The sequence below is a fragment of the Carcharhinus amblyrhynchos genome, chromosome 19, assembly GCF_965287045.1.
Source record: "Carcharhinus amblyrhynchos chromosome 19, sCarAmb.v2.hapA, whole genome shotgun sequence".
NCBI classification, from domain to species: domain Eukaryota; kingdom Metazoa; phylum Chordata; class Chondrichthyes; order Carcharhiniformes; family Carcharhinidae; genus Carcharhinus; species Carcharhinus amblyrhynchos.
Window position 1 is genome coordinate 1,161,890 of NC_137342.1, and position 72,089 is coordinate 1,233,978.

A 72,089-nucleotide genomic window follows, 5' to 3' on the forward strand; every position below is an offset into this window, starting at 1 on the left:
TAAGGACGTTACCACATTCTCATTTCATTGAGATACACACATAGAAAGAATATCAGCCCAATGGCATTCACTACACGAAGGCATTCAGTGAATCTTTGGAACCTACTGGGGATTTCTTCCAACTTGCTGAATTCATTGAGATAAGAACTTTACCTCTATCTCATTTCATTGAGATACACACATTGGCAGAACATCAGACAAATGGCATTCACTGCTCGAAGGTATTCCGAGAAACTTTGGAACTTATTGTGGATTACTTCCAATTTGCTGAACTCATGGAGATAAGGACTTTACCACTTTCTCATTTCATTGTGATGCACGTATTGGCAGAATTTCAGCCAAATGCCATTCTCTACACGAAGGCATTCAGTGAATCTTTGGAACCTACTGGGGATTTCTTCCAACTTGCTGAATTCATCGAGATAAGAACTTTACCTCTATCTCATTTCATTGTGATACACACATTGGCAGAATATCAGCCAAATGGCATTCACTGCTCGACGGTATTCAGAGAAAATTTGGAATCTACTGTGGATTTCTTCCCACTTGCTGTTCTCATGGAGATGCGGACTTTACCATTTTCTCATTTCATTGAGATACACACATTGACAGCATATCAGCCAAATGGCACTCACCACTCGAAGGTATTCAGAGAAACTTTGGAACCGATTGTGGATTTCTTGCAACTTGCTGAACTCATGGAGATAAGGACTTTACCGTTTTCTCATTTCATTGAGATACACACATAGATAGAATATCAGCCCAATGGCATTCACTGCTCGACGGTATTGAGAGAAATTTGGAACCTATTGTGGATTTCCCCCAACTTGCTGATCTCACCGAGACAAACACTATACGACATTCTCATTGCATTGAGATACACACATTGGCAGAATATCAGCCAAGTGGCATTCACTGCTCCAAGGTATTCCGAGAAGCTTTGGAACCCATTGTGGATTTCTGGCAAATTGCTGAACTCATGGAGATAAGGACTTTACCACTTTCTCATTTCATTGAGTTACACACATAGACAGAATATCAGCCCAATGGCGTTCACTGCTCGATGGTATTCAAAGAGATTTTGTAACCTATTGTGGATTTCTTAGAACTCGCTGAACTCAATGAGATAAGGACTTTACCACTTTCTCATTTCATTGAGATAATCAAATTGGCAGAATAACAGCCAAATTGCATTCACTGCTCGAAGGTATTCCGAGAAACTTTGTAACCTATTGTGGATTTCTTCCAATTTGCTGAACTCATCGAGATAAACAATGAACCAATTTCTCATTTCATTGAGATACACACATTGGCAGATAATCAGCCAAATGGCATTCACTGCCCGAAGCAATTCAGAGAAACCTGGGAACCTATTGTGGATTTCCCCCAACTTGCTGAACTCACCGAGACAAACAATTTACCACTTTCTCATTTCATTGAGATACACACATTGGCAGAATATCGGACAAATGGCATTCAGTGATCGGCGGTATTCAGAGGAAATTTGGAAACTATTGTGGATTTCTTCCCACTTGCTGAACTCAGGGAGATAAGGACTTTACCACTTTCTCATTTCATTGAGATACACACATAAACAGAATATCAGCCCAATGGCATTCACTGCTCTGCAGTATTCAGAGAAAAATTGGAAACTATTGTGGATTTCCTCCACCTTGCTGATCTCACCGAGACAAACACTTTACGGCATTCTCATTTCATTGAGATACACACATTGGCAGAATATCAGCCAAATGGCATTCACTGCTCGAAGCTAATCCGAGAAACTTTGGAACCTATTGTGGATTTCTTCCAATTTGCTGAACTGAACGAAATGAGGACTTTACCACTTTCTCATTTCACTGTGATACACACATTGGCAGAATATCAGCCAAATGGCATTCACTACACGAAGGCATTCAGTGAATCTTTGGAACCCATTGGGGATTTCTTACAACTTGCTGACCTCAACGAGATAAGGACTTTACCACTTACTCATTTCACTGAGAAAAACACATTGGCAGAATATCAGCCAAGTTGCATTCACTGCACGAAGCAATTCAGAGAAACCTTGGAACCTACTGTGGATTTCCCCCAACTTGCTGAACTCATGGACATAAGGACTTTACCACTTTCTCATTTCATTGAGATACACACATAGACAGAATATCAGCACAATGGCATTCACTGCTCGAAGGTATTCGGAGAAACTTTCTAACCGATTGTGGATTTCTTAGAACTTGCTGAACTCAATGAGATAAGGACTTTACCACTTTCTCATTTCATTGAGATAAACACATTGGCAGAATATCAGCCAAATGGCATTCACTGTTCGACGGTATTCAGAGAAAATTTGGAATCTATTGTGGATTTCTTCCCACTTGCTGTTCTCATGGAGATGCGGACTTTACCATTTTCTCGTTTCATTGAGATACACACATTGACAGCATATCAGCCAAATGGCACTCACCACTCGAAGGCATTCAGAGAAACTTTGGAACCGATTGTGGATTTCTGCAAATTGCTGAACTCATGGACTTAAGGACATAACCACTTTCTCATTTCATTGAGATACACACATAGACAGAATATGAGCCCAATGGTATTTACTGCTCGAAGGTATTCGGAGAAACTTTGTAACCTATTGTGCATTTCTTCCAATTTGCTGAACTCATCGAGATAAACAATGAACCAATTTCTCATTTCATTGAGATACACACATTGGCAGAATATCAGCCGAATGGCTATCACTGCTCGAAGGTATTACGAAACTTTGGAACCTATTGTGGATTTCTTCCAATTTGCTGATCTGAAGCAGATAAGGACTTTACCACTTTCTCATTTCATTGAGATACACACATAGATAGAACATCAGCCCAATGGCATTCACTGCTCGAAGGTATTCCGAGAAACTTTGTAACCTATTGTGGATTTCTTCCAATTTGCTGAACTCATCGAGATAAACAATGAACCAATTTCTCATTTCATTGAGATACACACATTGGCAGATAATCAGCCAAATGGCATTCACTGCCCGAAGCAATTCAGAGAAACCAGGGAACCTATTGTGGATTTCCCCCAACTTGCTGAACTCACCGAGACAAACACTTTACCACTTTCTCATTTCATTGAGATACACACATTGGCAGAATATCGGACAAATGGCATTCAGTGATCGGCGGTATTCAGAGGAAATTTGGAAACTATTGTGGATTTCTTCCCACTTGCTGAACTCAGGGAGATAAGGACTTTACCACTTTCTCATTTCATTGAGATACACACATAAACAGAATATCAGCCCAATGGCATTCACTGCTCTGCAGTATTCAGAGAAAAATTGGAAACTATTGTGGATTTCCTCCACCTTGCTGATCTCACCGAGACAAACACTTTACGGCATTCTCATTTCATTGAGATACACACATTGGCAGAATATCAGCCAAATGGCATTCACTGCTCGAAGGTAATCCGAGAAACTTTGGAACCTATTGTGGATTTCTTCCAATTTGCTGAACTGAACGAAATGAGGACTTTACCACTTTCTCATTTCACTGTGATACACACATTGGCAGAATATCAGCCAAATGGCATTCACTACACGAAGGCATTCAGTGAATCTTTGGAACCCATTGGGGATTTCTTACAACTTGCTGACCTCAACGAGATAAGGACTTTACCACTTACTCATTTCACTGAGATAAACACATTGGCAGAATATCAGCCAAGTTGCATTCACTGCACGAAGCAATTCAGAGAAACCTTGGAACCTACTGTGGATTTCCCCCAACTTGCTGAACTCATGGACATAAGGGCTTTACCACTTTCTCATTTCATTGAGATACACACATAGACAGAATATCAGCCCAATGGCATTCACTACTCGAAGGTATTCGGAGAAACTTTCTAACCTATTGTGGATTTCTTAGAACTTGCTGAACTCAATGAGATAAGGACTTTACCACTTTCTCATTTCATTGAGATAAACACATTGGCAGAATATCAGCCAAATGGCATTCACTGCTCGACGGTATTCAGAGAAAATATGGAATCTATTGTGGATTTCTTCCCACTTGCTGTTCTCATGGAGATGCGGACTTTACCATTTTCTCATTTCATTGAGATACACACATTGACAGCATATCAGCCAAATGGCACTCACCACTCGAAGGCATTCAGAGAAACTTTGGAACCGATTGTGGATTTCTTGCAAATTGCTGAACTCATGGACATAAGGACATAACCACTTTCTCGTTTCATTGAGATACACACATAGACAGAATATGAGCCCAATGGTATTTACTGCTCGAAGGTATTCGGAGAAACTTTGTAACCTATTGTGCATTTCTTCCAATTTGCTGAACTCATCGAGATAAACAATGAACCAATTTCTCATTTCATTCAGATACACACATTGGCAGAATATCAGCCGAATGGCTTTCACTGCTCGAAGGTATTACGAAACTTTGGAACCTATTGTGGATTTCTTCCAATTTGCTGATCTGAAGCAGATAAGGACGTTACCACATTCTCATTTCATTGAGATACACACATAGAAAGAATAACAGCCCAATGGCATTCACTACACGAAGGCATTCAGTGAATCTTTGGAACCTACTGGGGATTTCTTCCAACTTGCTGAATTCATTGAGATAAGAACTTTTCCTCTATCTCATTTCATTGAGATACACACATTGGCAGAACATCAGCCAAATGGCATTCACTGCTCGAAGGTATTCCGAGAAACTTTGGAACTTATTGTGGATTACTTCCAATTTGCTGAACTCATGGAGATAAGGACTTTACCACTTTCTCATTTCATTGTGATGCACGTATTGGCAGAATTTCAGCCAAATGCCATTCTCTACACGAAGGCATTCAGTGAATCTTTGGAACCTACTGGGGATTTCTTCCAACTTGCTGAATTCATCGAGATAAGAACTTTACCTCTATCTCATTTCATTGTGATACACACATTGGCAGAATATCAGCCAAATGGCATTCACTGCTCGACGGTATTCAGAGAAAATTTGGAATCTACTGTGGATTTCTTCCCACTTGCTGTTCTCATGGAGATGCCGACTTTACCATTTTCTCATTTCATTGAGATACACACATTGACAGCATATCAGCCAAATGGCACTCACCACTCGAAGGTATTCAGAGAAACTTTGGAACCGATTGTGGATTTCTTGCAACTTGCTGAACTCATGGAGATAAGGACTTTACCGTTTTCTCATTTCATTGAGATACACACATAGATAGAATATCAGCCCAATGGCATTCACTGCTCGACGGTATTGAGAGAAATTTGGAACCTATTGTGGATTTCCCCCAACTTGCTGATCTCACCGAGACAAACACTATACGACATTCTCATTGCATTGAGATACACACATTGGCAGAATATCAGCCAAGTGGCATTCACTGCTCGAAGGTATTCCGAGAAACTTTGGAACCCATTGGGGATTTCTGGCAAATTGCTGAACTCATGGAGATAAGGACTTTACCACTTTCTCATTTCATTGAGTTACACACATAGACAGAATATCAGCCCAATGGCGTTCACTGCTCGATGGTATTCAAAGAGACTTTGTAACCTATTGTGGATTTCTTAGAACTTGCTGAACTCAATGAGATAAGGACTTTACCACTTTCTCATTTCATTGAGATAAACAAATTGGCAGAATAACAGCCAAATTGCATTCACTGCTCGAAGGTATTCCGAGAAACTTTGGAACTTATTGCGGATTTCTTCCAGCTTGCTGAATTCATCGAGATAAACAATGAACAAATTTCTCATTTCATTGAGATACACACATTGGCAGAACATCAGCCGAATGGCTTTCACTGCTCAAAGTTATTACGAAACTTTTGAACCTATTGTGGATTTCTTCCAATTTGCTGATCTGAAGCAGATAAGGACTTTACCACTTTCTCATTTCATTGAGATAAACACATTGGCAGAATATCAGCCAAATGGCATTCACTGCTCGACGGTATTGAGAGAAAATTTGGAATCTACTGTGGATTTCTTCCAACTTGCTGAACTCATGGAGATGCGGACTTTACCATTTTCTCATTTCATTGAGATACACACATTGACAGCATATCAGCCAAATGGCACTCACCACTCGAAGGCATTCAGAGAAACTTTGGAACCGATTGTGGATTTGTTGCAAATTGCTGAACTCATGGAGATAAGGACTTTACCACTTTCTCATTTCATTGAGATACACACATAGACAGAATATGAGCCCAATGGTATTTACTGCTCGAAGGTATTCGGAGAAACTTTGTAACCTATTGTGGATTTCTTCCAATTTGCGGAACTCATCGAGATAAACAATGAACCAATTTCTCATTTCATTGAGATACACACATTGGCAGAATATCAGCCGAATGGCTGTCACTGCTCGAAGGTATTACGAAACTTTGGAACCTATTGTGGATTTCTTCCAATTTGCTGATCTGAAGCAGATAAGGACTTTACCACTTTCTCATTTCATTGAGATACACACATAGATAGAACATCAGCCCAATGGCATTCACTGCTCGAAGGTATTCCGAGAAAATTTGTAACCTATTGTGGATTTCTTCCAATTTGTTGAACTCATCGAGATAAAGAATGAACCAATTTCTCATTTCATTGAGATACACACATTGGCAGATAATCAGCCAAATGGCATTCACTGCCCGAAGCAATTCAGAGAAACCTGGGAACCTATTGTGGATTTCCCCCAACTTGCTGAACTCACCGAGACAAACACTTTACCACTTTCTCATTTCATTGAGATACACACATTGGCAGAATATCAGACATATGGCATTCACTGATCGGCGGTATTCAGAGGAAATTTGGAAACTATTGTGAATTTCTTCCCACTTGCTGAACTCAGGGAGATAAGGACTTTACCACTTTCTCATTTCATTGAGATACACACATAAACAGAATATCAGCCCAATGGCATTCACTGCTCTGCAGTATTCAGAGAAAAATTGGAAACTATTGTGGATTTCCTCCACCTTGCTGATCTCACCGAGACAAACACTTTACGGCATTCTCATTTCATTGAGATACACACATTGGCAGAATATCAGCCAAATGGCATTCTCTGCTCGAAGGTAATCCGAGAAACTTTGGAACCGATTGTGGATTTCTTGCAAATTGCTGAACTCATGGAGATAAGGACTTTACCACTTTCTCATTTCATTGAGATACACACATAGACAGAATATGAGCCCAATGGTATTTACTGCTCGAAGGTATTCGGAGAAACTTTGTAACCTATTGTGCATTTCTTCCAATTTGCTGAACTCATCGAGATAAACAATGAACAAATTTCTCATTTCATTGAGATACGCACATTGGCAGAATGTCAGCCGAATGGCTTTCACTGCTCGAAGGTATTACGAAACTTTGGAACCTATTGTGGATTTCTTCCAATTTGCTGATCTGAAGCAGATAAGGACTTTACCACATTCTCATTTCATTGAGATACACACATAGAAAGAATATCAGCCCAATGGCATTCACTACACGAAGGCATTCAGTGAATCTTTGGAACCTACTGGGGATTTCTTCCAACTTGCTGAATTCATTGAGATAAGAACTTTACCTCTATCTCATTTCATTGAGATACACACATTGGCAGAACATCAGACAAATGGCATTGACTTCTCGAAGGTAATCCGAAAAACTTTGGAACCTATTGTGGATTTCTTCCAATTTGCTGAACTGAACGAAATGAGGACTTTACCACTTTCTCATTTCATTGTGATACACACATTGGCAGAATATCAGCCAAATGGCATTCACTACACGAAGGCATTCAGTGAATCTTTGGAACCCATTGGGGATTTCTTACAACTTGCTGACCTCAACGAGATAAGGACTTTACCACTTACTCATTTCACTGAGATAAACACATTGGCAGAATATCAGCCAAGTTGCATTCACTGCACGAAGCAATTCAGAGAAACCTTGGAACCTACTGTGGATTTCCCCCAACTTGCTGAACTCATGGACAGAAGGACTTTACCACTTTCTCATTTCATTGAGATACACACATAGACAGAATATCAGCACAATGGCATTCACTGCTCGATGGTATTCGGAGAAACTTTCTAACCTATTGTGGATTTCTTAGAACTTGCTGAACTCAATGAGATAAGGACTTTACCACTTTCTCATTTCATTGAGATAAACACATTGGCAGAATATCAGCCAAATGGCATTCACTGCTCGACGGTATTCAGAGAAAATTTGGAATCTATTGTGGATTTCTTCCCACTTGCTGTTCTCATGGAGATGCGGACTTTACCATTTTCTCATTTCATTGAGATACACACACTGACAGCATATCAGCCAAATGGCACTCACCACTCGAAGGCATTCAGAGAAACTTTGGAACCGATTGTGGATTTCTTGCAAATTGCTGAAATCATAGAGATGAGGACATAACCACTTTCTCATTTCATTGAGATACACACATAGACAGAATATGAGCCCAATGGTATTTACTGCTCGAAGGTATTCGGAGAAACTTTGTAACCTATTGTGCATTTCTTCCAATTTGCTGAACTCATCGAGATAAACAATGAACCAATTTCTCATTTCATTCAGATACACACATTGGCAGAATATCAGCCGAATGGCTTTCACTGCTCGAAGGTATTACGAAACTTTGGAACCTATTGTGGATTTCTTCCAATTTGCTGATCTGAAGCAGATAAGGACTTTACCACTTTCTCATTTCATTGAGATACACACATAGATAGAACATCAGCCCAATGGCATTCACTGCTCGAAGGTATTCCGAGAAACTTTGTAACCTATTGTGGATTTCTTCCAATTTGCTGAACTCATCGAGATAAGCAATGAACCAATTTCTCATTTCATTGAGATACACACATTGGCAGATAATCAGCCAAATGGCATTCACTGCCCGAAGCAATTCAGAGAAACCTGGGAACCTATTGTGGATTTCCCCCAACTTGCTGAACTCACCGAGACAAACACTTTACCACTTTCTCATTTCATTGAGATACACACTTTGGCAGAATATCGGACAAATGGCATTCAGTGATTGGCGGTATTCAGAGGAAATTTGGAAACTATTGTGGATTTCTTCCCACTTGCTGAACTCAGGGAGATAAGGACTTTACCACTTTCTCATTTCATTGAGATACACACATAAACAGAATATCAGCCCAATGGCATTCACTGCTCTGCAGTATTCAGAGAAAAATTGGAAACTATTGTGGATTTCCTCCACCTTGCTGATCTCACCGAGACAAACACTTTACGGCATTCTCATTTCATTGAGATACACACATTGGCAGAATATCAGCCAAATGGCATTCACTGCTCGAAGGTAATCCGAGAAACTTTGGAACCTATTGTGGATTTCTTCCAATTTGCTGAACTGAACGAAATGAGGACTTTACCACTTTCTCATTTCACTGTGATACACACATTGGCAGAATATCAGCCAAATGGCATTCACTACACGAAGGCATTCAGTGAATCTTTGGAACCCATTGGGGATTTCTTACAACTTGCTGACCTCAACGAGATAAGGACTTTACCACTTACTCATTTCACTGAGATAAACACATTGGCAGAATATCAGCCAAGTTGCATTCACTGCACGAAGCAATTCAGAGAAACCTTGGAACCTACTGTGGATTTCCCCCAACTTGCTGAACTCATGGAGATAAGGACTTTACCACTTTCTCATTTCATTGAGATACACACATAGACAGAATATCAGCCCAATGGCATTCACTGCTCGAAGGTATTCGGAGAAACTTTCTAACCTATTGTGGATTTCTTAGAACTTGCTGAACTCAATGAGATAAGGACTTTACCACTTTCTCATTTCATTGAGATAAACACATTGGCAGAATATCAGCCAAATGGCATTCACTGCTCGACGGTATTCAGAGAAAATTTGGAATCTATTGTGGATTTCTTCCCACTTGCTGTTCTCATGGAGATGCGGACTTTACCATTTTCTCATTTCATTGAGATACACACATTGACAGCATATCAGCCAAATGGCACTCACCACTCGAAGGCATTCAGAGAAACTTTGGAACCGATTGTGGATTTCTTGCAAATTGCTGAACTCATGGAGATAAGGACATAACCACTTTCTCGTTTCATTGAGATACACACATAGACAGAATATGAGCCCAATGGTATTTACTGCTCGAAGGTATTTGGAGAAACTTTGTAACCTATTGTGCATTTCTTCCAATTTGCTGAACTCATCGAGATAAACAATGAACCAATTTCTCATTTCATTCAGATACACACATTGGCAGAATATCAGCCGAATGGCTTTCACTGCTCGAAGGTATTACGAAACTTTGGAACCTATTGTGGATTTCTTCCAATTTGCTGATCTGAAGCAGATAAGGACGTTACCACATTCTCATTTCATTGAGATACACACATAGAAAGAATATCAGCCCAATGGCATTCACTACACGAAGGCATTCAGTGAATCTTTGGAACCTACTGGGGATTTCTTCCAACTTGCTGAATTCATTGAGATAAGAACTTTACCTCTATCTCATTTCATTGAGATACACACATTGGCAGAACATCAGACAAATGGCATTCACTGCTCGAAGGTATTCCGAGAAACTTTGGAACTTATTGTGGATTACTTCCAATTTGCTGAACTCATGGAGATAAGGACTTTACCACTTTCTCATTTCATTGTGATGCACGTATTGGCAGAATTTCAGCCAAATGCCATTCTCTACACGAAGGCATTCAGTGAATCTTTGGAACCTACTGGGGATTTCTTCCAACTTGCTGAATTCATCGAGATAAGAACTTTACCTCTATCTCATTTCATTGTGATACACACATTGGCAGAATATCAGCCAAATGGCATTCACTGCTCGACGGTATTCAGAGAAAATTTGGAATCTACTGTGGATTTCTTCCCACTTGCTGTTCTCATGGAGATGCCGACTTTACCATTTTCTCATTTCATTGAGATACACACATTGACAGCATATCAGCCAAATGGCACTCACCACTCGAAGGTATTCAGAGAAACTTTGGAACCGATTGTGGATTTCTTGCAACTTGCTGAACTCATGGAGATAAGGACTTTACCGTTTTCTCATTTCATTGAGATACACACATAGATAGAATATCAGCCCAATGGCATTCACTGCTCGACGGTATTGAGAGAAATTTGGAACCTATTGTGGATTTCCCCCAACTTGCTGATCTCACCGAGACAAACACTATACGACATTCTCATTGCATTGAGATACACACATTGGCAGAATATCAGCCAAGTGGCATTCACTGCTCCAAGGTATTCCGAGAAGCTTTGGAACCCATTGTGGATTTCTGGCAAATTGCTGAACTCATGGAGATAAGGACTTTACCACTTTCTCATTTCATTGAGTTACACACATAGACAGAATATCAGCCCAATGGCGTTCACTGCTCGATGGTATTCAAAGAGATTTTGTAACCTATTGTGGATTTCTTAGAACTCGCTGAACTCAATGAGATAAGGACTTTACCACTTTCTCATTTCATTGAGATAATCAAATTGGCAGAATAACAGCCAAATTGCATTCACTGCTCGAAGGTATTCCGAGAAACTTTGTAACCTATTGTGGATTTCTTCCAATTTGCTGAACTCATCGAGATAAACAATGAACCAATTTCTCATTTCATTGAGATACACACATTGGCAGATAATCAGCCAAATGGCATTCACTGTCCGAAGCAATTCAGAGAAACCTGGGAACCTATTGTGGATTTCCCCCAACTTGCTGAACTCACCGAGACAAACAATTTACCACTTTCTCATTTCATTGAGATACACACATTGGCAGAATATCGGACAAATGGCATTCAGTGATCGGCGGTATTCAGAGGAAATTTGGAAACTATTGTGGATTTCTTCCCACTTGCTGAACTCAGGGAGATAAGGACTTTACCACTTTCTCATTTCATTGAGATACACACATAAACAGAATATCAGCCCAATGGCATTCACTGCTCTGCAGTATTCAGAGAAAAATTGGAAACTATTGTGGATTTCCTCCACCTTGCTGATCTCACCGAGACAAACACTTTACGGCATTCTCATTTCATTGAGATACACACATTGGCAGAATATCAGCCAAATGGCATTCACTGCTCGAAGCTAATCCGAGAAACTTTGGAACCTATTGTGGATTTCTTCCAATTTGCTGAACTGAACGAAATGAGGACTTTACCACTTTCTCATTTCACTGTGATACACACATTGGCAGAATATCAGCCAAATGGCATTCACTACACGAAGGCATTCAGTGAATCTTTGGAACCCATTGGGGATTTCTTACAACTTGCTGACCTCAACGAGATAAGGACTTTACCACTTACTCATTTCACTGAGAAAAACACATTGGCAGAATATCAGCCAAGTTGCATTCACTGCACGAAGCAATTCAGAGAAACCTTGGAACCTACTGTGGATTTCCCCCAACTTGCTGAACTCATGGACATAAGGACTTTACCACTTTCTCATTTCATTGAGATACACACATAGACAGAATATCAGCACAATGGCATTCACTGCTCGAAGGTATTCGGAGAAACTTTCTAACCGATTGTGGATTTCTTAGAACTTGCTGAACTCAATGAGATAAGGACTTTACCACTTTCTCATTTCATTGAGATAAACACATTGGCAGAATATCAGCCAAATGGCATTCACTGCTCGACGGTATTCAGAGAAAATTTGGAATCTATTGTGGATTTCTTCCCACTTGCTGTTCTCATGGAGATGCGGACTTTACCATTTTCTCATTTCATTGAGATACACACATTGACAGCATATCAGCCAAATGGCACTCACCACTCGAAGGCATTCAGAGAAACTTTGGAACCGATTGTGGATTTCTGCAAATTGCTGAACTCATGGACTTAAGGACATAACCACTTTCTCATTTCATTGAGATACACACATAGACAGAATATGAGCCCAATGGTATTTACTGCTCGAAGGTATTCGGAGAAACTTTGTAACCTATTGTGCATTTCTTCCAATTTGCTGAACTCATCGAGATAAACAATGAACCAATTTCTCATTTCATTGAGATACACACATTGGCAGAATATCAGCCGAATGGCTATCACTGCTCGAAGGTATTACGAAACTTTGGAACCTATTGTGGATTTCTTCCAATTTGCTGATCTGAAGCAGATAAGGACTTTACCACTTTCTCATTTCATTGAGATACACACATAGATAGAACATCAGCCCAATGGCATTCACTGCTCGAAGGTATTCCGAGAAACTTTGTAACCTATTGTGGATTTCTTCCAATTTGCTGAACTCATCGAGATAAACAATGAACCAATTTCTCATTTCATTGAGATACACACATTGGCAGATAATCAGCCAAATGGCATTCACTGCCCGAAGCAATTCAGAGAAACCAGGGAACCTATTGTGGATTTCCCCCAACTTGCTGAACTCACCGAGACAAACACTTTACCACTTTCTCATTTCATTGAGATACACACATTGGCAGAATATCGGACAAATGGCATTCAGTGATCGGCGGTATTCAGAGGAAATTTGGAAACTATTGTGGATTTCTTCCCACTTGCTGAACTCAGGGAGATAAGGACTTTACCACTTTCTCATTTCATTGAGATACACACATAAACAGAATATCAGCCCAATGGCATTCACTGCTCTGCAGTATTCAGAGAAAAATTGGAAACTATTGTGGATTTCCTCCACCTTGCTGATCTCACCGAGACAAACACTTTACGGCATTCTCATTTCATTGAGATACACACATTGGCAGAATATCAGCCAAATGGCATTCACTGCTCGAAGGTAATCCGAGAAACTTTGGAACCTATTGTGGATTTCTTCCAATTTGCTGAACTGAACGAAATGAGGACTTTACCACTTTCTCATTTCACTGTGATACACACATTGGCAGAATATCAGCCAAATGGCATTCACTACACGAAGGCATTCAGTGAATCTTTGGAACCCATTGGGGATTTCTTACAACTTGCTGACCTCAACGAGATAAGGACTTTACCACTTACTCATTTCACTGAGATAAACACATTGGCAGAATATCAGCCAAGTTGCATTCACTGCACGAAGCAATTCAGAGAAACCTTGGAACCTACTGTGGATTTCCCCCAACTTGCTGAACTCATGGACATAAGGGCTTTACCACTTTCTCATTTCATTGAGATACACACATAGACAGAATATCAGCCCAATGGCATTCACTACTCGAAGGTATTCGGAGAAACTTTCTAACCTATTGTGGATTTCTTAGAACTTGCTGAACTCAATGAGATAAGGACTTTACCACTTTCTCATTTCATTGAGATAAACACATTGGCAGAATATCAGCCAAATGGCATTCACTGCTCGACGGTATTCAGAGAAAATATGGAATCTATTGTGGATTTCTTCCCACTTGCTGTTCTCATGGAGATGCGGACTTTACCATTTTCTCATTTCATTGAGATACACACATTGACAGCATATCAGCCAAATGGCACTCACCACTCGAAGGCATTCAGAGAAACTTTGGAACCGATTGTGGATTTCTTGCAAATTGCTGAACTCATGGACATAAGGACATAACCACTTTCTCGTTTCATTGAGATACACACATAGACAGAATATGAGCCCAATGGTATTTACTGCTCGAAGGTATTCGGAGAAACTTTGTAACCTATTGTGCATTTCTTCCAATTTGCTGAACTCATCGAGATAAACAATGAACCAATTTCTCATTTCATTCAGATACACACATTGGCAGAATATCAGCCGAATGGCTTTCACTGCTCGAAGGTATTACGAAACTTTGGAACCTATTGTGGATTTCTTCCAATTTGCTGATCTGAAGCAGATAAGGACGTTACCACATTCTCATTTCATTGAGATACACACATAGAAAGAATATCAGCCCAATGGCATTCACTACACGAAGGCATTCAGTGAATCTTTGGAACCTACTGGGGATTTCTTCCAACTTGCTGAATTCATTGAGATAAGAACTTTTCCTCTATCTCATTTCATTGAGATACACACATTGGCAGAACATCAGCCAAATGGCATTCACTGCTCGAAGGTATTCCGAGAAACTTTGGAACTTATTGTGGATTACTTCCAATTTGCTGAACTCATGGAGATAAGGACTTTACCACTTTCTCATTTCATTGTGATGCACGTATTGGCAGAATATCAGCCAAATGCCATTCTCTACACGAAGGCATTCAGTGAATCTTTGGAACCTACTGGGGATTTCTTCCAACTTGCTGAATTCATCGAGATAAGAACTTTACCTCTATCTCATTTCATTGTGATACACACATTGGCAGAATATCAGCCAAATGGCATTCACTGCTCGACGGTATTCAGAGAAAATTTGGAATCTACTGTGGATTTCTTCCCACTTGCTGTTCTCATGGAGATGCCGACTTTACCATTTTCTCATTTCATTGAGATACACACATTGACAGCATATCAGCCAAATGGCACTCACCACTCGAAGGTATTCAGAGAAACTTTGGAACCGATTGTGGATTTCTTGCAACTTGCTGAACTCATGGAGATAAGGACTTTACCGTTTTCTCATTTCATTGAGATACACACATAGATAGAATATCAGCCCAATGGCATTCACTGCTCGACGGTATTGAGAGAAATTTGGAACCTATTGTGGATTTCCCCCAACTTGCTGATCTCACCGAGACAAACACTATACGACATTCTCATTGCATTGAGATACACACATTGGCAGAATATCAGCCAAGTGGCATTCACTGCTCGAAGGTATTCCGAGAAACTTTGGAACCCATTGGGGATTTCTGGCAAATTGCTGAACTCATGGAGATAAGGACTTTACCACTTTCTCATTTCATTGAGTTACACACATAGACAGAATATCAGCCCAATGGCGTTCACTGCTCGATGGTATTCAAAGAGACTTTGTAACCTATTGTGGATTTCTTAGAACTTGCTGAACTCAATGAGATAAGGACTTTACCACTTTCTCATTTCATTGAGATAAACAAATTGGCAGAATAACAGCCAAATTGCATTCACTGCTCGAAGGTATTCCGAGAAACGTTGGAACTTATTGCGGATTTCTTCCAGCTTGCTGAATTCATCGAGATAAACAATGAACAAATTTCTCATTTCATTGAGATACACACATTGGCAGAACATCAGCCGAATGGCTTTCACTGCTCGAAGTTATTACGAAACTTTTGAACCTATTGTGGATTTCTTCCAATTTGCTGATCTGAAGCAGATAAGGACTTTACCACTTTCTCATTTCATTGAGATAAACACATTGGCAGAATATCAGCCAAATGGCATTCACTGCTCGACGGTATTGAGAGAAAATTTGGAATCTACTGTGGATTTCTTCCAACTTGCTGAACTCATGGAGATGCGGACTTTACCATTTTCTCATTTCATTGAGATACACACATTGACAGCATATCAGCCAAATGGCACTCACCACTCGAAGGCATTCAGAGAAACTTTGGAACCGATTGTGGATTTGTTGCAAATTGCTGAACTCATGGAGATAAGGACTTTACCACTTTCTCATTTCATTGAGATACACACATAGACAGAATATGAGCCCAATGGTATTTACTGCTCGAAGGTATTCGGAGAAACTTTGTAACCTATTGTGGATTTCTTCCAATTTGCGGAACTCATCGAGATAAACAATGAACCAATTTCTCATTTCATTGAGATACACACATTGGCAGAATATCAGCCGAATGGCTGTCACTGCTCGAAGGTATTACGAAACTTTGGAACCTATTGTGGATTTCTTCCAATTTGCTGATCTGAAGCAGATAAGGACTTTACCACTTTCTCATTTCATTGAGATACACACATAGATAGAACATCAGCCCAATGGCATTCACTGCTCGAAGGTATTCCGAGAAAATTTGTAACCTATTGTGGATTTCTTCCAATTTGTTGAACTCATCGAGATAAAGAATGAACCAATTTCTCATTTCATTGAGATACACACATTGGCAGATAATCAGCCAAATGGCATTCACTGCCCGAAGCAATTCAGAGAAACCTGGGAACCTATTGTGGATTTCCCCCAACTTGCTGAACTCACCGAGACAAACACTTTACCACTTTCTCATTTCATTGAGATACACACATTGGCAGAATATCAGACATATGGCATTCACTGATCGGCGGTATTCAGAGGAAATTTGGAAACTATTGTGAATTTCTTCCCACTTGCTGAACTCAGGGAGATAAGGACTTTACCACTTTCTCATTTCATTGAGATACACACATAAACAGAATATCAGCCCAATGGCATTCACTGCTCTGCAGTATTCAGAGAAAAATTGGAAACTATTGTGGATTTCCTCCACCTTGCTGATCTCACCGAGACAAACACTTTACGGCATTCTCATTTCATTGAGATACACACATTGGCAGAATATCAGCCAAATGGCATTCTCTGCTCGAAGGTAATCCGAGAAACTTTGGAACCGATTGTGGATTTCTTGCAAATTGCTGAACTCATGGAGATAAGGACTTTACCACTTTCTCATTTCATTGAGTTACACACATAGACAGAATATCAGCCCAATGGCGTTCACTGCTCGATGGTATTCAAAGAGATTTTGTAACCTATTGTGGATTTCTTAGAACTCGCTGAACTCAATGAGATAAGGACTTTACCACTTTCTCATTTCATTGAGATAATCAAATTGGCAGAATAACAGCCAAATTGCATTCACTGCTCGAAGGTATTCCGAGAAACTTTGTAACCTATTGTGGATTTCTTCCAATTTGCTGAACTCATCGAGATAAACAATGAACCAATTTCTCATTTCATTGAGATACACACATTGGCAGATAATCAGCCAAATGGCATTCACTGCCCGAAGCAATTCAGAGAAACCAGGGAACCTATTGTGGATTTCCCCCAACTTGCTGAACTCACCGAGACAAACACTTTACCACTTTCTCATTTCATTGAGATACACACATTGGCAGAATATCGGACAAATGGCATTCAGTGATCGGCGGTATTCAGAGGAAATTTGGAAACTATTGTGGATTTCTTCCCACTTGCTGAACTCAGGGAGATAAGGACTTTACCACTTTCTCATTTCATTGAGATACACACATAAACAGAATATCAGCCCAATGGCATTCACTGCTCTGCAGTATTCAGAGAAAAATTGGAAACTATTGTGGATTTCCTCCACCTTGCTGATCTCACCGAGACAAACACTTTACGGCATTCTCATTTCATTGAGATACACACATTGGCAGAATATCAGCCAAATGGCATTCACTGCTCGAAGGTAATCCGAGAAACTTTGGAACCTATTGTGGATTTCTTCCAATTTGCTGAACTGAACGAAATGAGGACTTTACCACTTTCTCATTTCACTGTGATACACACATTGGCAGAATATCAGCCAAATGGCATTCACTACACGAAGGCATTCAGTGAATCTTTGGAACCCATTGGGGATTTCTTACAACTTGCTGACCTCAACGAGATAAGGACTTTACCACTTACTCATTTCACTGAGATAAACACATTGGCAGAATATCAGCCAAGTTGCATTCACTGCACGAAGCAATTCAGAGAAACCTTGGAACCTACTGTGGATTTCCCCCAACTTGCTGAACTCATGGACATAAGGACTTTACCACTTTCTCATTTCATTGAGATACACACATAGACAGAATATCAGCCCAATGGCATTCACTGCTCGAAGGTATTCGGAGAAACTTTCTAACCTATTGTGGATTTCTTAGAACTTGCTGAACTCAATGAGATAAGGACTTTACCACTTTCTCATTTCATTGAGATAAACACATTGGCAGAATATCAGCCAAATGGCATTCACTGCTCGACGGTATTCAGAGAAAATTTGGAATCTATTGTGGATTTCTTCCCACTTGCTGTACTCATGGAGATGCGGACTTTACCATTTTCTCATTTGATTGAGATACACACATTGACAGCATATCAGCCAAATGGCACTCACCACTCGAAGGCATTCAGAGAAACTTTGGAACCGATTGTGGATTTCTTGCAAATTGCTGAACTCATGGAGATAAGGACATAACCACTTTCTCATTTCATTGAGATACACACATAGACAGAATATGAGCCCAATGGTATTTACTGCTCGAAGGTATTCGGAGAAACTTTGTAACCTATTGTGCATTTCTTCCAATTTGCTGAACTCATCGAGATAAACAATGAACCAATTTCTCATTTCATTGAGATACACACATTGGCAGAATATCAGCCGAATGGCTTTCACTGCTCGAAGGTATTACGAAACTTTGGAACCTATTGTGGATTTCTTCCAATTTGCTGATCTGAAGCAGATAAGGACTTTACCACATTCTCATTTCATTGAGATACACACATAGAAAGAATATCAGCCCAATGGCATTCACTACGCGAAGGCATTCAGTGAATCTTTGTAACCTATTGTGGATTTCTTACAACTTGCTGAATTCATTGAGATAAGAACATTACCTCTATCTCATTTCATTGAGATACACACATTGGCAGAATATCAGCCAAATGGCATTCACTGCTCGAAGGTAATCCGAGAAACTTTGGAACCGATTGTGGATTTCTTGCAAATTGCTGAACTCATGGAGATAAGGACTTTACCACTTTCTCATTTCATTGAGATACACACATAGACAGAATATGAGCCCAATGGTATTTACTGCTCGAAGGTATTCGGAGAAACTTTGTAACCTATTGTGCATTTCTTCCAATTTGCTGAACTCATCGAGATAAACAATGAACCAATTTCTCATTTCATTCAGATACACACATTGGCAGAATGTCAGCCGAATGGCTTTCACTGCTCGAAGGTATTACGAAACTTTGGAACCTATTGTGGATTTCTTCCAATTTGCTGATCTGAAGCAGATAAGGACTTTACCACATTCTCATTTCATTGAGATACACACATAGAAAGAATATCAGCCCAATGGCATTCACTACACGAAGGCATTCAGTGAATCTTTGGAACCTACTGGGGATTTCTTCCAACTTGCTGAATTCATTGAGATAAGAACTTTACCTCTATCTCATTTCATTGAGATACACACATTGGCAGAACATCAGACAAATGGCATTGACTTCTCGAAGGTATTCCGAGAATCTTTGGAACCTATTGTGGATTTCTTCCAATTTGCTGAAGTCAACGAGATAAACACTTTACCACTTTCTCATTTCATTGTGACACACGCATTGGCAGAATGTCAGCCAAATGGCATTCACTACTCCAAGGCATTCAGCGAATCTTTGGAACCTATTGGGGATTTCTTACAACTTGCTGAACTGATTGAGATAAGGACTTTACCACTTTCTCATTTCATTGAGATAAACAAATTGGCAGAATAACAGCCAAATTGCATTCACTGCTCGAAGGTATTCAGAGAAACTTTGGAACCGACTGTGGATTTCTTCCAACTTGCTGAACCCATGGAGATAAGGACTTTACCACTTTCTCATTTCATTGAGATTCACACATAGACAGAATATCAGCCCAATGGCATACACTGCTCGACGGTATTCAGAGAAAATTTGTAACCTATTGTGGATTTCTTCCAATTTGCTGAACTCATCGAGATAATCAATTCACCAATTTCTCATTTCATTGAGATACACACATTGGCAGAATATCAGCCGAATGGCATTCACTGCTCGAAGGTATTCAGAGAAACTTTGGAACCTATTGTGGATTTCTTCCAACTTGCTGAACTGAACGAGATAAGGACTTTACCGCTTTCTCATTTCATTAAGCTACTCTCATTGGCAGAATATCAGCCAAATGGCATTCACTGCTCTAACGTATTCCGAGAAACTTTGGAACTTATTGTGGATTACTTCCAATTTGCTGAACTCATGGAGATTAGGACTTTGCCACTTTCTCATTTCATTGTGATGCACGTATTGGCAGAATTTCAGCCAAATGCCATTCTCTACACGAAGGCATTCAGTGAATCTTCGGAACCTTCTGGGGATTTCTTCCAACTTGCTGAGATCATCGAGATAAGAACTTTACCTCTATCTCATTTCATTGAGATACACACATTGACAGCATATCAGCCAAATGGCACGCACCACTCGAAGGTATTCAGAGAAACTTTGGAACCGATTGTGGATTTCTTGCAACTTGCTGAACTCATGGAGATAAGGACTTTACCGTTTTCTCATTTCATTGAGATACACACATAGATAGAATATCAGCCCAATGGCATTCACTGCTCGACGGTATTGAGAGAAATTTGGAACCTATTGTGGATTTCCCCCAACTTGCTGATCTCACCGAGACAAACACTTTACGACATTCTCATTTCATTCAGATACACACACATTGGCAGAATATCAGCCCAATGGCATTCACTGCTCGAAGGTATTCGAAGAGACTTTGTAACCTATTGTGGATTTCTTAGAACTTGCTGAACTCAATGAGATAAGGACTTTACCACTTTCTCAATTCATTGAGATAAACACATTGGCAGAATATCAGCCAAATGGCATTCACTGCTCGACGGTATTCAGAGAAAATTTGGAATCTACTGTGGATTTCTTCCCACTTGCTGTTCTCATGGAGATGCAGACTTTACCACTTTCTCATTTCATTGAGATACACACATAGATAGAACATCAGCCCAATGGCATTCACTGCTCGAAGGTATTCCGAGAAACTTTGTAACCTATTGTGGATTTCTTCCAATTTGCTGAACTCATCGAGATAAACAATGAACCACTTTCTCATTTCATTGAGATCCACACATTGGCAAATAATCAGCCAAATGGCATTCACTGCCCGAAGCAATTCAGAGAAACTTGGGAACCTATTGTGGATTTCCCCCAACTTGCTGAACTCACCGAGACAAACACTTTACCACTTTCTCATTTCATTGTGATACATACATTGGCAGAATATCAGACAAATGGCATTCACTGATCGGCGGTATTCAGAGGAAATTTGGAAACTATTGTGAATTTCTTCCCACTTGCTGAACTCAGGGAGATAAGGACTTTACCACTTTCTTATTTCATTGAGATACACACATAAACAGAATATCAGCCCAATGGCATTCACTGCTCTGCAGTATTCAGAGAAAAATTGGAAACTATTGTGGATTTCCTCCACCTTGCTGATCTCACCGAGACAAACACTTTACGGCATTCTCATTTCATTGAGATACACACATTGGCAGAATATCAGCCAAATGGCATTCACTGCTCGAAGCTAATCCGAGAAACTTTGGAACCTATTGTGGATTTCTTCCAATTTGCTGAACTGAACGAAATGAGGACTTTACCACTTTCTCATTTCATTGTGATACACACATTGGCAAAATATCAGCCAAATGGCATTCACTACACGAAGGCATTCAGTGAATCTTTGGAACCCATTGGGGATTTCTTACAACTTGCTGACCTCAACGAGATAAGGACTTTACCACTTACTCATTTCACTGAGATAAACACATTGGCAGAATATCAGCCAAGTTGCATTCACTGCACGAAGCAATTCAGAGAAACCTTGGAACCTACTGTGGATTTCCCCCAACTTGCTGAACTCATGGACATAAGGACTTTACCACTTTCTCATTTCATTGAGATACACACATAGACAGAATATCAGCCCAATGGCATTCACTGCTCGAAGGTATTCGGAGAAACTTTCTAACCTATTGTGGATTTCTTAGAACTTGCTGAACTCAATGAGATAAGGACTTTACCACTTTCTCATTTCATTGAGATAAACACATCGGCAGATTATCAGCCAAATGGCATTCACTGCTCGACGGTATTCAGAGAAAATTTGGAATCTATTGTGGATTTCTTCCCACTTGCTGTACTCATGGAGATGCGGACTTTACCATTTTCTCATTTCATTGAGATACACACATTGACAGCATATCAGCCAAATGGCACTCACCACTCGAAGGCATTCAGAGAAACTTTGGAACCGATTGTGGATTTCTTGCAAATTGCTGAACTCATGGAGATAAGGACATAACCACTTTCTCGTTTCATTGAGATACACACATAGACAGAATATGAGCCCAATGGTATTTACTGCTCGAAGGTATTCGGAGAAACTTTGTAACCTATTGTGCATTTCTTCCAATTTGCTGAACTCATCGAGATAAACAATGAACCAATTTCTCATTTCATTCAGATACACACATTGGCAGAATATCAGCCGAATGGCTTTCACTGCTCGAAGGTATTACGAAACTTTGGAACCTATTGTGGATTTCTTCCAATTTGCTGATCTGAAGCAGATAAGGACGTTACCACATTCTCATTTCATTGAGATACACACATAGAAAGAATATCAGCCCAATGGCATTCACTACACGAAGGCATTCAGTGAATCTTTGGAACCTACTGGGGATTTCTTCCAACTTGCTGAATTCATTGAGATAAGAACTTTTCCTCTCTCTCATTTCATTGAGATACACACATTGGCAGAACATCAGACAAATGGCATTCACTGCTCGAACGTATACCGAGAACCTTTGGAACTTATTGTGGATTACTTCCAATTTGCTGAACTCATGGAGATAAGGACTTTACCACTTTCTCATTTCATTGTGATGCACGTATTGGCAGAATTTCAGCCAAATGCCATTCTCTACACGAAGGCATTCAGTGAATCTTTGGAACCTACTGGGGATTTCTTCCAACTTGCTGAATTCATCGAGATAAGAACTTTACCTCTATCTCATTTCATTGTGATACACACATTGGCAGAATATCAGCCAAATGGCATTCACTGCTCGACGGTATTCAGAGAAAATTTGGAATCTACTGTGGATTTCTTCCCACTTGCTGTTCTCATGGAGATGCGGACTTTACCATTTTCTCATTTCATTGAGATACACACATTGACAGCATATCAGCCAAATGGCACTCACCACTCGAAGGTATTCAGAGAAACTTTGGAAACGATTGTGGATTTCTTGCAACTTGCTGAACTCATGGAGATAAGGACTTTACCGTTTTCTCATTTCATTGAGATACACACATAGATAGAATATCAGCCCAATGGCATTCACTGCTCGACGGTATTGAGAGAAATTTGGAACCTATTCTGGATTTCCCCCAACTTGCTGATCTCACCGAGACAAACACTATACGACATTCTCATTGCATTGAGATACACACATTGGCAGAATATCAGCCAAGTGGCATTCACTGCTCCAAGGTATTCCGAGAAACTTTGGAACCCATTGTGGATTTCTGGCAAATTGCTGAACTCATGGAGATAAGCACTTTACCACTTTCTCATTTCATTGAGTTACACACATAGACAGAATATCAGCCCAATGGCGTTCACTGCTCGATGGTATTCAAAGAGATTTTGTAACCTATTGTGGATTTCTTAGAACTTGCTGAACTCAATGAGATAAGGACTTTACCACTTTCTCATTTCATTGAGATAAACAAATTGGCAGAATAACAGCCGAATTGCATTCACTGCTCGAAGGTATTCCGAGAAACTTTGTAACCTATTGTGGATTTCTTCCAATTTGCTGAACTCATCGAGATAAACAATGAACCAATTTCTCATTTCATTGAGATACACACATTGGCAGATAATCAGCCAAATGGCATTCACTGCCCGAAGCAATTCAGAGAAACCTGGGAACCTATTGTCGATTTCCCCCAACTTGCTGAACTCACCGAGACAAACAATTTACCACTTTCTCATTTCATTGAGATACACACATTGGCAGAATATCGGACAAATGGCATTCAGTGATCGGCGGTATTCAGAGGAAATTTGGAAACTATTGTGGATTTCTTCCCACTTGCTGAACTCAGGGAGATAAGGACTTTACCACTTTCTCATTTCATTGAGATACACACATAAACAGAATATCAGCCCAATGGCATTCACTGCTCTGCAGTATTCAGAGAAAAATTGGAAACTATTGTGGATTTCCTCCACCTTGCTGATCTCACCGAGACAAACACTTTACGGCATTCTCATTTCATTGAGATACACACATTGGCAGAATATCAGCCAAATGGCATTCACTGCTCGATGGTAATCCGAGAAACTTTGGAACCTATTGTGGATTTCTTCCAATTTGCTGAACTGAACGAAATGAGGACTTTACCACTTTCTCATTTCACTGTGATACACACATTGGCAGAATATCAGCCAAATGGCATTCACTACACGAAGGCATTCAGTGAATCTTTGGAACCCATTGGGGATTTCTTACAACTTGCTGACCTCAACGAGATAAGGACTTTACCACTTACTCATTTCACTGAGATAAACACATTGGCAGAATATCAGCCAAGTTGCATTCACTGCACGAAGCAATTCAGAGAAACCTTGGAACCTACTGTGGATTTCCCCCAACTTGCTGAACTCATGGACATAAGGACTTTACCACTTTCTCATTTCATTGAGATACACACATAGACAGAATATCAGCCCAATGGCATTCACTGCTCGAAGGTATTCGGAGAAACTTTCTAACCTATTGTGGATTTCTTAGAACTTGCTGAACTCAATGAGATAAGGACTTTACCACTTTCTCATTTCATTGAGATAAACACATTGGCAGAATATCAGCCAAATGGCATTCACTGCTCGAAGGTATTCGGAGAAACTTTCTAACCTATTGTGGATTTCTTAGAACTTGCTGAACTCAATGAGATATGGACTTTACCACTTTCTCATTTCATTGAGATAAACACATTGGCAGAATATCAGCCAAATGGCATTCACTGCTCGACGGTATTCAGAGAAAATTTGGAATCTATTGTGGATTTCTTCCCACTTGCTGTACTCATGGAGATGCGGACTTTACCATTTTCTCATTTCATTGAGATACACACATTGACAGCATATCAGCCAAATGGCACTCACCACTCGAAGGTATTCAGAGAAACTTTGGAACCGATTGTGGATTTCTTGCAACTTGCTGAACTCATGGAGATAAGGACATAACCACTTTCTCGTTTCATTGAGATACACACATAGACAGAATATGAGCCCAATGGTATTTACTGCTCGAAGGTATTCGGAGAAACTTTGTAACCTATTGTGGATTTCTTCCAATTTGCTGAACTCATCGAGATAAACAATGAACCAATTTCTCATTTCATTCAGATACACACATTGGCAGAATATCAGCCGAATGGCTTTCACTGCTCGAAGGTATTACGAAACTTTGGAACCTATTGTGGATTTCTTCCAATTTGCTGATCTGAAGCAGATAAGGACTTTACCTCTTTCTCATTTCATTGAGATACACACATAGAAAGAATATCAGCCCAATGGCATTCACTACACGAAGGCATTCAGTGAATCTTTGGAACCTACTGGGGATTTCTTCCAACTTGCTGAAATCATTGAGATAAGAACTTTTCCTCTATCTCATTTCATTGAGATACACACATTGGCAGAACATCAGACAAATGGCATTCACTGCTCGAAGGTATTCCGAGAACCTTTGGAACTTATTGTGGATTACTTCCAATTTGCTGAACTCATGGAGATAAGGACTTTACCACTTTCTCATTTCATTGTGGTGCACGTAATGGCAGAATTTCAGCCAAATGCCATTCTCTACACGAAGGCATTCAGTGAATCTTTGGAACCTACTGGGGATTTCTTCCAACTTGCTGAATTCATCGAGATAAGAACTTTACCTCTATCTCATTTCATTGTGATACACACATTGGCAGAATATCAGCCAAATGGCATTCACTGCTCGACGGTATTCAGAGAAAATTTGGAATCTACTGTGGATTTCTTCCCACTTGCTGTTCTCATGGAGATGCCGACTTTACCATTTTCTCATTTCATTGAGATACACACATTGACAGCATATCAGCCAAATGGCACTCACCACTCGAAGGTATTCAGAGAAACTTTGGAACCGATTGTGGATTTCTTGCAACTTGCTGAACTCATGGAGATAAGGACTTTACCGTTTTCTCATTTCATTGAGATACACACATAGATAGAATATCAGCCCAATGGCATTCACTGCTCGACGGTATTGAGAGAAATTTGGAACCTATTGTGGATTTCCCCCAACTTGCTGATCTCACCGAGACAAACACTATACGACATTCTCATTGCATTGAGATACACACATTGGCAGAATATCAGCCAAGTGGCATTCACTGCTCGAAGGTATTCCGAGAAACTTTGGAACCCATTGGGGATTTCTGGCAAATTGCTGAACTCATGGAGATAAGGACTTTACCACTTTCTCATTTCATTGAGTTACACACATAGACAGAATATCAGCCCAATGGCGTTCACTGCTCGATGGTATTCAAAGAGACTTTGTAACCTATTGTGGATTTCTTAGAACTTGCTGAACTCAATGAGATAAGGACTTTACCACTTTCTCATTTCATTGAGATAAACAAATTGGCAGAATAACAGCCAAATTGCATTCACTGCTCGAAGGTATTCCGAGAAACTTTGGAACTTATTGCGGATTTCTTCCAGCTTGCTGAATTCATCGAGATAAACAATGAACAAATTTCTCATTTCATTGAGATACACACATTGGCAGAACATCAGCCGAATGGCTTTCACTGCTCGAAGTTATTACGAAACTTTTGAACCTATTGTGGATTTCTTCCAATTTGCTGATCTGAAGCAGATAAGGACTTTACCACTTTCTCATTTCATTGAGATAAACACATTGGCAGAATATCAGCCAAATGGCATTCACTGCTCGACGGTATTGAGAGAAAATTTGGAATCTACTGTGGATTTCTTCCAACTTGCTGAACTCATGGAGATGCGGACTTTACCATTTTCTCATTTCATTGAGATACACACATTGACAGCATATCAGCCAAATGGCACTCACCACTCGAAGGCATTCAGAGAAACTTTGGAACCGATTGTGGATTTGTTGCAAATTGCTGAACTCATGGAGATAAGGACTTTACCACTTTCTCATTTCATTGAGTTACACACATAGACAGAATATGAGCCCAATGGTATTTACTGCTCGAAGGTATTCGGAGAAACTTTGTAACCTATTGTGGATTTCTTCCAATTTGCGGAACTCATCGAGATAAACAATGAACCAATTTCTCATTTCATTGAGATACACACATTGGCAGAATATCAGCCGAATGGCTGTCACTGCTCGAAGGTATTACGAAACTTTGGAACCTATTGTGGATTTCTTCCAATTTGCTGATCTGAAGCAGATAAGGACTTTACCTCTTTCTCATTTCATTGAGATACACACATAGATAGAACATCAGCCCAATGGCATTCACTGCTCGAAGGTATTCCGAGAAAATTTGTAACCTATTGTGGATTTCTTCCAATTTGTTGAACTCATCGAGATAAAGAATGAACCAATTTCTCATTTCATTGAGATACACACATTGGCAGATAATGAGCCAAATGGCATTCACTGCCCGAAGCAATTCAGAGAAACCTGGGAACCTATTGTGGATTTCCCCCAACTTGCTGAACTCACCGAGACAAACACTTTACCACTTTCTCATTTCATTGAGATACACACATTGGCAGAATATCAGACATATGGCATTCACTGATCGGCGGTATTCAGAGAAATTTTGGAAACTATTGTGAATTTCTTCCCACTTGCTGAACTCAGGGAGATAAGGACTTTACCACTTTCTCATTTCATTGAGATACACACATAAACAGAATATCAGCCCAATGGCATTCACTGCTCTGCAGTATTCAGAGAAAAATTGGAAACTATTGTGGATTTCCTCCACCTTGCTGATCTCACCGAGACAAACACTTTACGGCATTCTCATTTCATTGAGATACACACATTGGCAGAATATCAGCCAAATGGCATTCTCTGCTCGAAGGTAATCCGAGAAACTTTGGAACCGATTGTGGATTTCTTGCAAATTGCTGAACTCATGGAGATAAGGACTTTACCACTTTCTCATTTCATTGAGATACACACATAGACAGAATATGAGCCCAATGGTATTTACTGCTCGAAGGTATTCGGAGAAACTTTGTAACCTATTGTGCATTTCTTCCAATTTGCTGAACTCATCGAGATAAACAATGAACCAATTTCTCATTTCATTGAGATACACACATTGGCAGAATGTCAGCCGAATGGCTTTCACTGCTCGAAGGTATTACGAAACTTTGGAACCTATTGTGGATTTCTTCCAATTTGCTGATCTGAAGCAGATAAGGACGTTACCACATTCTCATTTCATTGAGATACACACATAGAAAGAATATCAGCCCAATGGCATTCACTACACGAAGGCATTCAGTGAATCTTTGGAACCTACTGGGGATTTCTTCCAACTTGCTGAATTCATTGAGATAAGAACTTTACCTCTATCTCATTTCATTGAGATACACACATTGGCAGAACATCAGACAAATGGCATTGACTTCTCGAAGGTATTCCGAGAATCTTTGGAACCTATTGTGGATTTCTTCCAATTTGCTGAAGTCAACGAGATAAACACTTTACCACTTTCTCATTTCATTGTGACACACGCATTGGCAGAATGTCAGCCAAATGGCATTCACTACTCCAAGGCATTCAGCGAATCTTTGGAACCTATTGGGGATTTCTTACAACTTGCTGAACTGATTGAGATAAGGACTTTACCACTTTCTCATTTCATTGAGATAAACAAATTGGCACAATAACAGCCAAATTGCATTCACTGCTCGAAGGTATTCAGAGAAACTTTGGAACCGACTGTGGATTTCTTCCAACTTGCTGAACCCATGGAGATAAGGACTTTACCACTTTCTCATTTCATGAGATTCACACATAGACAGAATATCAGCCCAATGGCATACACTGCTCGACGGTATTCAGAGAAAATTTTTAACCTATTGTGGATTTCTTCCAATTTGCTGAACTCATCGAGATAATCAATTCACCAATTTCTCATTCCATTGAGATACACACATTGGCAGAATATCAGCCGAATGGCATTCACTGCTCGAAGGTATTCAGAGAAACTTTGGAACCTATTGTGGATTTCTTCCAACTTGCTGAACTGAACGAGATAAGGACTTTACCGCTTTCTCATTTCATTAAGCTACTCTCATTGGCAGAATATCAGCCAAATGGCATTCACTGCTCTAACGTATTCCGAGAAACTTTGGAACTTATTGTGGATTACTTCCAATTTGCTGAACTCATGGAGATTAGGACTTTGCCACTTTCTCATTTCATTGTGATGCACGTATTGGCAGAATTTCAGCCAAATGCCATTCTCTACACGAAGGCATTCAGTGAATCTTCGGAACCTTCTGGGGATTTCTTCCAACTTGCTGAGATCATCGAGATAAGAACTTTACCTCTATCTCATTTCATTGAGATACACACATTGACAGCATATCAGCCAAATGGCACGCACCACTCGAAGGTATTCAGAGAAACTTTGGAACCGATTGTGGATTTCTTGCAACTTGCTGAACTCATGGAGATAAGGACTTTACCGTTTTCTCATTTCATTGAGATACACACATAGATAGAATATCAGCCCAATGGCATTCACTGCTCGACGGTATTGAGAGAAATTTGGAACCTATTGTGGATTTCCCCCAACTTGCTGATCTCACCGAGACAAACACTTTACGACATTCTCATTTCGTTCAGATACACACACATTGGCAGAATATCAGCCCAATGGCATTCACTGCTCGAAGGTATTCGAAGAGAGATTGTAACCTATTGTGGATTTCTTAGAACTTGCTGAACTCAATGAGATAAGGACTTTACCACTTTCTCATTTCATTGAGATAAACACATTGGCAGAATATCAGCCAAATGGCATTCACTGCTCGACGGTATTCAGAGAAAATTTGGAATCTACTGTGGATTTCTTCCCACTTGCTGTTCTCATGGAGATGCGGACTTTACCACTTTCTCATTTCATTGAGATACACACATAGATAGAACATCAGCCCAATGGCATTCACTGCTCGAAGGTATTCCGAGAAACTTTGTAACCTATTGTGGATTTCTTCCATTTTGCTGAACTCATCGAGATAAACAATGAACCACTTTCTCATTTCATTGTGATGCACGTATTGGCAGAATTTCAGCCAAATGCCATTCTCTACACGAAGGCATTCAGTGAATCTTTGGAACCTACTGGGGATTTCTTCCAACTTGCTGAATTCATCGAGATAAGAACTTTACCTCTATCTCATTTCATTGTGATTCACACATGGGCAGAATATCAGCCAAATGGCATTCACTGCTCGACGGTATTCAGAGAAAATTTGGAATCTACTGTGGATTTCTTCCCACTTGCTGTTCTCATGGAGATGCGGACTTTACCATTTTCTCATTTCATTGAGATACACACATTGACAGCATATCAGCCAAATGGCACTCACCACTCGAAGGTATTCAGAGAAACTTTGGAACCGATTGTGGATTTCTTGCAACTTGCTGAACTCATGGAGATAAGGACTTTACCGTTTTCTCATTTCATTGAGATACACACATAGATAGAATATCAGCCCAATGGCATTCACTGCTCGACGGTATTGAGAGAAATTTGGAACCTATTGTGGATTTCCCCCAACTTGCTGATCTCACCGAGACAAACACTATACGACATTCTCATTGCATTGAGATACACACATTGGCAGAATATCAGCCAAGTGGCATTCACTGCTCCAAGGTATTCCGAGAAACTTTGGAACCCATTGTGGATATCTGGCAAATTGCTGAACTCATGGAGATAAGCACTTTACCACTTTCTCATTTCATTGAGTTACACACATAGACAGAATATCAGCCCAATGGCGTTCTCTGCTCGATGGTATTCAAAGAGATTTTGTAACCTATTGTGGATTTCTTAGAACTTGCTGAACTCAATGAGATAAGGACTTTACCACTTTCTCATTTCATTGAGATAAACAAATTGGCAGAATAACAGGCGAATTGCATTCACTGCTCGAAGGTATTCCGAGAAACTTTGTAACCTATTGTGGATTTCTTCCAATTTGCTGAACTCATCGAGATAAACAATGAACCAATTTCTCATTTCATTGAGATACACACATTGGCAGATAATCAGCCAAATGGCATTCACTGCCCGAAGCAATTCAGAGAAACCTGGGAACCTATTGTGGATTTCCCCCAACTTGCTGAACTCACCGAGACAAACAATTTACCACTTTCTCATTTCATTGAGATACACACATTGGCAGAATATCGGACAAATGGCATTCAGTGATCGGCGGTATTCAGAGGAAATTTGGAAACTATTGTGGATTTCTTCCCACTTGCTGAACTCAGGGAGATAAGGACTTTACCACTTTCTCATTTCATTGAGATACACACATAAACAGAATATCAGCCCAATGGCATTCACTGCTCTGCAGTATTCAGAGAAAAATTGGAAACTATTGTGGATTTCCTCCACCTTGCTGATCTCACCGAGACAAACACTTTACGGCATTCTCATTTCATTGAGATACACACATTGGCAGAATATCAGCCAAATGGCATTCACTGCTCGATGGTAATCCGAGAAACTTTGGAACCTATTGTGGATTTCTTCCAATTTGCTGAACTGAACGAAATGAGGACTTTACCACTTTCTCATTTCACTGTGATACACACATTGGCAGAATATCAGCCAAATGGCATTCACTACACGAAGGCATTCAGTGAATCTTTGGAACCCATTGGGGATTTCTTACAACTTGCTGACCTCAACGAGATAAGGACTTTACCACTTACTCATTTCACTGAGATAAACACATTGGCAGAATATCAGCCAAGTTGCATTCACTGCACGAAGCAATTCAGAGAAACCTTGGAACCTACTGTGGATTTCCCCCAACTTGCTGAACTCATGGACATAAGGACTGTACCACTTTCTCATTTCATTGAGATACACACATAGACAGAATATCAGCCCAATGGCATTCACTGCTCGAAGGTATTCGGAGAAACTTTCTAACCTATTGTGGATTTCTTAGAACTTGCTGAACTCAATGAGATAAGGACTTTACCACTTTCTCATTTCATTGAGATAAACACATTGGCAGAATATCAGCCAAATGGCATTCACTGCTCGAAGGTATTCGGAGAAACTTTCTAACCTATTGTGGATTTCTTAGAACTTGCTGAACTCAATGAGATATGGACTTTACCACTTTCTCATTTCATTGAGATAAACACATTGGCAGAATATCAGCCAAATGGAATTCACTTCTCGACGGTATTCAGAGAAAATTTGGAATCTATTGTGGATTTCTTCCCACTTGCTGTACTCATGGAGATGCGGACTTTACCATTTTCTCATTTCATTGAGATACACACATTGACAGCATATCAGCCAAATGGCACTCACCACTCGAAGGTATTCAGAGAAACTTTGGAACCGATTGTGGATTTCTTGCAACTTGCTGAACTCATGGACATAAGGACATAACCACTTTCTCGTTTCATTGAGATACACACATAGACAGAATATGAGCCCAATGGTATTTACTGCTCGAAGGTATTCGGAGGAACTTTGTAACCTATTGTGCATTTCTTCCAATTTGCTGAACTCATCGAGATAAACAATGAACCAATTTCTCATTTCATTCAGATACACACATTGGCAGAATATCAGCCGAATGGCTTTCACTGCTCGAAGGTATTACGAAACTTTGGAACCTATTGTGGATTTCTTCCAATTTGCTGATCTGAAGCAGATAAGGCCTTTACCTCTTTCTCATTTCATTGAGATACACACATAGAAAGAATATCAGCCCAATGGCATTCACTACACGAAGGCATTCAGTGAATCTTTGGAAACTACTGGGGATTTCTTCCAACTTGCTGAATTCATTGAGATAAGAACTTTTCCTCTATCTCATTTCATTGAGATACACACATTGGCAGAACATCAGACAAATGGCATTCACTGCTCGAAGGTATTCCGAGAACCTTTGGAACTTATTGTGGATTACTTCCAATTTGCTGAACTCATGGAGATAAGGACTTTACCACTTTCTCATTTCATTGTGGTGCACGTAATGGCAGAATTTCAGCCAAATGCCATTCTCTACACGAAGGCATTCAGTGAATCTTTGGAACCTACTGGGGATTTCTTCCAACTTGCTGAATTCATCGAGATAAGAACTTTACCTCTATCTCGTTTCATTGTGATACACACATTGGCAGAATATCAGCCAAATGGCATTCACTGCTCGACGGTATTCAGAGAAAATTTGGAATCTACTGTGGATTTCTTCCCACTTGCTGTTCTCATGGAGATGCGGACTTTACCATTTTCTCATTTCATTGAGATACACACATTGACAGCATATCAGCCAAATGGCACTCACCACTCGAAGGTATTCAGAGAAACTTTGGAACCGATTGTGGATTTCTTGCAACTTGCTGAACTCATGGAGATAAGGACTTTACCGTTTTCTCATTTCATTGAGATACACACATAGATAGAATATCAGCCCAATGGCATTCACTGCTCGACGGTATTGAGAGAAATTTGGAACCTATTGTGGATTTCCCCCAACTTGCTGATCTCACCGAGACAAACACTATACGACATTCTCATTGCATTGAGATACACACATTGGCAGAATATCAGCCAAGTGGCATTCACTGCTCGAAGGTATTCCGAGAAACTTTGGAACCCATTGGGGATTTCTGGCAAATTGCTGAACTCATGGAGATAAGGACTTTACCACTTTCTCATTTCATTGAGTTACACACATAGACAGAATATCAGCCCAATGGCGTTCACTGCTCGATGGTATTCAAAGAGACTTTGTAACCTATTGTGGATTTCTTAGAACTTGCTGAACTCAATGAGATAAGGACTTTACCACTTTCTCATTTCATTGAGATAAACAAATTGGCAGAATAACAGCCAAATTGCATTCACTGCTCGAAGGTATTCCGAGAAACTTTGGAACTTATTGCGGATTTCTTCCAGCTTGCTGAATTCATCGAGATAAACAATGAACAAATTTCTCATTTCATTGAGATACACACATTGGCAGAACATCAGCCGAATGGCTTTCACTGCTCGAAGTTATTACGAAACTTTTGAACCTATTGTGGATTTCTTCCAATTTGCTGATCTGAAGCAGATAAGGACTTTACCACTTTCTCATTTCATTGAGAGAAACACATTGGCAGAATATCAGCGAAATGGCATTCACTGCTCGACGGTATTGAGAAAAAATTTGGAATCTACTGTGGATTCCTTCCAACTTGCTGAACTCATGGAGATGCGGACTTTACCATTTTCTCATTTCATTGAGATACACACATTGACAGCATATCAGCCAAATGGCACTCACCACTCGAAGGCATTCAGAGAAACTTTGGAACCGATTGTGGATTTGTTGCAAATTGCTGAACTCATGGAGATAAGGACTTTACCACTTTCTCATTTCATTGAGATACACACATAGACAGAATATGAGCCCAATGGTATTTACTGCTCGAAGGTATTCGGAGAAACTTTGTAACCTATTGTGGATTTCTTCCAATTTGCGGAACTCATCGAATTAAACAATGAACCAATTTCTCATTTCATTGAGATACACACATTGGCAGAATATCAGCCGAATGGCTGTCACTGCTCGAAGGTATTACGAAACTTTGGAACCTATTGTGGATTTCTTCCAATTTGCTGATCTGAAGCAGTTAAGGACTTTACCACTTTCTCATTTCATTGAGATACACACATAGATAGAACATCAGCCCAATGGCATTCACTGCTCGAAGGTATTCCGAGAAACTTTGTAACCTATTGTGGATTTCTTCCAATTTGTTGAACTCATCGAGATAAAGAATGAACAAATTTCTCATTTCATTGAGATACACACATTGGCAGATAATCAGCCAAATGGCATTCACTGCCCGAAGCAATTCAGAGAAACCTGGGAACCTATTGTGGATTTCCCCCAACTTGCTGAACTCACCGAGACAAACACTTTACCACTTTCTCATTTCATTGAGATACACACATTGGCAGAATATCAGACATATGGCATTCACTGATCGGCGGTATTCAGAGGAAATTTGGAAACTATTGTGAATTTCTTCCCACTTGCTGAACTCAGGGAGATAAGGACTTTACCACTTTCTCATTTCATTGAGATACACACATAAACAGAATATCAGCCCAATGGCATTCACTGCTCTGCAGTATTCAGAGAAAAATTGGAAACTATTGTGGATTTCCTCCACCTTGCTGATCTCACCGAGACAAGCACTTTACGGCATTCTCATTTCATTGAGATACACACATTGGCAGAATATCAGCCAAATGGCATTCACTGCTCGAAGGTAATCCGAGAAACTTTGGAACCGATTGTGGATTTCTTGCAAATTGCTGAACTCATGGAGATAAGGACTTTACCACTTTCTCATTTCATTGAGATACACACATACACAGAATATGAGCCCAATGGTATTTACTGCTCGAAGGTATTCGGAGAAACTTTGTAACCTATTGTGCATTTCTTCCAATTTGCTGAACTCATCGAGATAAACAATGAACCAATTTCTCATTTCATTCAGATACACACATTGGCAGAATATCAGCCGAATGGCTTTCACTGCTCGAAGGTATTACGAAACTTTGGAACCTTTGTGGATTTCTTCCAATTTGCTGATCTGAAGCAGATAAGGACTTTACCTCTTTCTCATTTCATTGAGATACACACATAGAAAGAATATCAGCCCAATGGCATTCACTACACGAAGGCATTCAGTGAATCTTTGGAACCTACTGGGGATTTCTTCCAACTTGCTGAATTCATTGAGATAAGAACTTTTCCTCTATCTCATTTCATTGAGATACACACATTGGCAGAACATCAGACAAATGGCATTCACTGCTCGAAGGTATTCCGACAACCTTTGGAACTTATTGTGGATTACTTCCAATTTGCTGAACTCATGGAGATAAGGACTTTACCACTTTCTCATTTCATTGTGGTGCACGTAATGGCAGAATTTCAGCCAAATGCCATTCTCTACACGAAGGCATTCAGTGAATCTTTGGAACCTACTGGGGATTTCTTCCAACTTGCTGAATTCATCGAGATAAGAACTTTACCTCTATCTCATTTCATTGTGATACACACATTGGCAGAATATCAGCCAAATGGCATTCACTGCTCGACGGTATTCAGAGAAAATTTGGAATCTACTGTGGATTTCTTCCCACTTGCTGTTCTCATGGAGATGCGGACTTTACCACTTTCTCATTTCATTGAGATACACACATAGATAGAACATCAGCCCAATGGCATTCACTGCTCGAAGGTATTCCGAGAAACTTTGTAACCTATTGTGGATTTCTTCCAATTTGCTGAACTCATCGAGATAAACAATGAACCAATTTCTCATTTCATTGAGATCCACACATTGGCAAATAATCAGCCAAATGGCATTCACTGCCCGAAGCAATTCAGAGAAACTTGGGAACCTACTGTGGATTTCCCCCAACTTGCTGAACTCACCGAGACAAACACTTTACCACTTTCTCATTTCATTGTGATACACACATTGGCAGAATATCAGACAAATGGCATTCACTGATCGGCGGTATTCAGAGGAAATTTGGAAACTATTGTGAATTTCTTCCCACTTGCTGAACTCAGGGAGATAAGGACTTTACCACTTTCTTATTTCATTGAGATACACACATAAACAGAATATCAGCCCAATGGCATTCACTGCTCTGCAGTATTCAGAGAAAAATTGGAAACTATTGTGGATTTCCTCCACCTTGCTGATCTCACCGAGACAAACACTTTACGGCATTCTCATTTCATTGAGATACACACATTGGCAGAATATCAGCCAAATGGCATTCACTGCTCGAAGGTAATCCGAGAAACTTTGGAACCTATTGTGGATTTCTTCCAATTTGCTGAACTGAACGAAATGAGGACTTTACCACTTTCTCATTTCATTGTGATACACACATTGGCAGAATATCAGCCAAATGGCATTCACTACACGAAGGCATTCAGTGAATCTTTGGAACCCATTGGGGATTTCTTACAACTTGCTGACCTCAACGAGATAAGGACTTTACCACTTACTCATTTCACTGAGATAAACACATTGGCAGAATATCAGCCAAGTTGCATTCACTGCACGAAGCAATTCAGAGAAACCTTGGAACCTACTGTGGATTTCCCCCAACTTGCTGAACTCATGGACATAAGGACTTTACCACTTTCTCATTTCATTGAGATACACACATAGACAGAATATCAGCCCAATGGCATTCACTGCTCGAAGGTATTCCGAGAAACTTTCTAACCTATTGTGGATTTCTTAGAACTTGCTGAACTCAATGAGATAAGGACTTTACCACTTTCTCATTTCATTGAGATAAACACATCGGCAGATTATCAGCCAAATGGCATTCACTGCTCGACGGTATTCAGAGAAAATTTGGAATCTATTGTGGATTTCTTCCCACTTGCTGTACTCATGGAGATGCGGACTTTACCATTTTCTCATTTCATTGAGATACACACATTGACAGCATATCAGCCAAATGGCACTCACCACTCGAAGGCATTCAGAGAAACTTTGGAACCGATTGTGGATTTCTTGCAAATTGCTGAACTCATGGAGATAAGGACATAACCACTTTCTCGTTTCATTGAGATACACACATAGACAGAATATGAGCCCAATGGTATTTACTGCTCGAAGGTATTCGGAGAAACTTTGTAACCTATTGTGCATTTCTTCCAATTTGCTGAACTCATCGAGATAAACAATGAACCAATTTCTCATTTCATTGAGATACACACATTGGCAGAATATCAGCCGAATGGCTTTCACTGCTCGAAGGTATTACGAAACTTTGGAACCTATTGTGGATTTCTTCCAATTTGCTGATCTGAAGCAGATAAGGACGTTACCACATTCTCATTTCATTGAGATACACACATAGAAAGAATATCAGCCCAATGGCATTCACTACACGAAGGCATTCAGTGAATCTTTGGAACCTACTGGGGATTTCTTCCAACTTGCTGAATTCATTGAGATAAGAACTTTACCTCTATCTCATTTCATTGAGATACACACATTGGCAGAACATCAGACAAATGGCATTCAGTGCTCGAAGGTATTCCGAGAACCTTTGGAACTTATTGTGGATTACTTCCAATTTGCTGAACTCATGGAGATAAGGACTTTACCACTTTCTCATTTCATTGTGATGCACGTATTGGCAGAATTTCAGCCAAATGCCATTCTCTACACGAAGGCATTCAGTGAATCTTTGGAACCTACTGGGGATTTCTTCCAACTTGCTGAATTCATCGAGATAAGAACTTTACCTCTATCTCATTTCATTGTGATTCACACATGGGCAGAATATCAGCCAAATGGCATTCACTGCTCGACGGTATTCAGAGAAAATTTGGAATCTACTGTGGATTTCTTCCCACTTGCTGTTCTCATGGAGATGCGGACTTTACCATTTTCTCATTTCATTGAGATACACACATTGACAGCATATCAGCCAAATGGCACTCACCACTCGAAGGTATTCAGAGAAACTTTGGAACCGATTGTGGATTTCTTGCAACTTGCTGAACTCATGGAGATAAGGACTTTACCGTTTTCTCATTTCATTGAGATACACACATAGATAGAATATCAGCCCAATGGCATTCACTGCTCGACGGTATTGAGAGAAATTTGGAACCTATTGTGGATTTCCCCCAACTTGCTGATCTCACCGAGACAAACACTATACGACATTCTCATTGCATTGAGATACACACATTGGCAGAATATCAGCCAAGTGGCATTCACTGCTCCAAGGTATTCCGAGAAACTTTGGAACCCATTGTGGATTTCTGGCAAATTGCTGAACTCATGGAGATAAGGACTTTACCACTTTCTCATTTCATTGAGTTACACACATAGACAGAATATCAGCCCAATGGCGTTCACTGCTCGATGGTATTCAAAGAGACTTTGTAACCTATTGTGGATTTCTTAGAACTTGCTGAACTCAATGAGATAAGGACTTTACCACTTTCTCATTTCATTGAGATAAACAAATTGGCAGAATAACAGCCAAATTGCACTCACTGCTCGAAGGTATTCCGAGAAACTTTGGAACTTATTGCGGATTTCTTCCAGCTTGCTGAATTCATCGAGATAAACAATGAACAAATTTCTCATTTCATTGAGATACACACATTGGCAGAACATCAGCCGAATGGCTTTCACTGCTCGAAGTTATTACGAAACTTTTGAACCTATTGTGGATTTCTTCCAATTTGCTGATCTGAAGCAGATAAGGACTTTACCACTTTCTCATTTCATTGAGATAAACACATTGGCAGAATATCAGCCAAATGGCATTCACTGCTCGACGGTATTGAGAGAAAATTTGGAATCTACTGTGGATTTCTTCCAACTTGCTGAACTCATGGAGATGCGGACTTTACCATTTTCTCATTTCATTGAGATACACACATTGACAGCATATCAGCCAAATGGCACTCACCACTCGAAGGCATTCAGAGAAACTTTGGAACCGATTGTGGATTTGTTGCAAATTGCTGAACTCATGGAGATAAGGACTTTACCACTTTCTCATTTCATTGAGATACACACATAGACAGAATATGAGCCCAATGGTATTTACTGCTCGAAGGTATTCGGAGAAACTTTGTAACCTATTGTGGATTTCTTCCAATTTGCGGAACTCATCGAATTAAACAATGAACCAATTTCTCATTTCATTGAGATACACACATTGGCAGAATATCAGCCGAATGGCTGTCACTGCTCGAAGGTATTACGAAACTTTGGAACCTATTGTGGATTTCTTCCAATTTGCTGATCTGAAGCAGTTAAGGACTTTACCACTTTCTCATTTCATTGAGATACACACATAGATAGAACATCAGCCCAATGGCATTCACTGCTCAAAGGTATTCCGAGAAACTTTGTAACCTATTGTGGATTTCTTCCAATTTGTTGAACTCATCGAGATAAAGAATGAACAAATTTCTCATTTCATTGAGATACACACATTGGCAGATAATCAGCCAAATGGCATTCACTGCCCGAAGCAATTCAGAGAAACCTGGGAACCTATTGTGGATTTCCCCCAACTTGCTGAACTCACCGAGACAAACACTTTACCACTTTCTCATTTCATTGAGATACACACATTGGCAGAATATCAGACATATGGCATTCACTGATCGGCGGTATTCAGAGGAAATTTGGAAACTATTGTGAATTTCTTCCCACTTGCTGAACTCAGGGAGATAAGGACTTTACCACTTTCTCATTTCATTGAGATACACACATAAACAGAATATCAGCCCAATGGCATTCACTGCTCTGCAGTATTCAGAGAAAAATTGGAAACTATTGTGGATTTCCTCCACCTTGCTGATCTCACCGAGACAAACACTTTACGGCATTCTCATTTCATTGAGATACACACATTGGCAGAATATCAGCCAAATGGCATTCACTGCTCGAAGGTAATCCGAGAAACTTTGGAACCGATTGTGGATTTCTTGCAAATTGCTGAACTCATGGAGATAAGGACTTTACCACTTTCTCATTTCATTGAGATACACACATAGACAGAATATGAGCCCAATGGTATTTACTGCTCGAAGGTATTCGGAGAAACTTTGTAACCTATTGTGCATTTCTTCCAATTTGCTGAACTCATCGAGATAAACAATGAACCAATTTCTCATTTCATTCAGATACACACATTGGCAGAATATCAGCCGAATGGCTTTCACTGCTCGAAGGTATTACGAAACTTTGGAACCTTTGTGGATTTCTTCCAATTTGCTGATCTGAAGCAGATAAGGACTTTACCTCTTTCTCATTTCATTGAGATACACACATAGAAAGAATATCAGCCCAATGGCATTCACTACACGAAGGCATTCAGTGAATCTTCGGAACCTACTGGGGATTTCTTCCAACTTGCTGAATTCATTGAGATAAGAACTTTTCCTCTATCTCATTTCATTGAGATACACACATTGGCAGAACATCAGACAAATGGCATTCACTGCTCGAAGGTATTCCGACAACCTTTGGAACTTATTGTGGATTACTTCCAATTTGCTGAACTCATGGAGATAAGGACTTTACCACTTTCTCATTTCATTGTGGTGCACGTAATGGCAGAATTTCAGCCAAATGCCATTCTCTACACGAAGGCATTCAGTGAATCTTTGGAACCTACTGGGGATTTCTTCCAACTTGCTGAATTCATCGAGATAAGAACTTTACCTCTATCTCATTTCATTGTGATACACACATTGGCAGAATATCAGCCAAATGGCATTCACTGCTCGACGGTATTCAGAGAAAATTTGGAATCTACTGTGGATTTCTTCCCACTTGCTGTTCTCATGGAGATGCGGACTTTACCACTTTCTCATTTCATTGAGATACACACATAGATAGAACATCAGCCCAATGGCATTCACTGCTCGAAGGTATTCCGAGAAACTTTGTAACCTATTGTGGATTTCTTCCAATTTGCTGAACTCATCGAGATAAACAATGAACCAATTTCTCATTTCATTGAGATCCACACATTGGCAAATAATCAGCCAAATGGCATTCACTGCCCGAAGCAATTCAGAGAAACTTGGGAACCTACTGTGGATTTCCCCCAACTTGCTGAACTCACCGAGACAAACACTTTACGACTTTCTCATTTCATTGTGATACACACATTGGCAGAATATCAGACAAATGGCATTCACTGATCGGCGGTATTCAGAGGAAATTTGGAAACTATTGTGAATTTCTTCCCACTTGCTGAACTCAGGGAGATAAGGACTTTACCACTTTCTCATTTCATTGAGATACACACATAAACAGAATATCAGCCCAATGGCATTCACTGCTCTGCAGTATTCAGAGAAAAATTGGAAACTATTGTGGATTTCCTCCACCTTGCTGATCTCACCGAGACAAACACTTTACGGCATTCTCATTTCATTGAGATACACACATTGGCAGAATATCAGCCAAATGGCATTCACTGCTCGAAGGTAATCCGAGAAACTTTGGAACCTATTGTGGATTTCTTCCAATTTGCTGAACTGAACGAAATGAGGACTTTACCACTTTCTCATTTCATTGTGATACACACAGTGGCAGAATATCAGCCAAATGGCATTCACTACACGAAGGCATTCAGTGAATCTTTGGAACCCATTGGGGATTTCTTACAACTTGCTGACCTCAACGAGATAAGGACTTTACCACTTACTCATTTCACTGAGATAAACACATTGGCAGAATATCAGCCAAGTTGCATTCACTGCACGAAGCAATTCAGAGAAACCTTGGAACCTACTGTGGATTTCCCCCAACTTGCTGAACTCATGGACATAAGGACTTTACCACTTTCTCATTTCATTGAGATACACACATAGACAGAATATCAGCCCAATGGCATTCACTGCTCGAAGGTATTCCGAGAAACTTTCTAACCTATTGTGGATTTCTTAGAACTTGCTGAACTCAATGAGATAAGGACTTTACCACTTTCTCATTTCATTGAGATAAACACATCGGCAGATTATCAGCCAAATGGCATTCACTGCTCGACGGTATTCAGAGAAAATTTGGAATCTATTGTGGATTTCTTCCCACTTGCTGTACTCATGGAGATGCGGACTTTACCATTTTCTCATTTCATTGAGATACACACATTGACAGCATATCAGCCAAATGGCACTCACCACTCGAAGGCATTCAGAGAAACTTTGGAACCGATTGTGGATTTCTTGCAAATTGCTGAACTCATGGAGATAAGGACATAACCACTTTCTCGTTTCATTGAGATACACACATAGACAGAATATGAGCCCAATGGTATTTACTGCTCGAAGGTATTCGGAGAAACTTTGTAACCTATTGTGCATTTCTTCCAATTTGCTGAACTCATCGAGATAAACAATGAACCAATTTCTCATTTCATTGAGATACACACATTGGCAGAATATCAGCCGAATGGCTTTCACTGCTCGAAGGTATTACGAAACTTTGGAACCTATTGTGGATTTCTTCCAATTTGCTGATCTGAAGCAGATAAGGACGTTACCACATTCTCATTTCATTGAGATACACACATAGAAAGAATATCAGCCCAATGGCATTCACTACACGAAGGCATTCAGTGAATCTTTGGAACCTACTGGGGATTTCTTCCAACTTGCTGAATTCATTGAGATAAGAACTTTACCTCTATCTCATTTCATTGAGATACACACATTGGCAGAACATCAGACAAATGGCATTCAGTGCTCGAAGGTATTCCGAGAACCTTTGGAACTTATTGTGGATTACTTCCAATTTGCTGAACTCATGGAGATAAGGACTTTACCACTTTCTCATTTCATTGTGATGCACGTATTGGCAGAATTTCAGCCAAATGCCATTCTCTACACGAAGGCATTCAGTGAATCTTTGGAACCTACTGGGGATTTCTTCCAACTTGCTGAATTCATCGAGATAAGAACTTTACCTCTATCTCATTTCATTGTGATTCACACATGGGCAGAATATCAGCCAAATGGCATTCACTGCTCGACGGTATTCAGAGAAAATTTGGAATCTACTGTGGATTTCTTCCCACTTGCTGTTCTCATGGAGATGCGGACTTTACCATTTTCTCATTTCATTGAGATACACACATTGACAGCATATCAGCCAAATGGCACTCACCACTCGAAGGTATTCAGAGAAACTTTGGAACCGATTGTGGATTTCTTGCAACTTGCTGAACTCATGGAGATAAGGACTTTACCGTTTTCTCATTTCATTGAGATACACACATAGATAGAATATCAGCCCAATGGCATTCACTGCTCGACGGTATTGAGAGAAATTTGGAACCTATTGTGGATTTCCCCCAACTTGCTGATCTCACCGAGACAAACACTATACGACATTCTCATTGCATTGAGATACACACATTGGCAGAATATCAGCCAAGTGGCATTCACTGCTCCAAGGTATTCCGAGAAACTTTGGAACCCATTGTGGATTTCTGGCAAATTGCTGAACTCATGGAGATAAGCACTTTACCACTTTCTCATTTCATTGAGTTACACACATAGACAGAATATCAGCCCAATGGCGTTCACTGCTCGATGGTATTCAAAGAGATTTTGTAACCTATTGTGGATTTCTTAGAACTTGCTGAACTCAATGAGATAAGGACTTTACCACTTTCTCATTTCATTGAGATAAACAAATTGGCAGAATAACAGCCGAATTGCATTCACTGCTCGAAGGTATTCCGAGAAACTTTGTAACCTATTGTGGATTTCTTCCAATTTGCTGAACTCATCGAGATAAACAATGAACCAATTTCTCATTTCATTGAGATACACACATTGGCAGATAATCAGCCAAATGGCATTCACTGCCCGAAGCAATTCAGAGAAACCTGGGAACCTATTGTGGATTTCCCCCAACTTGCTGAACTCACCGAGACAAACAATTTACCACTTTCTCATTTCATTGAGATACACACATTGGCAGAATATCGGACAAATGGCATTCAGTGATCGGCGGTATTCAGAGGAAATTTGGAAACTATTGTGGATTTCTTCCCACTTGCTGAACTCAGGGAGATAAGGACTTTACCACTTTCTCATTTCATTGAGATACACACATAAACAGAATATCAGCCCAATGGCATTCACTGCTCTGCAGTATTCAGAGAAAAATTGGAAACTATTGTGGATTTCCTCCACCTTGCTGATCTCACCGAGACAAACACTTTACGGCATTCTCATTTCATTGAGATACACACATTGGCAGAATATCAGCCAAATGGCATTCACTGCTCGATGGTAATCCGAGAAACTTTGGAACCTATTGTGGATTTCTTCCAATTTGCTGAACTGAACGAAATGAGGACTTTACCACTTTCTCATTTCACTGTGATACACACATTGGCAGAATATCAGCCAAATGGCATTCACTACACGAAGGCATTCAGTGAATCTTTGGAACCCATTGGGGATTTCTTACAACTTGCTGACCTCAACGAGATAAGGACTTTACCACTTACTCATTTCACTGAGATAAACACATTGGCAGAATATCAGCCAAGTTGCATTCACTGCACGAAGCAATTCAGAGAAACCTTGGAACCTACTGTGGATTTCCCCCAACTTGCTGAACTCATGGACATAAGGACTTTACCACTTTCTCATTTCATTGAGATACACACATAGACAGAATATCAGCCCAATGGCATTCACTGCTCGAAGGTATTCGGAGAAACTTTCTAACCTATTGTGGATTTCTTAGAACTTGCTGAACTCAATGAGATATGGACTTTACCACTTTCTCATTTCATTGAGATAAACACATTGGCAGAATATCAGCCAAATGGCATTCACTGCTCGACGGTATTCCGACAACCTTTGGAACTTATTGTGGATTACTTCCAATTTGCTGAACTCATGGAGATAAGGACTTTACCACTTTCTCATTTCATTGTGTTGCACGTAATGGCAGAATTTCAGCCAAATGCCATTCTCTACACGAAGGCATTCAGTGAATCTTTGGAACCTACTGGGGATTTCTTCCAACTTGCTGAATTCATCGAGATAAGAACTTTACCTCTATCTCATTTCATTGTGATACACACATTGGCAGAATATCAGCCAAATGGCATTCACTGCTCGACGGTATTCAGAGAAAATTTGGAATCTACTGTGGATTTCTTCCCACTTGCTGTTCTCATGGAGATGCGGACTTTACCATTTTCTCATTTCATTGAGATACACACATTGACAGCATATCAGCCAAATGGCACTCACCACTCGAAGGTATTCAGAGAAACTTTGGAACCGATTGTGGATTTCTTGCAACTTGCTGAACTCATGGAGATAAGGACTTTACCGTTTTCTCATTTCATTGAGATACACACATAGATAGAATATCAGCCCAATGGCATTCACTGCTCGACGGTATTGAGAGAAATTTGGAACCTATTGTGGATTTCCCCCAACTTGCTGATCTCACCGAGACAAACACTATACGACATTCTCATTGCATTGAGATACACACATTGGCAGAATATCAGCCAAGTGGCATTCACTGCTCGAAGGTATTCCGAGAAACTTTGGAACCCATTGGGGATTTCTGGCAAATTGCTGAACTCATGGAGATAAGGACTTTACCACTTTCTCATTTCATTGAGTTACACACATAGACAGAATATCAGCCCAATGGCGTTCACTGCTCGATGGTATTCAAAGAGACTTTGTAACCTATTGTGGATTTCTTAGAACTTGCTGAACTCAATGAGATAAGGACTTTACCACTTTCTCATTTCATTGAGATAAACAAATTGGCAGAATAACAGCCAAATTGCATTCACTGCTCGAAGGTATTCCGAGAAACTTTGGAACTTATTGCGGATTTCTTCCAGCTTGCTGAATTCATCGAGATAAACAATGAACAAATTTCTCATTTCATTGAGATACACACATTGGCAGAACATCAGCCGAATGGCTTTCACTGCTCGAAGTTATTACGAAACTTTTGAACCTATTGTGGATTTCTTCCAATTTGCTGATCTGAAGCAGATAAGGACTTTACCACTTTCTCATTTCATTGAGATAAACACATTGGCAGAATATCAGCCAAATGGCATTCACTGCTCGACGGTATTGAGAGAAAATTTGGAATCTACTGTGGATTTCTTCCAACTTGCTGAACTCATGGAGATGCGGACTTTACCATTTTCTCATTTCATTGAGATACACACATTGACAGCATATCAGCCAAATGGCACTCACCACTCGAAGGCATTCAGAGAAACTTTGGAACCGATTGTGGATTTGTTGCAAATTGCTGAACTCATGGAGATAAGGACTTTACCACTTTCTCATTTCATTGAGATACACACATAGACAGAATATGAGCCCAATGGTATTTACTGCTCGAAGGTATTCGGAGAAACTTTGTAACCTATTGTGGATTTCTTCCAATTTGCGGAACTCATCGAGATAAACAATGAACCAATTTCTCATTTCATTGAGATACACACATTGGCAGAATATCAGCCGAATGGCTGTCACTGCTCGAAGGTATTACGAAACTTTGGAACCTATTGTGGATTTCTTCCAATTTGCTGATCTGAAGCAGATAAGGATTTTACCACTTTCTCATTTCATTGAGATACACACATAGATAGAACATCAGCCCAATGGCATTCACTGCTCGAAGGTATTCCGAGAAACTTTGTAACCTATTGTGGATTTCTTCCAATTTGTTGAACTCATCGAGATAAAGAATGAACCAATTTCTCATTTCATTGAGATACACACATTGGCAGATAATCAGCCAAATGGCATTCACTGCCCGAAGCAATTCAGAGAAACCTGGGAACCTATTGTGGATTTCCCCCAACTTGCTGAACTCACCGAGACAAACACTTTACCACTTTCTCATTTCATTGAGATACACACATTGGCAGAATATCAGACATATGGCATTCACTGATCGGCGGTATTCAGAGGAAATTTGGAAACTATTGTGAATTTCTTCCCACTTGCTGAACTCAGGGAGATAAGGACTTTACCACTTTCTCATTTCATTGAGATACACACATAAACAGAATATCAGCCCAATGGCATTCACTGCTCTGCAGTATTCAGAGAAAAATTGGAAACTATTGTGGATTTCCTCCACCTTGCTGATCTCACCGAGACAAACACTTTACGGCATTCTCATTTCATTGAGATACACACATTGGCAGAATATCAGCCAAATGGCATTCACTGCTCGAAGGTAATCCGAGAAACTTTGGAACCGATTGTGGATTTCTTGCAAATTGCTGAACTCATGGAGATAAGGACTTTACCACTTTCTCATTTCATTGAGATACACACATACACAGAATATGAGCCCAATGGTATTTACTGCTCGAAGGTATTCGGAGAAACTTTGTAACCTATTGTGCATTTCTTCCAATTTGCTGAACTCATCGAGATAAACAATGAACCAATTTCTCATTTCATTGAGATACACACATTGGCAGAATGTCAGCCGAATGGCTTTCACTGCTCGAAGGTATTACGAAACTTTGGAACCTATTGTGGATTTCTTCCAATTTGCTGATCTGAAGCAGATAAGGACTTTACCACATTCTCATTTCATTGAGATACACACATAGAAAGAATATCAGCCCAATGGCATTCACTACACGAAGGCATTCAGTGAATCTTTGGAACCTACTGGGGATTTCTTCCAACTTGCTGAATTCATTGAGATAAGAACTTTACCTCTATCTCATTTCATTGAGATACACACATTGGCAGAACATCAGACAAATGGCATTGACTTCTCGAAGGTATTCCGAGAATCTTTGGAACCTATTGTGGATTTCTTCCAATTTGCTGAAGTCAACGAGATAAACACTTTACCACTTTCTCATTTCATTGTGACACACGCATTGGCAGAATGTCAGCCAAATGGCATTCACTACTCCAAGGCATTCAGCGAATCTTTGGAACCTATTGGGGATTTCTTACAACTTGCTGAACTGATTGAGATAAGGACTTTACCACTTTCTCATTTCATTGAGATAAACAAATTGGCAGAATAACAGCCAAATTGCATTCACTGCTCGAAGGTATTCAGAGAAACTTTGGAACCGACTGTGGATTTCTTCCAACTTGCTGAACCCATGGAGATAAGGACTTTACCACTTTCTCATTTCATGAGATTCACACATAGACAGAATATCAGCCCAATGGCATACACTGCTCGACGGTATTCAGAGAAAATTTGTAACCTATTGTGGATTTCTTCCAATTTGCTGAACTCATCGAGATAATCAATTAACCAATTTCTCATTCCATTGAGATACACACATTGGCAGAATATCAGCCGAATGGCATTCACTGCTCGAAGGTATTCAGAGAAACTTTGGAACCTATTGTGGATTTCTTCCAACTTGCTGAACTGAACGAGATAAGGACTTTACCGCTTTCTCATTTCATTAAGCTACTCTCATTGGCAGAATATCAGCCAAATGGCATTCACTGCTCTAACGTATTCCGAGAAACTTTGGAACTTATTGTGGATTACTTCCAATTTGCTGAACTCATGGAGATTAGGACTTTGCCACTTTCTCATTTCATTGTGATGCACGTATTGGCAGAATTTCAGCCAAATGCCATTCTCTACACGAAGGCATTCAGTGAATCTTCGGAACCTTCTGGGGATTTCTTCCAACTTGCTGAGTTCATCGAGATAAGAACTTTACCTCTATCTCATTTCATTGAGATACACACATTGACAGCATATCAGCCAAATGGCACGCACCACTCGAAGGTATTCAGAGAAACTTTGGAACCGATTGTGGATTTCTTGCAACTTGCTGAACTCATGGAGATAAGGACTTTACCGTTTTCTCATTTCATTGAGATACACACATAGATAGAATATCAGCCCAATGGCATTCACTGCTCGACGGTATTGAGAGAAATTTGGAACCTATTGTGGATTTCCCCCAACTTGCTGATCTCACCGAGACAAACACTTTACGACATTCTCATTTCATTCAGATACACACACATTGGCAGAATATCAGCCCAATGGCATTCACTGCTCGAAGGTATTCGAAGAGAGTTTGTAACCTATTGTGGATTTCTTAGAACTTGCTGAACTCAATGAGATAAGGACTTTACCACTTTCTCATTTCATTGAGATAAACACATTGGCAAAATATCAGCCAAATGGCATTCACTGCTCGACGGTATTCAGAGAAAATTTGGAATCTACTGTGGATTTCTTCCCACTTGCTGTTCTCATGGAGATGCGGACTTTACCACTTTCTCATTTCATTGAGATACACACATAGATAGAACATCAGCCCAATGGCATTCACTGCTCGAAGGTATTCCGAGAAACTTTGTAACCTATTGTGGATTTCTTCCAATTTGCTGAACTCATCGAGATAAACAATGAACCAATTTCTCATTTCATTGAGATACACACATTGGCAAATAATCAGCCAAATGGCATTCACTGCCCGAAGCAATTCAGAGAAACCTGGGAACCTATTGTGGATTTCCCCCAACTTGCTGAACTCACCGAGACCAACAATTTACCACTTTCTCATTTCATTGAGATACACACATTGGCAGAATATCGGACAAATGGCATTCAGTGATCGGCGGTATTCAGAGGAAATTTGGAAACTATTGTGGATTTCTTCCCACTTGCTGAACTCAGGGAGATAAGGACTTTACCACTTTCTCATTTCATTGAGATACACACATAAACAGAATATCATCCCAATGGCATTCACTGCTCTGCAGTATTCAGAGAAAAATTGGAAACTATTGTGGATTTCCTCCACCTTGCTGATCTCACCGAGACAAACACTTTACGGCATTCTCATTTCATTGAGATACACACATTGGCAGAATATCAGCCAAATGGCATTCACTGCTCGATGGTAATCCGAGAAACTTTGGAACCTATTGTGGATTTCTTCCAATTTGCTGAACTGAACGAAATGAGGACTTTACCACTTTCTCATTTCACTGTGATACACACATTGGCAGAATATCAGCCAAATGGCATTCACTACACGAAGGCATTCAGTGAATCTTTGGAACCCATTGGGGATTTCTTACAACTTGCTGACCTCAACGAGATAAGGACTTTACCACTTACTCATTTCACTGAGATAAACACATTGGCAGAATATCAGCCAAGTTGCATTCACTGCACGAAGCAATTCAGAGAAACCTTGGAACCTACTGTGGATTTCCCCCAACTTGCTGAACTCATGGACATAAGGACTTTACCACTTTCTCATTTCATTGAGATACACACATAGACAGAATATCAGCCCAATGGCATTCACTGCTCGAAGGTATTCGGAGAAACTTTCTAACCTATTGTGGATTTCTTAGAACGTGCTGAACTCAATGAGATAAGGACTTTGCCACTTTCTCATTTCATTGAGATAAACACATTGGCAGAATATCAGCCAAATGGCATTCACTGCTCGAAGGTATTCGGAGAAACTTTCTAACCTATTGTGGATTTCTTAGAACTTGCTGAACTCAATGAGATATGGACTTTACCACTTTCTCATTTCATTGAGATAAACACATTGGCAGAATATCAGCCAAATGGCATTCACTGCTCGACGGTATTCCGACAACCTTTGGAACTTATTGTGGATTACTTCCAATTTGCTGAACTCATGGAGATAAGGACTTTACCACTTTCTCATTTCATTGTGTTGCACGTAATGGCAGAATTTCAGCCAAATGCCATTCTCTACACGAAGGCATTCAGTGAATCTTTGGAACCTACTGGGGATTTCTTCCAACTTGCTGAATTCATCGAGATAAGAACTTTACCTCTATCTCATTTCATTGTGATACACACATTGGCAGAATATCAGCCAAATGGCATTCACTGCTCGACGGTATTCAGAGAAAATTTGGAATCTACTGTGGATTTCTTCCCACTTGCTGTTCTCATGGAGATGCGGACTTTACCATTTTCTCATTTCATTGAGATACACACATTGACAGCATATCAGCCAAATGGCACTCACCACTCGAAGGTATTCAGAGAAACTTTGGAACCGATTGTGGATTTCTTGCAACTTGCTGAACTCATGGAGATAAGGACTTTACCGTTTTCTCATTTCATTGAGATACACACATAGATAGAATATCAGCCCAATGGCATTCACTGCTCGACGGTATTGAGAGAAATTTGGAACCTATTGTGGATTTCCCCCAACTTGCTGATCTCACCGAGACAAACACTATACGACATTCTCATTGCATTGAGATACACACATTGGCAGAATATCAGCCAAGTGGCATTCACTGCTCGAAGGTATTCCGAGAAACTTTGGAACCCATTGGGGATTTCTGGCAAATTGCTGAACTCATGGAGATAAGGACTTTACCACTTTCTCATTTCATTGAGTTACACACATAGACAGAATATCAGCCCAATGGCGTTCACTGCTCGATGGTATTCAAAGAGACTTTGTAACCTATTGTGGATTTCTTAGAACTTGCTGAACTCAATGAGATAAGGACTTTACCACTTTCTCATTTCATTGAGATAAACAAATTGGCAGAATAACAGCCAAATTGCATTCACTGCTCGAAGGTATTCCGAGAAACTTTGGAACTTATTGCGGATTTCTTCCAGCTTGCTGAATTCATCGAGATAAACAATGAACAAATTTCTCATTTCATTGAGATACACACATTGGCAGAACATCAGCCGAATGGCTTTCACTGCTCGAAGTTATTACGAAACTTTTGAACCTATTGTGGATTTCTTCCAATTTGCTGATCTGAAGCAGATAAGGACTTTACCACTTTCTCATTTCATTGAGATAAACACATTGGCAGAATATCAGCCAAATGGCATTCACTGCTCGACGGTATTGAGAGAAAATTTGGAATCTACTGTGGATTTCTTCCAACTTGCTGAACTCATGGAGATGCGGACTTTACCATTTTCTCATTTCATTGAGATACACACATTGACAGCATATCAGCCAAATGGCACTCACCACTCGAAGGCATTCAGAGAAACTTTGGAACCGATTGTGGATTTGTTGCAAATTGCTGAACTCATGGAGATAAGGACTTTACCACTTTCTCATTTCATTGAGATACACACATAGACAGAATATGAGCCCAATGGTATTTACTGCTCGAAGGTATTCGGAGAAACTTTGTAACCTATTGTGGATTTCTTCCAATTTGCGGAACTCATCGAGATAAACAATGAACCAATTTCTCATTTCATTGAGATACACACATTGGCAGAATATCAGCCGAATGGCTGTCACTGCTCGAAGGTATTACGAAACTTTGGAACCTATTGTGGATTTCTTCCAATTTGCTGATCTGAAGCAGATAAGGATTTTACCACTTTCTCATTTCATTGAGATACACACATAGATAGAACATCAGCCCAATGGCATTCACTGCTCGAAGGTATTCCGAGAAACTTTGTAACCTATTGTGGATTTCTTCCAATTTGTTGAACTCATCGAGATAAAGAATGAACCAATTTCTCATTTCATTGAGATACACACATTGGCAGATAATCAGCCAAATGGCATTCACTGCCCGAAGCAATTCAGAGAAACCTGGGAACCTATTGTGGATTTCCCCCAACTTGCTGAACTCACCGAGACAAACACTTTACCACTTTCTCATTTCATTGAGATACACACATTGGCAGAATATCAGACATATGGCATTCACTGATCGGCGGTATTCAGAGGAAATTTGGAAACTATTGTGAATTTCTTCCCACTTGCTGAACTCAGGGAGATAAGGACTTTACCACTTTCTCATTTCATTGAGATACACACATAAACAGAATATCAGCCCAATGGCATTCACTGCTCTGCAGTATTCAGAGAAAAATTGGAAACTATTGTGGATTTCCTCCACCTTGCTGATCTCACCGAGACAAACACTTTACGGCATTCTCATTTCATTGAGATACACACATTGGCAGAATATCAGCCAAATGGCATTCACTGCTCGAAGGTAATCCGAGAAACTTTGGAACCGATTGTGGATTTCTTGCAAATTGCTGAACTCATGGAGATAAGGACTTTACCACTTTCTCATTTCATTGAGATACACACATACACAGAATATGAGCCCAATGGTATTTACTGCTCGAAGGTATTCGGAGAAACTTTGTAACCTATTGTGCATTTCTTCCAATTTGCTGAACTCATCGAGATAAACAATGAACCAATTTCTCATTTCATTGAGATACACACATTGGCAGAATGTCAGCCGAATGGCTTTCACTGCTCGAAGGTATTACGAAACTTTGGAACCTATTGTGGATTTCTTCCAATTTGCTGATCTGAAGCAGATAAGGACTTTACCACATTCTCATTTCATTGAGATACACACATAGAAAGAATATCAGCCCAATGGCATTCACTACACGAAGGCATTCAGTGAATCTTTGGAACCTACTGGGGATTTCTTCCAACTTGCTGAATTCATTGAGATAAGAACTTTACCTCTATCTCATTTCATTGAGATACACACATTGGCAGAACATCAGACAAATGGCATTGACTTCTCGAAGGTATTCCGAGAATCTTTGGAACCTATTGTGGATTTCTTCCAATTTGCTGAAGTCAACGAGATAAACACTTTACCACTTTCTCATTTCATTGTGACACACGCATTGGCAGAATGTCAGCCAAATGGCATTCACTACTCCAAGGCATTCAGCGAATCTTTGGAACCTATTGGGGATTTCTTACAACTTGCTGAACTGATTGAGATAAGGACTTTACCACTTTCTCATTTCATTGAGATAAACAAATTGGCAGAATAACAGCCAAATTGCATTCACTGCTCGAAGGTATTCAGAGAAACTTTGGAACCGACTGTGGATTTCTTCCAACTTGCTGAACCCATGGAGATAAGGACTTTACCACTTTCTCATTTCATGAGATTCACACATAGACAGAATATCAGCCCAATGGCATACACTGCTCGACGGTATTCAGAGAAAATTTGTAACCTATTGTGGATTTCTTCCAATTTGCTGAACTCATCGAGATAATCAATTAACCAATTTCTCATTCCATTGAGATACACACATTGGCAGAATATCAGCCGAATGGCATTCACTGCTCGAAGGTATTCAGAGAAACTTTGGAACCTATTGTGGATTTCTTCCAACTTGCTGAACTGAACGAGATAAGGACTTTACCGCTTTCTCATTTCATTAAGCTACTCTCATTGGCAGAATATCAGCCAAATGGCATTCACTGCTCTAACGTATTCCGAGAAACTTTGGAACTTATTGTGGATTACTTCCAATTTGCTGAACTCATGGAGATTAGGACTTTGCCACTTTCTCATTTCATTGTGATGCACGTATTGGCAGAATTTCAGCCAAATGCCATTCTCTACACGAAGGCATTCAGTGAATCTTCGGAACCTTCTGGGGATTTCTTCCAACTTGCTGAGTTCATCGAGATAAGAACTTTACCTCTATCTCATTTCATTGAGATACACACATTGACAGCATATCAGCCAAATGGCACGCACCACTCGAAGGTATTCAGAGAAACTTTGGAACCGATTGTGGATTTCTTGCAACTTGCTGAACTCATGGAGATAAGGACTTTACCGTTTTCTCATTTCATTGAGATACACACATAGATAGAATATCAGCCCAATGGCATTCACTGCTCGACGGTATTGAGAGAAATTTGGAACCTATTGTGGATTTCCCCCAACTTGCTGATCTCACCGAGACAAACACTTTACGACATTCTCATTTCATTCAGATACACACACATTGGCAGAATATCAGCCCAATGGCATTCACTGCTCGAAGGTATTCGAAGAGAGTTTGTAACCTATTGTGGATTTCTTAGAACTTGCTGAACTCAATGAGATAAGGACTTTACCACTTTCTCATTTCATTGAGATAAACACATTGGCAAAATATCAGCCAAATGGCATTCACTGCTCGACGGTATTCAGAGAAAATTTGGAATCTACTGTGGATTTCTTCCCACTTGCTGTTCTCATGGAGATGCGGACTTTACCACTTTCTCATTTCATTGAGATACACACATAGATAGAACATCAGCCCAATGGCATTCACTGCTCGAAGGTATTCCGAGAAACTTTGTAACCTATTGTGGATTTCTTCCAATTTGCTGAACTCATCGAGATAAACAATGAACCAATTTCTCATTTCATTGAGATACACACATTGGCAAATAATCAGCCAAATGGCATTCACTGCCCGAAGCAATTCAGAGAAACCTGGGAACCTATTGTGGATTTCCCCCAACTTGCTGAACTCACCGAGACCAACAATTTACCACTTTCTCATTTCATTGAGATACACACATTGGCAGAATATCGGACAAATGGCATTCAGTGATCGGCGGTATTCAGAGGAAATTTGGAAACTATTGTGGATTTCTTCCCACTTGCTGAACTCAGGGAGATAAGGACTTTACCACTTTCTCATTTCATTGAGATACACACATAAACAGAATATCATCCCAATGGCATTCACTGCTCTGCAGTATTCAGAGAAAAATTGGAAACTATTGTGGATTTCCTCCACCTTGCTGATCTCACCGAGACAAACACTTTACGGCATTCTCATTTCATTGAGATACACACATTGGCAGAATATCAGCCAAATGGCATTCACTGCTCGATGGTAATCCGAGAAACTTTGGAACCTATTGTGGATTTCTTCCAATTTGCTGAACTGAACGAAATGAGGACTTTACCACTTTCTCATTTCACTGTGATACACACATTGGCAGAATATCAGCCAAATGGCATTCACTACACGAAGGCATTCAGTGAATCTTTGGAACCCATTGGGGATTTCTTACAACTTGCTGACCTCAACGAGATAAGGACTTTACCTCTTACTCATTTCACTGAGATAAACACATTGGCAGAATATCAGCCAAGTTGCATTCACTGCACGAAGCAATTCAGAGAAACCTTGGAACCTACTGTGGATTTCCCCCAACTTGCTGAACTCATGGACATAAGGACTTTACCACTTTCTCATTTCATTGAGATACACACATAGACAGAATATCAGCCCAATGGCATTCACTGCTCGAAGGTATTCGGAGAAACTTTCTAACCTATTGTGGATTTCTTAGAACGTGCTGAACTCAATGAGATAAGGACTTTGCCACTTTCTCATTTCATTGAGATAAACACATTGGCAGAATATCAGCCAAATGGCATTCACTGCTCGAAGGTATTCGGAGAAACTTTCTAACCTATTGTGGATTTCTTAGAACTTGCTGAACTCAATGAGATATGGACTTTACCACTTTCTCATTTCATTGAGATAAACACATTGGCAGAATATCAGCCAAATGGCATTCACTGCTCGACGGTATTCCGACAACCTTTGGAACTTATTGTGGATTACTTCCAATTTGCTGAACTCATGGAGATAAGGACTTTACCACTTTCTCATTTCATTGTGTTGCACGTAATGGCAGAATTTCAGCCAAATGCCATTCTCTACACGAAGGCATTCAGTGAATCTTTGGAACCTACTGGGGATTTCTTCCAACTTGCTGAATTCATCGAGATAAGAACTTTACCTCTATCTCATTTCATTGTGATACACACATTGGCAGAATATCAGCCAAATGGCATTCACTGCTCGACGGTATTCAGAGAAAATTTGGAATCTACTGTGGATTTCTTCCCACTTGCTGTTCTCATGGAGATGCCGACTTTACCATTTTCTCATTTCATTGAGATACACACATTGACAGCATATCAGCCAAATGGCACTCACCACTCGAAGGTATTCAGAGAAACTTTGGAACCGATTGTGGATTTCTTGCAACTTGCTGAACTCATGGAGATAAGGACTTTACCGTTTTCTCATTTCATTGAGATACACACATAGATAGAATATCAGCCCAATGGCATTCACTGCTCGACGGTATTGAGAGAAATTTGGAACCTATTGTGGATTTCCCCCAACTTGCTGATCTCACCGAGACAAACACTATACGACATTCTCATTGCATTGAGATACACACATTGGCAGAATATCAGCCAAGTGGCATTCACTGCTCGAAGGTATTCCGAGAAACTTTGGAACCCATTGGGGATTTCTGGCAAATTGCTGAACTCATGGAGATAAGGACTTTACCACTTTCTCATTTCATTGAGTTACACACATAGACAGAATATCAGCCCAATGGCGTTCACTGCTCGATGGTATTCAAAGAGACTTTGTAACCTATTGTGGATTTCTTAGAACTTGCTGAACTCAATGAGATAAGGACTTTACCACTTTCTCATTTCATTGAGATAAACAAATTGGCAGAATAACAGCCAAATTGCATTCACTGCTCGAAGGTATTCCGAGAAACTTTGGAACTTATTGCGGATTTCTTCCAGCTTGCTGAATTCATCGAGATAAACAATGAACAAATTTCTCATTTCATTGAGATACACACATTGGCAGAACATCAGCCGAATGGCTTTCACTGCTCGAAGTTATTACGAAACTTTTGAACCTATTGTGGATTTCTTCCAATTTGCTGATCTGAAGCAGATAAGGACTTTACCACTTTCTCATTTCATTGAGATAAACACATTGGCAGAATATCAGCCAAATGGCATTCACTGCTCGACGGTATTGAGAGAAAATTTGGAATCTACTGTGGATTTCTTCCAACTTGCTGAACTCATGGAGATGCGGACTTTACCATTTTCTCATTTCATTGAGATACACACATTGACAGCATATCAGCCAAATGGCACTCACCACTCGAAGGCATTCAGAGAAACTTTGGAACCGATTGTGGATTTGTTGCAAATTGCTGAACTCATGGAGATAAGGACTTTACCACTTTCTCATTTCATTGAGATACACACATAGACAGAATATGAGCCCAATGGTATTTACTGCTCGAAGGTATTCGGAGAAACTTTGTAACCTATTGTGGATTTCTTCCAATTTGCGGAACTCATCGAGATAAACAATGAACCAATTTCTCATTTCATTGAGATACACACATTGGCAGAATATCAGCCGAATGGCTGTCACTGCTCGAAGGTATTACGAAACTTTGGAACCTATTGTGGATTTCTTCCAATTTGCTGATCTGAAGCAGATAAGGATTTTACCACTTTCTCATTTCATTGAGATACACACATAGATAGAACATCAGCCCAATGGCATTCACTGCTCGAAGGTATTCCGAGAAACTTTGTAACCTATTGTGGATTTCTTCCAATTTGTTGAACTCATCGAGATAAAGAATGAACCAATTTCTCATTTCATTGAGATACACACATTGGCAGATAATCAGCCAAATGGCATTCACTGCCCGAAGCAATTCAGAGAAACCTGGGAACCTATTGTGGATTTCCCCCAACTTGCTGAACTCACCGAGACAAACACTTTACCACTTTCTCATTTCATTGAGATACACACATTGGCAGAATATCAGACATATGGCATTCACTGATCGGCGGTATTCAGAGGAAATTTGGAAACTATTGTGAATTTCTTCCCACTTGCTGAACTCAGGGAGATAAGGACTTTACCACTTTCTCATTTCATTGAGATACACACATAAACAGAATATCAGCCCAATGGCATTCACTGCTCTGCAGTATTCAGAGAAAAATTGGAAACTATTGTGGATTTCCTCCACCTTGCTGATCTCACCGAGACAAACACTTTACGGCATTCTCATTTCATTGAGATACACACATTGGCAGAATATCAGCCAAATGGCATTCACTGCTCGAAGGTAATCCGAGAAACTTTGGAACCGATTGTGGATTTCTTGCAAATTGCTGAACTCATGGAGATAAGGACTTTACCACTTTCTCATTTCATTGAGATACACACATAGACAGAATATGAGCCCAATGGTATTTACTGCTCGAAGGTATTCGGAGAAACTTTGTAACCTATTGTGCATTTCTTCCAATTTGCTGAACTCATCGAGATAAACAATGAACCAATTTCTCATTTCATTGAGATACACACATTGGCAGAATGTCAGCCGAATGGCTTTCACTGCTCGAAGGTATTACGAAACTTTGGAACCTATTGTGGATTTCTTCCAATTTGCTGATCTGAAGCAGATAAGGACTTTACCACATTCTCATTTCATTGAGATACACACATAGAAAGAATATCAGCCCAATGGCATTCACTACACGAAGGCATTCAGTGAATCTTTGGAACCTACTGGGGATTTCTTCCAACTTGCTGAATTCATTGAGATAAGAACTTTACCTCTATCTCATTTCATTGAGATACACACATTGGCAGAACATCAGACAAATGGCATTGACTTCTCGAAGGTATTCCGAGAATCTTTGGAACCTATTGTGGATTTCTTCCAATTTGCTGAAGTCAACGAGATAAACACTTTACCACTTTCTCATTTCATTGTGACACACGCATTGGCAGAATGTCAGCCAAATGGCATTCACTACTCCAAGGCATTCAGCGAATCTTTGGAACCTATTGGGGATTTCTTACAACTTGCTGAACTGATTGAGATAAGGACTTTACCACTTTCTCATTTCATTGAGATAAACAAATTGGCAGAATAACAGCCAAATTGCATTCACTGCTCGAAGGTATTCAGAGAAACTTTGGAACCGACTGTGGATTTCTTCCAACTTGCTGAACCCATGGAGATAAGGACTTTACCACTTTCTCATTTCATGAGATTCACACATAGACAGAATATCAGCCCAATGGCATACACTGCTCGACGGTATTCAGAGAAAATTTGTAACCTATTGTGGATTTCTTCCAATTTGCTGAACTCATCGAGATAATCAATTAACCAATTTCTCATTCCATTGAGATACACACATTGGCAGAATATCAGCCGAATGGCATTCACTGCTCGAAGGTATTCAGAGAAACTTTGGAACCTATTGTGGATTTCTTCCAACTTGCTGAACTGAACGAGATAAGGACTTTACCGCTTTCTCATTTCATTAAGCTACTCTCATTGGCAGAATATCAGCCAAATGGCATTCACTGCTCTAACGTATTCCGAGAAACTTTGGAACTTATTGTGGATTACTTCCAATTTGCTGAACTCATGGAGATTAGGACTTTGCCACTTTCTCATTTCATTGTGATGCACGTATTGGCAGAATTTCAGCCAAATGCCATTCTCTACACGAAGGCATTCAGTGAATCTTCGGAACCTTCTGGGGATTTCTTCCAACTTGCTGAGTTCATCGAGATAAGAACTTTACCTCTATCTCATTTCATTGAGATACACACATTGACAGCATATCAGCCAAATGGCACGCACCACTCGAAGGTATTCAGAGAAACTTTGGAACCGATTGTGGATTTCTTGCAACTTGCTGAACTCATGGAGATAAGGACTTTACCGTTTTCTCATTTCATTGAGATACACACATAGATAGAATATCAGCCCAATGGCATTCACTGCTCGACGGTATTGAGAGAAATTTGGAACCTATTGTGGATTTCCCCCAACTTGCTGATCTCACCGAGACAAACACTTTACGACATTCTCATTTCATTCAGATACACACACATTGGCAGAATATCAGCCCAATGGCATTCACTGCTCGAAGGTATTCGAAGAGAGTTTGTAACCTATTGTGGATTTCTTAGAACTTGCTGAACTCAATGAGATAAGGACTTTACCACTTTCTCATTTCATTGAGATAAACACATTGGCAAAATATCAGCCAAATGGCATTCACTGCTCGACGGTATTCAGAGAAAATTTGGAATCTACTGTGGATTTCTTCCCACTTGCTGTTCTCATGGAGATGCGGACTTTACCACTTTCTCATTTCATTGAGATACACACATAGATAGAACATCAGCCCAATGGCATTCACTGCTCGAAGGTATTCCGAGAAACTTTGTAACCTATTGTGGATTTCTTCCAATTTGCTGAACTCATCGAGATAAACAATGAACCAATTTCTCATTTCATTGAGATACACACATTGGCAAATAATCAGCCAAATGGCATTCACTGCCCGAAGCAATTCAGAGAAACCTGGGAACCTATTGTGGATTTCCCCCAACTTGCTGAACTCACCGAGACAAACAATTTACCACTTTCTCATTTCATTGAGATACACACATTGGCAGAATATCGGACAAATGGCATTCAGTGATCGGCGGTATTCAGAGGAAATTTGGAAACTATTGTGGATTTCTTCCCACTTGCTGAACTCAGGGAGATAAGGACTTTACCACTTTCTCATTTCATTGAGATACACACATAAACAGAATATCATCCCAATGGCATTCACTGCTCTGCAGTATTCAGAGAAAAATTGGAAACTATTGTGGATTTCCTCCACCTTGCTGATCTCACCGAGACAAACACTTTACGGCATTCTCATTTCATTGAGATACACACATTGGCAGAATATCAGCCAAATGGCATTCACTGCTCGATGGTAATCCGAGAAACTTTGGAACCTATTGTGGATTTCTTCCAATTTGCTGAACTGAACGAAATGAGGACTTTACCACTTTCTCATTTCACTGTGATACACACATTGGCAGAATATCAGCCAAATGGCATTCACTACACGAAGGCATTCAGTGAATCTTTGGAACCCATTGGGGATTTCTTACAACTTGCTGACCTCAACGAGATAAGGACTTTACCACTTACTCATTTCACTGAGATAAACACATTGGCAGAATATCAGCCAAGTTGCATTCACTGCACGAAGCAATTCAGAGAAACCTTGGAACCTACTGTGGATTTCCCCCAACTTGCTGAACTCATGGACATAAGGACTTTACCACTTTCTCATTTCATTGAGATACACACATAGACAGAATATCAGCCCAATGGCATTCACTGCTCGAAGGTATTCGGAGAAACTTTCTAACCTATTGTGGATTTCTTAGAACGTGCTGAACTCAATGAGATAAGGACTTTGCCACTTTCTCATTTCATTGAGATAAACACATTGGCAGAATATCAGCCAAATGGCATTCACTGCTCGAAGGTATTCGGAGAAACTTTCTAACCTATTGTGGATTTCTTAGAACTTGCTGAACTCAATGAGATATGGACTTTACCACTTTCTCATTTCATTGAGATAAACACATTGGCAGAATATCAGCCAAATGGCATTCACTGCTCGACGGTATTCCGACAACCTTTGGAACTTATTGTGGATTACTTCCAATTTGCTGAACTCATGGAGATAAGGACTTTACCACTTTCTCATTTCATTGTGTTGCACGTAATGGCAGAATTTCAGCCAAATGCCATTCTCTACACGAAGGCATTCAGTGAATCTTTGGAACCTACTGGGGATTTCTTCCAACTTGCTGAATTCATCGAGATAAGAACTTTACCTCTATCTCATTTCATTGTGATACACACATTGGCAGAATATCAGCCAAATGGCATTCACTGCTCGACGGTATTCAGAGAAAATTTGGAATCTACTGTGGATTTCTTCCCACTTGCTGTTCTCATGGAGATGCGGACTTTACCATTTTCTCATTTCATTGAGATACACACATTGACAGCATATCAGCCAAATGGCACTCACCACTCGAAGGTATTCAGAGAAACTTTGGAACCGATTGTGGATTTCTTGCAACTTGCTGAACTCATGGAGATAAGGACTTTACCGTTTTCTCATTTCATTGAGATACACACATAGATAGAATATCAGCCCAATGGCATTCACTGCTCGACGGTATTGAGAGAAATTTGGAACCTATTGTGGATTTCCCCCAACTTGCTGATCTCACCGAGACAAACACTATACGACATTCTCATTGCATTGAGATACACACATTGGCAGAATATCAGCCAAGTGGCATTCACTGCTCGAAGGTATTCCGAGAAACTTTGGAACCCATTGGGGATTTCTGGCAAATTGCTGAACTCATGGAGATAAGGACTTTACCACTTTCTCATTTCATTGAGTTACACACATAGACAGAATATCAGCCCAATGGCGTTCACTGCTCGATGGTATTCAAAGAGACTTTGTAACCTATTGTGGATTTCTTAGAACTTGCTGAACTCAATGAGATAAGGACTTTACCACTTTCTCATTTCATTGAGATAAACAAATTGGCAGAATAACAGCCAAATTGCATTCACTGCTCGAAGGTATTCCGAGAAACTTTGGAACTTATTGCGGATTTCTTCCAGCTTGCTGAATTCATCGAGATAAACAATGAACAAATTTCTCATTTCATTGAGATACACACATTGGCAGAACATCAGCCGAATGGCTTTCACTGCTCGAAGTTATTACGAAACTTTTGAACCTATTGTGGATTTCTTCCAATTTGCTGATCTGAAGCAGATAAGGACTTTACCACTTTCTCATTTCATTGAGATAAACACATTGGCAGAATATCAGCCAAATGGCATTCACTGCTCGACGGTATTGAGAGAAAATTTGGAATCTACTGTGGATTTCTTCCAACTTGCTGAACTCATGGAGATGCGGACTTTACCATTTTCTCATTTCATTGAGATACACACATTGACAGCATATCAGCCAAATGGCACTCACCACTCGAAGGCATTCAGAGAAACTTTGGAACCGATTGTGGATTTGTTGCAAATTGCTGAACTCATGGAGATAAGGACTTTACCACTTTCTCATTTCATTGAGATACACACATAGACAGAATATGAGCCCAATGGTATTTACTGCTCGAAGGTATTCGGAGAAACTTTGTAACCTATTGTGGATTTCTTCCAATTTGCGGAACTCATCGAGATAAACAATGAACCAATTTCTCATTTCATTGAGATACACACATTGGCAGAATATCAGCCGAATGGCTGTCACTGCTCGAAGGTATTACGAAACTTTGGAACCTATTGTGGATTTCTTCCAATTTGCTGATCTGAAGCAGATAAGGATTTTACCACTTTCTCATTTCATTGAGATACACACATAGATAGAACATCAGCCCAATGGCATTCACTGCTCGAAGGTATTCCGAGAAACTTTGTAACCTATTGTGGATTTCTTCCAATTTGTTGAACTCATCGAGATAAAGAATGAACCAATTTCTCATTTCATTGAGATACACACATTGGCAGATAATCAGCCAAATGGCATTCACTGCCCGAAGCAATTCAGAGAAACCTGGGAACCTATTGTGGATTTCCCCCAACTTGCTGAACTCACCGAGACAAACACTTTACCACTTTCTCATTTCATTGAGATACACACATTGGCAGAATATCAGACATATGGCATTCACTGATCGGCGGTATTCAGAGGAAATTTGGAAACTATTGTGAATTTCTTCCCACTTGCTGAACTCAGGGAGATAAGGACTTTACCACTTTCTCATTTCATTGAGATACACACATAAACAGAATATCAGCCCAATGGCATTCACTGCTCTGCAGTATTCAGAGAAAAATTGGAAACTATTGTGGATTTCCTCCACCTTGCTGATCTCACCGAGACAAACACTTTACGGCATTCTCATTTCATTGAGATACACACATTGGCAGAATATCAGCCAAATGGCATTCACTGCTCGAAGGTAATCCGAGAAACTTTGGAACCGATTGTGGATTTCTTGCAAATTGCTGAACTCATGGAGATAAGGACTTTACCACTTTCTCATTTCATTGAGATACACACATAGACAGAATATGAGCCCAATGGTATTTACTGCTCGAAGGTATTCGGAGAAACTTTGTAACCTATTGTGCATTTCTTCCAATTTGCTGAACTCATCGAGATAAACAATGAACCAATTTCTCATTTCATTGAGATACACACATTGGCAGAATGTCAGCCGAATGGCTTTCACTGCTCGAAGGTATTACGAAACTTTGGAACCTATTGTGGATTTCTTCCAATTTGCTGATCTGAAGCAGATAAGGACTTTACCACATTCTCATTTCATTGAGATACACACATAGAAAGAATATCAGCCCAATGGCATTCACTACACGAAGGCATTCAGTGAATCTTTGGAACCTACTGGGGATTTCTTCCAACTTGCTGAATTCATTGAGATAAGAACTTTACCTCTATCTCATTTCATTGAGATACACACATTGGCAGAACATCAGACAAATGGCATTGACTTCTCGAAGGTATTCCGAGAATCTTTGGAACCTATTGTGGATTTCTTCCAATTTGCTGAAGTCAACGAGATAAACACTTTACCACTTTCTCATTTCATTGTGACACACGCATTGGCAGAATGTCAGCCAAATGGCATTCACTACTCCAAGGCATTCAGCGAATCTTTGGAACCTATTGGGGATTTCTTACAACTTGCTGAACTGATTGAGATAAGGACTTTACCACTTTCTCATTTCATTGAGATAAACAAATTGGCAGAATAACAGCCAAATTGCATTCACTGCTCGAAGGTATTCAGAGAAACTTTGGAACCGACTGTGGATTTCTTCCAACTTGCTGAACCCATGGAGATAAGGACTTTACCACTTTCTCATTTCATGAGATTCACACATAGACAGAATATCAGCCCAATGGCATACACTGCTCGACGGTATTCAGAGAAAATTTGTAACCTATTGTGGATTTCTTCCAATTTGCTGAACTCATCGAGATAATCAATTAACCAATTTCTCATTCCATTGAGATACACACATTGGCAGAATATCAGCCGAATGGCTTTCACTGCTCGAAGGTATTACGAAACTTTGGAACCTATTGTGGATTTCTTCCAATTTGCTGATCTGAAGCAGATAAGGACGTTACCACATTCTCATTTCATTGAGATACACACATAGAAAGAATATCAGCCCAATGGCATTCACTACACGAAGGCATTCAGTGAATCTTTGGAACCTACTGGGGATTTCTTCCAACTTGCTGAATTCATTGAGATAAGAACTTTTCCTCTATCTCATTTCATTGAGATACACACATTGGCAGAACATCAGACAAATGGCATTCAGTGCTCGAAGGTATTCCGAGAACCTTTGGAACTTATTGTGGATTACTTCCAATTTGCTGAACTCATGGAGATAAGGACTTTACCACTTTCTCATTTCATTGTGATGCACGTATTGGCAGAATTTCAGCCAAATGCCATTCTCTACACGAAGGCATTCAGTGAATCTTTGGAACCTACTGGGGATTTCTTCCAACTTGCTGAATTCATCGAGATAAGAACTTTACCTCTATCTCATTTCATTGTGATTCACACATGGGCAGAATATCAGCCAAATGGCATTCACTGCTCGACGGTATTCAGAGAAAATTTGGAATCTACTGTGGATTTCTTCCCACTTGCTGTTCTCATGGAGATGCGGACTTTACCATTTTCTCATTTCATTGAGATACACACATTGACAGCATATCAGCCAAATGGCACTCACCACTCGAAGGTATTCAGAGAAACTTTGGAACCGATTGTGGATTTCTTGCAACTTGCTGAACTCATGGAGATAAGGACTTTACCGTTTTCTCATTTCATTGAGATACACACATAGATAGAATATCAGCCCAATGGCATTCACTGCTCGACGGTATTGAGAGAAATTTGGAACCTATTGTGGATTTCCCCCAACTTGCTGATCTCACCGAGACAAACACTATACGACATTCTCATTGCATTGAGATACACACATTGGCAGAATATCAGCCAAGTGGCATTCACTGCTCCAAGGTATTCCGAGAAACTTTGGAACCCATTGTGGATTTCTGGCAAATTGCTGAACTCATGGAGATAAGCACTTTACCACTTTCTCATTTCATTGAGTTACACACATAGACAGAATATCAGCCCAATGGCGTTCACTGCTCGATGGTATTCAAAGAGATTTTGTAACCTATTGTGGATTTCTTAGAACTTGCTGAACTCAATGAGATAAGGACTTTACCACTTTCTCATTTCATTGAGATAAACAAATTGGCAGAATAACAGCCGAATTGCATTCACTGCTCGAAGGTATTCCGAGAAACTTTGTAACCTATTGTGGATTTCTTCCAATTTGCTGAACTCATCGAGATAAACAATGAACCAATTTCTCATTTCATTGAGATACACACATTGGCAGATAATCAGCCAAATGGCATTCACTGCCCGAAGCAATTCAGAGAAACTTGGGAACCTATTGTGGATTTCCCCCAACTTGCTGAACTCACCGAGACAAACACTTTACCACTTTCTCATTTCATTGAGATACACACATTGGCAGAATATCGGACAAATGGCATTCAGTGATCGGCGGTATTCAGAGGAAATTTGGAAACTATTGTGGATTAATTCCCACTTGCTGAACTCAGGGAGATAAGGACTTTACCACTTTCTCATTTCATTGAGATACACACATAAACAGAATATCAGCCCAATGGCATTCACTGCTCTGCAGTATTCAGAGAAAAATTGGAAACTATTGTGGATTTCCTCCACCTTGCTGATCTCACCGAGACAAACACTTTACGGCATTCTCATTTCATTGAGATACACACATTGGCAGAATATCAGCCAAATGGCATTCACTGCTCGAAGCTAATCCGAGAAACTTTGGAACCTATTGTGGATTTCTTCCAATTTGCTGAACTGAACGAAATGAGGACTTTACCACTTTCTCATTTCACTGTGATACACACATTGGCAGAATATCAGCCAAATGGCATTCACTACACGAAGGCATTCAGTGAATCTTTGGAACCCATTGGGGATTTCTTACAACTTGCTGACCTCAACGAGATAAGGACTTTACCACTTACTCATTTCACTGAGAAAAACACATTGGCAGAATATCAGCCAAGTTGCATTCACTGCACGAAGCAATTCAGAGAAACCTTGGAACCTACTGTGGATTTCCCCCAACTTGCTGAACTCATGGACATAAGGACTTTACCACTTTCTCATTTCATTGAGATACACACATAGACAGAATATCAGCCCAATGGCATTCACTGCTCGAAGGTATTCGGAGAAACTTTCTAACCTATTGTGGATTTCTTAGAACTTGCTGAACTCAGTGAGATAAGGACTTTACCACTTTCTCATTTCATTGAGATAAACACATTGGCAGAATATCAGCCAAATGGCATTCACTGCTCGACGGTATTCAGAGAAAATTTGGAATCTATTGTGGATTTTTTCCCACTTGCTGTTCTCATGGAGATGCGGACTTTACCATTTTCTCATTTCATTGAGATACACACATTGACAGCATATCAGCCAAATGGCACTCACCACTCGAAGGCATTCAGAGAAACTTTGGAACCGATTGTGGATTTCTTGCAAATTGCTGAACTCATGGAGATAAGGACATAACCACTTTCTCATTTCATTGAGATACACACATAGACAGAATATGAGCCCAATGGTATTTACTGCTCGAAGGTATTCGGAGAAACTTTGTAACCTATTGTGCATTTCTTCCAATTTGCTGAACTCATCGAGATAAACAATGAACCAATTTCTCATTTCATTGAGATACACACATTGGCAGAATATCTTCCGAATGGCTATCACTGCTCGAAGGTATTACGAAACTTTGGAACCTATTGTGGATTTCTTCCAATTTGCTGATCTGAAGCAGATAAGGACTTTACCACTTTCTCATTTCATTGAGATACACACATAGATAGAACATCAGCCCAATGGCATTCACTGCTCGAAGGTATTCCGACAAACTTTGTAACCTATTGTGGATTTCTTCCAATTTGCTGAACTCATCGAGATAAACAATGAACCAATTTCTCATTTCATTGAGATACACACATTGGCAGATAATCAGCCAAATGGCATTCACTGTCCGAAGCAATTCAGAGAAACCTGGGAACCTATTGTGGATTTCCCCCAACTTGCTGAACTCACCGAGACAAACACTTTACCACTTTCTCATTTCATTGAGATACACACATTGGCAGAATATCGGACAAATGGCATTCAGTGATCGGCGGTATTCAGAGGAAATTTGGAAACTATTGTGGATTTCTTCCCACTTGCTGAACTCAGGGAGATAAGGACTTTACCACTTTCTCATTTCATTGAGATACACACATAAACAGAATATCAGCCCAATGGCATTCACTGCTCTGCAGTATTCAGAGAAAAATTGGAAACTATTGTGGATTTCCTCCACCTTGCTGATCTCACCGAGACAAACACTTTACGGCATTCTCATTTCATTGAGATACACACATTGGCAGAATATCAGCCAAATGGCATTCACTGCTCGAAGGTAATCCGAGAAACTTTGGAACCTATTGTGGATTTCTTCCAATTTGCTGAACTGAACGAAATGAGGACTTTACCACTTTCTCATTTCACTGTGATACACACATTGGCAGAATATCAGCCAAATGGCATTCACTACACGAAGGCATTCAGTGAATCTTTGGAACCCATTGGGGATTTCTTACAACTTGCTGACCTCAACGAGATAAGGACTTTACCACTTACTCATTTCACTGAGATAAACACATTGGCAGAATATCAGCCAAGTTGCATTCACTGCTCGAAGGTATTCCGAGAAACTTTGGAACCCATTGGGGATTTCTGGCAAATTGCTGAACTCATGGAGATAAGGACTTTACCACTTTCTCATTTCATTGAGTTACACACATAGACAGAATATCAGCCCAATGGCGTTCACTGCTCGATGGTATTCAAAGAGACTTTGTAACCTATTGTGGATTTCTTAGAACTTGCTGAACTCAATGAGATAAGGACTTTACCACTTTCTCATTTCATTGAGATAAACAAATTGGCAGAATAACAGCCAAATTGCATTCACTGCTCGAAGGTATTCCGAGAAACTTTGGAACTTATTGCGGATTTCTTCCAGCTTGCTGAATTCATCGAGATAAACAATGAACAAATTTCTCATTTCATTGAGATACACACATTGGCAGAACATCAGCCGAATGGCTTTCACTGCTCGAAGTTATTACGAAACTTTTGAACCTATTGTGGATTTCTTCCAATTTGCTGATCTGAAGCAGATAAGGACTTTACCACTTTCTCATTTCATTGAGATAAACACATTGGCAGAATATCAGCCAAATGGCATTCACTGCTCGACGGTATTGAGAGAAAATTTGGAATCTACTGTGGATTTCTTCCAACTTGCTGAACTCATGGAGATGCGGACTTTACCATTTTCTCATTTCATTGAGATACACACATTGACAGCATATCAGCCAAATGGCACTCACCACTCAAAGGCATTCAGAGAAACTTTGGAACCGATTGTGGATTTGTTGCAAATTGCTGAACTCATGGAGATAAGGACTTTACCACTTTCTCATTTCATTGAGATACACACATAGACAGAATATGAGCCCAATGGTATTTACTGCTCGAAGGTATTCGGAGAAACTTTGTAACCTATTGTGGATTTCTTCCAATTTGCGGAACTCATCGAGA